Source organism: Anastrepha obliqua, chromosome 2 (genome assembly GCF_027943255.1).
Source record: "Anastrepha obliqua isolate idAnaObli1 chromosome 2, idAnaObli1_1.0, whole genome shotgun sequence".
In the NCBI taxonomy this organism is placed as follows: domain Eukaryota; kingdom Metazoa; phylum Arthropoda; class Insecta; order Diptera; family Tephritidae; genus Anastrepha; species Anastrepha obliqua.
Window position 1 is genome coordinate 67,597,287 of NC_072893.1, and position 72,089 is coordinate 67,669,375.

At 36.8% G+C, this 72,089-nt stretch overlaps 2 protein-coding genes across 2 annotated transcripts; one reads left to right on the plus strand and one right to left on the minus strand.

The window, feature by feature from the left end:
* Positions 1 to 542: 542 nt before the first annotated feature.
* On the minus strand, positions 543 to 59,246 carry LOC129238184 (tRNA dimethylallyltransferase-like). Its single transcript, XM_054873221.1, has 6 exons — positions 59,230 to 59,246; positions 42,468 to 42,606; positions 9,168 to 9,271; positions 8,611 to 8,762; positions 5,204 to 5,661; positions 543 to 743 (listed from the first exon to the last, which is right to left on the minus strand). The coding sequence occupies exons 1-6, from the start codon at positions 59,244 to 59,246 to the stop codon at positions 573 to 575; spliced, it is 1,041 nt and encodes a 346-aa protein (XP_054729196.1). The 3' UTR covers positions 543 to 572.
* A 3,986-nt stretch (positions 59,247 to 63,232) lies between these two features.
* Positions 63,233 to 63,803, plus strand: LOC129237994 (uncharacterized). The gene is made up of 2 exons (XM_054873019.1): positions 63,233 to 63,508; positions 63,586 to 63,803. The coding sequence occupies exons 1-2, from the start codon at positions 63,280 to 63,282 to the stop codon at positions 63,684 to 63,686; spliced, it is 330 nt and encodes a 109-aa protein (XP_054728994.1). The 5' UTR covers positions 63,233 to 63,279; the 3' UTR covers positions 63,687 to 63,803.
* The last annotated feature ends 8,286 nt before the right edge of the window (positions 63,804 to 72,089 follow it).

Sequence of the window (72,089 nt, forward strand, 5' to 3'; positions counted from 1 at the left end):
TTGCCTATTAAACAATGACCAGTTAATACCCCTATCATTTTTCTTATAACTTCTCTGTTAAATCTTAACAAGCTTTTTGGTCGGCCGCTGCTCCAATTTGCCCATGTCTGTCTGCTTAGTTCGCATGTTGTGCGGTTTTGCCAGCTTGTATTTACCTTTTTGATGGTTTCCCTGTCTATAAATATTTTACAAGTGGCTATAGGCATGGGTATCATCGTCTTATCCGGTTGGAGGTGGAGCGTTGTACCGGTTCGAGCAAGTTCATCCGCCTTGAAGTGTCCTGCTATATTCCTGTGGCCTGATACGTCATAGCACCTAGATACGTCATTTAGAAGTTTAAAACTTCTAAGACTGTTTTTGTCCATTACATACATACATACATTTTAATACCACTCATGGGTGGTGGAAATCTACGAATCGGTATTCAAATCAAATACGATTTATTCCTGGCAAAAATATTTTAGTTATAAACGATAAATATTCTCAACTAAAAATTTAATTATTTTATTGTAATTTTTTTTCATTTCTCAAAGTTTTCCATTTTTCTTATAAAATTAACAGTAACAACAGCTTCAGTTCTTAATATCTTCCGCGTCCAGTGCCAAAGTCATTTCTTTTGCCTTCTCTTTCTCCTTCTTTTTGTTTGCCTCCCTCCTTTTTTTGTGTTTGTTAGACTTCAAATGTAATTGCCATTGATATTCACCTATGAAGAGTCGTTCACAAGTTTCACAAAAGTTGCTGGTCTAAAAGCAAATACAAATAAAATAAAAATATAAGCAGAAAAAATTAGAAATTTTAAGATTTTCGCAGAAGATATTGCAAGTTCTTTTGAAATACCAAATCAATTATTTTATATTTATTGAAAAACGTAAAGAAGTCTAATACAGGGACTGCAACTGTTATGATTTTCTTCAAAAGTGTTAATAAATAATTCTTATGATTTCATCGATATATTTTTAGTGAAAAACCAGAAAGTTAAAATTTTACTTTTATTTTTTCGGTTAGAAGCAGGGCAAATCCATTATAGGTGGTGGATTTTTTCATTCGAACGTCAACCCCAAAAATGAACAGTCGACATGCAGTTGGAACTAGGGGCTTAAGACGATGGTGCGATTGGAACCGCTTTTCGTAATTTAATTTTTTGCTGACTTTCCAATGTACACAGTGAAAAAAAAAAACAAATTAACTGTTCCACTTATATAATATCACCTTTAGTAAATTCGCCTTAGTCAAAACTAAATGAAATACATTTAAGAACTGGACTTTTGTTTTTTCAGTCAAAAACAACAGTTAAAACAGGCAAATTCTTCCCATTTGGCATTTTGAAAGCAACTATTTTTTGAGGTCACTGGTGGCATGCCGGCCTTTTAAATATCGGTCGGTTTGTTTTAAAAAATGTTATAAAACCACCGTTCAATATTTTTCAATTATTTTCGAGAAGAGCAAAACGTCCGAATTATTGTGAAAAGAAACTTCATTCAAATGGCTCACTTAACTGCAAGTCTACTCTATCAAAGGTGGTATCGATAGACCTCATTTGTTTTTTTTTTTTCGCCGTTCACATTCGGATGTCAGCATAAAATGAAATGACAAAAAGTCGTTGCTTTCGCTCCTTCGTCGTATTTTTCGAAATGAAACTTCATGTCGGCTGTGCAACATAGTTCGTCCTTTTCTTTTTCTCTTCTTTTCTTTTGTCGTGACATTTCTAATGCACAATACGTTGCTGTTGTTGGTCTAGTGCTACCACTTTTGATGAATGCGCCTTACTTTTCCTAGACGACGCCGACAGTTTTTGCCTCTCTCTCACGAATTGCTCGGTTGATATGCATCTTAAGGGTCTAAGGCAAATTAATATCGCTTAGACGGTTGATAACATCGTGCGACCGTACAAATTACACTGTGTGACAAAAAAAAAATTAAATATACTTTTATGGAGACCTAGCACAACTTGTGGCTATAGAAAAACTAAACAAAATGGTATAAGAGAAATTTCCAATACACCCCCAAAATCTCGTTTTATGGCCATAAAACCGTTTTTCAGTAGGTGAAGAATCACTCCTAACTTCGCCAATTTCCATTTCGAAAGATCAAAAACAAGCCTTTTTGACAGTGTGTTGACATTTTTTCTGAAATGACAACTGACGAGACTGTAGATGGAAGTATTTGGAATTTTTTTATTTTTTCCCTATTTTTTCAACTTTGACATAATTTTTACGATATTATCCGATATTGAGGATTTTTTTTTATACCCTACTGTTATAGTAAATTTAATTTTGCGTCAAATGAGCTATATTTGACTGTAATTGAATTAAAATTAATAGAGGTGTGTGGGTTTTAAGTTTTTCTCTTTTTTTTTACTACGAGATTTGGTATGCGTTTCGAAGCATGAAAATAATAACAAGTGTCATTATAAACGCATAATATTTATTGGAGAATTGTACAGTGCAGCACTGTACGGTATGGTGCGGTGCAGTACACAACGGCACTGGTTCCAAACTTAAAAATGCATTGGAAACGGCCCTTTGGAGTTTAGTATGGTACGGTACATTTGTCATTCTCTTCATCAGTTTTGAATACTTCTCTGTAAGAAATTCGATCATCATCATTCATCTGAAGTCGTCATCAACTAAATTCCATTGTTTAAATCGAAAAGGGAGCGTTTCAGATTGTCTTCCCGATAGAAGTAAATCACGAGAAAGATCCTGAAAATCTGAATTTGATACAATGTGTCGTTCTGAAGACTTAAAACCAGACGGAAAGTACTCTTCATCATCAGGTTTATTGTTATCAGTTTGATCATCATCAGCAATGAGTTGAACTTCCTTCAGTTCATGACCTGCAATTGAGTCAATCATATCGTCCAAAACTACGGGGTTCTTAACAGTTGCAACATCAGCATACTTTATGTGCTTTCGAGTTTTATAATGATGACCGTTTACGTTCGTTTTACAAAAATAACAATCATCTGGTTTATGATAAGGCTGATGATGCCACATCATCGGAGAATATTGAGAAATTCGACTTTTCTGGCAACGTTTTGATTTATATCTCTTGAATTTCAATGAAACAAACAATAAAACTTTGACGTTTTAATAAGGTTAAATTATAATAACAAACTTATTTTGTTAATCAATGTACAGTGTGAACTTTGGTACACTTGGGAGCTTTTTCATATTTCTATTGAAAAAAAAGTGCTATAATATGTCAGATAATTTCGTAAGTTCTAACCAGTTCTGTTGTATGCAGTATATATATATATTACGTATAAATATTACGTTTCTATAATAACGCATCAAAACACGTCCTTATTCCCATTTAGAGTAAGTTATGCCTACATACCAAATTAGTAAAAAAAAATAAAATCTTAAAACTCACACAACTCTATTAATTTTAATTCAATTACAGTCAAATATAGCTCATTTGACGCAAAATTAAATTTACTATAACACTAGGGTACTAAAAAAAATCCTCAATATCGGATAATATCGTAAAAATTATGTCAAAGTTGAAAAAATAGAGAAAAAATAAAAAAATTCCAAATACTTCCGTCTACAGTCTCGTCAGTTGTCATTTCAGAAAAAATGTCAACACACTGTCAAAAAGGCTTGTTTTTGTTCTTTCGAACTAAAAAAGCAAATTCGAAATCGGATGGAAATTGGCGAAGTTAGGAGTTATTCTTCACATCAACCTATGGCCATAAAATGAGATTTTGGGGGTGTATTGGAAATTTCTCCTATACCATTTTTCTTAGTTTTACTATACCTACAAGTTGAACTAGGTCTCCATAAAAGTATAATTTCAAAAATTTGTTTTAAAACTTATACTCACTTTATGATATTAATATGGGTATCAAATGAAAGCGGATACACTCAGGTATTAAAAAAAATTTCTATGTACTTTTAAACTTCGGGTTTCTTGTTGTTTTCTAAAAACGTAAAAAAGGTTGAACTTTCGTCTTATGAAGAAGTCGAAGAAGTTTGTTTTTTGAATTTAAATTTTTTTAAAGCAAATAGCTGTCGGTTTTTTTCTCGAAAATCTGAAAAATATTTCCTGAGGCCGACATATTGTTAATTAAAAAAAAAAATAATAAAACTAATTTCTCTTGTCCGATTGATTTTAGATGAATCTCGAAGGACTTGTGATGATCACCGCAAGGGACTTCTGAAGAAACGGGCTCCGCACAAACAGCGAAAACTTTTAGAATTATAATTTTTTTTTTTGCAATTTTGCTAAAGTCAGGTCGAAATATGATGTATTAATGTTATGTTTTTATTTTCGTAAAATAAAGCAATTGACTAGCAAAAAAAAAAATATTGAAAATCATCATTTTTCGGGTCTCTGACTACCCCTAACTCCTTTTGAAATAAAATATACGCAATGGTTAATAGGAAAAATCTAAATTTTCTCTGGCGTAAAGTAAACGAAAATGTTTTCATTAGTTGAATATGTCGTTCGTTTGATATACATTTTAATATCATAGACTGAGTATACGTAAGTATTTAAAACAATTTTTTGAAAAAAAAAAAAAAATCCTCGATAGCAAAAAAAATATTATAATTTTTGTCGCACGGTTTATTACAATTAACGAACCTAGCGCCATGCTGCTGAAACCAAAGACCATCAAAGCTCGCGGGGATTTAAACCCAAAACAATTTGTTAATTATAGTTGCGTAACAGGAATGGCTCACAGACCAAACGACCAATGATGGCACCACACCAAAATCAATTTCAAACTGACAGTCCAAAGATGCATTGGCGATGTGATAACCTCGTCCATGGTTTCTGATTACCAGATGTGACAATTAAATTTTTTATTATTACTGCCAAAATGAATAAGTGCCTACTTCTTAATACAAAAAACCCACTTTGGGAGTTTTCCAAAATGTAACGTTGCTCAAGCAGCTATAATAATAATAATGAGTTTCTGCCGCTTGAAGTCACCTGAGCGTGAACTAACTGTCGCCATCGAAATAGCATGAATTCAAAAAGAGAAACAGACTTTGGACTCTCTCTTTGCTACAATATGGTTATGAACGGTCGATAGCCAAGTTCGGAAAAAAAATTTTATACAAGGTGGCGCGAAATTATTAATCCAAATTTGTATAAATCTTTCGATAAGGTGATTAATTTTGCCCCACCTTGTACCTTATAAAACTCCATAACAATTTATAATTAAATTAATTTTCTTCTAATTTTTATTTACCTCCTCATTGAGTCCTGCACCCGGATGCTGACGTCGTGACATTGGCTGTATCTCACAAACCTCCCCACTACGATAGCTCTCGATGACCGCTACAGCACGCTCATACACTTCTGCTTGCCACAATTTGACGTCACTCGTATCGAGCTCATACAAATCCGGTACTTGACGATCCTTACTGGCCAAAAAACGATTATTAATCCACTTGATTTGCTTCTTGGAGTAGCGTTGTGTGACACGTTTCAGCTCGTTCAAACACATGTTTAGCACCTCGAGGCCAGCAGGCAAAGGTGGATTTGTGGTTGTAGGGGAATTTGTCGCTGATCCCAATTCCAATTCAACTTCGCTATTGAGTTCGTGCTGTGATTGGCATTGTGCCGCTGCTGCGTATTCTTTTTGTTTTTGCGGCTTCTGAACCAGTGTTACTTTTATTGAACTCGGCTTTTGTGCTTTGAAGTGCTCTGCATGCACATAACGTGTGTACATACATATGTGGTATACATATATATGTATGTATGTTTGTATATAAGTATAAATTATTGCGAAGTCAAAAGCCAGTTATCCAAGTGTGAGTATAGAGGAAATTAAGAAATGATGAAAGAAAAAGTGATGGTTTCTCATTAGCATTAATATTCGGATGTGTGGGAAAATTAGATCGCCTCTACATACTTAGATTGCTGTTTGACAAAGAAATCTTACAAAAAAAGTAGGTGAATGCGAACTTTTGTGCGTTAATGTGTACGAGTGTCTACATGGAAAAAAATTGGGAACTACACACTGAGTAGGTGCGACATATTGCAAAGTTTTGACAATTTTTTTTTTTTTTTATATCTTGTTTTTCTTATTTACTTATGAAAATATAGTTCAATCTACAGCAAAAACCAAATGGCTTAAAGTTTCAGACTTAGTACAAAGTTCAAAGAAAAAAAATTAACAAATCTTCATCAAACTTTAAAACCTTTTAGTAAGAGTCTTTAGAAAAATTCTGAATACTAAGTTTTGCAGTCCATTAAATTTTGTTGCAATATTGTGTCTGATTAAAATAGCTCAAGATTCGCGTTGATTTTTGACACAATTTTTGTTGACGATGTTATGTATAGTATTTTCTTCATATGCCATAAAGACTGCTCGAATTTTTTTTTGTATGGGGTAAATACACAAAACCGAGAGCAAAAAAAAAAAAATAAATAAATAAAAAAATTGACAAAACTCTGTGCGATTATTTGTTTTTCCGAATCCTTGTTTCCCTCTACAAGGCGTTTCCATCTTACCCAGTTCTTAGTTTTTGCATTGTCCCACGTTGTAGTGGATGTTGCAAATTCACGGCGTGGTATTTCGCTAGGCCCTGGCACCCACATCAAATGGATGCGGAAATACTCCGCCATCTCGTTAAGAGACGTCCAGCATTTGTGAGCCTTGATGGAATTAGTGACAACATCACCAAGAGATTTAATCGCCGCTTGTCTATAGGAGTAAATATAGACCTTTCCAAAGGTAGTCATATTTTTGCCTAATCTCATTATGGCTAGAATTTCAGCCTAAAATACGCTACAGTTGAAACGCTTCTGGCTTTTTACAGTAGACACCAAAGCCAACTTTATGGTCAAGCTTTGAGCCATCAGTAAAGGACTGTAGTCATCTAAATAAAAAATAAGAGAACTTTGAGTGATGGAAATTTTTTTCAAGACCTTTACAAGCAGTGTGAATACTGCAGCTGTGAAGTTAGAAGCGTCAAATAGCGCCAATTTCAAAAATTACACGTCTTCCGATAGGGTGATTTATTTTGCGCCACTTCATACTGCAACCAAAACCATATAACGCAAAGTTTCAAACTTTGTTTTCCATTTTGCAAAATTTCTCAAATATTTATCCAAACTTTCAACTATTTAACCACAATTTATAGATTTTTTCTGGATATGCAGTTTATAACTGACTGAATTTTCGTATAATAAAGTGCAAGATAATTTTTCTTTTCGCAAGGTTGCGCATCTTTTCTTCTATACAAAGTACAGGCTCGATTTGTAAAGGATGGACCCAGCAGCCTCGTGGGATAGGTCATGTCGCCCGAATGGATACAAACGTTCCGGCTCTGAAAGAATTCGATGCAGTACCAGCTGGTGATATCCGAGGAAGAGGAAGACCTCCTCTGAGTTCGGAAGACCAGGTGGAGAAGGACTTGGCTTCACTTGGTGTTTCCAACTGGCGTCGGTTAGCATGAGAAAGAAACGGTAAGCGGTTATCGCCAATCAAGAAGAAGAGAAAAGATGTACCAAGTATGTGAAGAAATCTGACGAATTAATAGTGTTTAGGGTGAGTATGACGCCCAATGAAAAGCCCTTTATTATGGTTTCTTATTTCATTTTTCGCCGTAGCCGAATGGGTTGGTGCGTGACTACTCCCAATTCACAGAGAGAACGTAGGTTCGAATCTCGGTGAAACACCAAATTAAGAAAAACATTTTTCTAATAGCGTCGCCCCTCGGCAGGCAATGGCAAACCTCCGAGTGTATTTCTGTCATGAAAAAGCTCCTCATAAAAATATTTGCCGTTCGGAGTCGGCTTAAAACTGTAGGTCCCTCCATTTGTGGAACAATATCAAAACGCACACTATAAATAGGAGGAGGAGCTCGGCCAAACACCCAAAAAGGGTGTACGTACCAATTATATATACATATATATATATTTCATTTTCATAAATACTAGGTTGTTCAATAAGTTTTGCGGTTCGATAAGAGAGAGCGTTGCTACTAGCACGTGAAAAAAGATCCAGTTTGCAAAATAAAAAACTCCTTTTCATCAGGACAATGCACCGTGTCACAAGAGCGTTTTGATTTTCGCTAAAATCCATGAATTAAAGTTCGAATTGCTGGAGTATCCACGGTATTCACCAGATTTGGGCCCTAGCGACTTTCATCTACTTCCAGACCTAAAAAAACTGTATGCGTGGAAAACGTTTTTCTTCAAATGATGAGGTCAGCTTCGGAAGCGCACTTCGCAGACAGATTCTAAGTTCAAGGATGGAATTCAGAAATTGGAATCTCGTTGGAATAAGTGTATTGATGTTCAGGAAGTTTATACTGAATAAAATAACGCATTTCAAACCTTAAAATTGTGTTTTTTTTATCCAGCCGCAAAACTTATTCAGCAACTTAGTACATTTCAGGTAGCATAAACCATATTCTGTGAGTCCAAAAAAATGTTTTGTGCAATATTTTTACTATTCCAAAAAAATAAAATAATAAAATAATTGTAAATTGATTACGGAAACGCTATTTGCAGACATAAATTTTTTTGAAATAAAAGACACCCAAAAAAACGATAAACTATTTTCTTTCAGTGTCCAGTTTGAGAATGCCAAAAACTAAGTGGCATTGAGTGGAGAAAAAAATCGAAATGATTGTATTCAATTACCTTCTGTTGGCATTTTATATGAATTCAAGCGTAAGTACTCTTCAATTTTCTGATCATTTGCCGCATTAAACTGCTCCAAGTAGGGTATAAATTCTTTGAAGCCTATTGTTTGAAGTACGCCACGGGTGTACGTTGTTGAGTTGTCGGTATTGCTAGAAAGATTAGCGCAGCATTAGAGTATTGGTTTATTTGCATACACACATACATACACACACGCATATACACGCATGTGTACGGCGGCAACATGCGAATAATGAAATTTTTGAAATATAAATAAAAGGAAGCCCCTTATTTATGAAAAAAAGATACGCCACAAAAGTTCTTCGACACTTTGCAAGCAAGTTATACAGAGATTATCGAAAGATTAAAATGATTAATCGTTTTTGGTGCTGTTCTTTGCTTTCCTCATGTCTGTACACACATACATATGTGACATACAAGCATGACTTTTTCTTAATCATTCATACAAATGGCCAAATACTTGTACATATGTGTGTATGTGATTGTATGCATGTGTGTATGTGTTCAGCTGCAAGTATATTAAAGCGCTTGTTTACCTTTTATCAATGTTGTGCTCGTTGTGAAAGGCGCGTATCTCACGCAGCAAGCCCTGCTCGAGCATAGCGTCAACACGCTTGTCCAAACGCTCGTTAAGTACATCCTGAAAGAGAAATATGTGCCCACATTTACTTTATGCAAATTACACGTTCATGTGAACATACACGCATACATACATATTCATAAGTATCCCTTGAAATGAGCAAACAAGTCAATTATAAAATCGTGTTGGTGATCAGTGTTAGCTGATGGAAGTCTTGTGATTGTGAATTACATACATATGTAAGAATGTGCAAATATGAATTTGTATGTATGTACAAGTAAATACTTACATAGCTAAGTCTAAGCAATTATATGGCTGTGAGCGTGCTGTTACAAAAAACGCTTTTTTAACACCACATCCAGTAATTATCATCGCTGGATCATTAGCGCTCACAATTAAATCGTACATAAGTATGTAATATATATTGAACCATTGAGCTTGTGCCCTGTTGAAAGCTACCTATCAAACATGAGGGTGCTTCTTATTTGGCCTAAAATATTTTTTTTTTGGAGTTTTTGTTACGTGTCCATAATTTTAATAATTCTACTGCTTTAATAATATGTCAACTGTTTTCCAAACGGAAATTCTTGACATTCTGAAAGTAGCGGAATGGATAATTCAGAGGAGATGGAGCGGGAAGCAGATTGAAGTCTTCAGTGACAGTCAGGCTGTGCTGAAGGCCCTGGAGACGGTGTAGCAAACATTAAAGATTGTTGAAGAATGTAAGAAGAAGAATAAGCTTGTACTTACGAGGGGGTCAACAAGTCCCCTGTGCGAAATGAAAACACCATTTTTTTAATTTTTTAATTTTTATTTTTCAACATAGTTCCCTTTTAGAAAGATACACTTTTCCCAGCGCTCCGGCCAGTTTTTAACATTTTAACCCCTCCAAAAATAGAATTTGGCGAACTCTCCAAAATACGCCTCTGTCTCGGCGATAACTTCCTTGTTTAAACTAAATTGTTTTCATTGTGAGACATTTCTTCATGTTAGGGAACAAGCAGAGATAGCAATTTATGCAGTTTGGCGGCGACAACTCCGGATGAATGTGCTGTGATCGTTCTTACTTTTTCTAAAAAATCCATGAGGATGTCGCCGTTCGCATTCCAAAAATCGTCGCCAAGACCTTTCCGGCTGATGGCAATGTCTTCGCCTTCTTTAGAGCAAATTCACCGGGAGAAATCCATTGTATTGATTGTTGCTTAGTTTCTGGTGCGTAATGATGAACCCACATTTCATCAACGGTGACAACACGATGCGAAAATTCCTACGGATCTCGCTTAAATTGCTCCCACAATTGCTCGAAGTTAACAGCCGTATCCGCTTGTTGTCCACCGTGAGAAATCGCCGCACCCATCGCCAACTTATCATATAAAATATTAATTAACGTTTCGGTCTACACACCTATGGCCTCTGTTACTTCGCGCACTTTCGCTTGTCGATCATCGAGAATTATGTCGCTCCTCATCAAAAACGGATGTTCGCCCACTTTTAAATTCGTTGAACCAATACCTGACTGTGGTCATAACTGGCGAAGTATCTCTCCGTTGACAGCATCCAACTTTGCTTTTATCCCTTCGCATTTTTCCCATCCGAAAACAAAAAGGAAATTACCGAACGATACTGCCTTTTTCCAACTTAGCGAAAATCACGAAATACGTCTTCCTCGAAATGAAATTTCCGATGAGGATCAGTGGTGGTCCAATCTAACCTGCTGCACAACTGCAAAGTGTTTTGTGATAAGCCCGAACAGAAAACTATCTTAAACTTGGAAGGAAAGTCGTTCGGTTAATGATCGGAATTGGAATCATTGAGGACCAGATTTTCCTGCCTTGCTTAGAGGAGGCAGATAGCACTGAGCATTTTTTCTGTGGTTGTTCGACCTTTGCTAGAGTGGGTTCCGATGTCATGAGAATGAGCAATATTCGTTCTATCAGATTTTCCAAAGAATCTGGAAAATTTTCACAAGGCTAGCTATCTCTGTTTCTGTCGCTATTCTTTCCTATATATTTCTCTCTGTTACTCTTCTCCTTTCCTCCTTGTCTATCTACCCTTTTACTTTCAAGAGCTTTGAATACAAGCCTGAGTGTTTTAGCACTTACCAATCTCTCAGTGCTCCTTGGCTCGCCTTTTTTAAATTTAAATTTTCAATAATGATTGGCGCTTACACTCATTTTTGGTTTTTGACCGAGCTCCTGCTACTATTTTTGGTGCGCGTCTTGATGTGGAGGGATCTACAGTTTCATGCCGCCTCTGAATGGTGGATGGGATTTTTTTGACAAGCTTTTTTATGACGGAAATACACTCTGAGGTTTGCCATTGCCTGCCGAAGGTAGTCTGCTATTAGAAAAAAGAAACTATGTAGAAAGAAAACGATTTTCAAAATAAAAATTTGCCGTTGTTGCTGTAATAACTTAAACATTCCCCATAAATGTTTCAGGAATGTTGCTGGACTGACAGTCCTTGGCCGGATAAAAATCCGTGCTCCTACGTTAACGTAGATTTGACTGTCGTGAGAGTTTCCCGTCATTGTTTATGCCTAATGATTTAGCATGAAAATGTTCTGCAGAAAACCCCACTCCACATAAAATTTGTCCCTGAAAGATGAAGCTTTTGTAATTTCAATAGTCAGTGCTACCAATTATAAAAGGCTGTGCTGCCAACTAAAGTCGAAGTACAGAACGGATCAAACATTTAATCATTTCTCTATTAGAATCACATCGTTATAGTTGCTTTTGCAAGCAAAATTTTCATTCGGTTCCGATCATTGACCATTGGAACACATAAAGCGTTTTTCAATAGGTGCGCTTCAACTTTTTTCCGATAGGGAGGGCGAACGACGCAATATTTTTTATTTTTCGCTTGTCATTTGTAAACTTCATTAGTATACATTTCATCATGGAACGCTACACACTTGAGCAACGATTGCAAATCGTATAATTTTTTTTTTTAAATAATCGTTCTGTTGCTGCTACTTTAAGAGCACTACTTTCCAAAAAATCATCTTCAGTGATGAAGCTAACTTTTGGCTCAATGGCTTTGTCAACAAGCAAAATATGCATTACTGGGCAGAAAGCAATCCACACGTGATTCATGAGACACCGTTGCATCCCGAAAAAATCACTGTTTGGTGCGGTTTACATGCCGGCGGCGTAATTGGCCCATATTTTTTCGTTGACGAGAATGAATTACTGTGAATGAAAATCGATACCGCGACATGATTATTTTGGCCACGATTATTTTTGGCCGCAATTGAATGGTATGGACTTACACGACATGTGGTTTCAACAGGACGGGGCCACAAACCACACAGCACACGCTACAATTGATTTGTTGAAGAGTAAGTTCGATGAGCGCATTATTTCCAGAAATGGACTGGTCGAATGGCCGCCGCAATGGCAAACCTCCGAGTGTATTTCTGCCATGAAAAAGCTCCTCATAAAAATATCTGCCGTTCGGAGTCGGCTTGAAACTGTAGGTCCCCCCATTTGTGTAACAACATCAAGACGCACACCACAAATAGGAGGAGGAGCTCGGCCAAACACCATAAAAGGAAAACATACAAATAATAAATTTTCTTAAGCTTTTATACGTGGTAGCGATCCCCAAAACTCAATCTGAAAAATTCCAAAAACTACGGCGGTGCTAGAAGCGCATGGCGAGTTGATGCGATTACTTTTCGAAAGTTTGGAATTTGGAAGCACCCTAGTATACATACATACATATATTGGCTATTGATTTAAGTAGGCGCGACTGTAAATAATCTTTTAAATACTATTTATGAATTCTTTAATTGAATGATATATTTTCCAAATTTTTCTAAAGCCTCTGTCAGTCACTATAACCAATTGAAGATTACTCGTAAAGCAAGAATTTTAGCATGTGGAGCTACATTCCTGCGCGTGTATGTATGTGTGCTTACGTGACAGCCTGCAGGGAAAAACGAATTATATTTCTATTTTAGGATTGGTAATATTTCGCTAATTGTGAGTTATTTAACGAGTCATGTCGTGACTGTCTGGCCTTTCGTCGTGACTTTCGGGATTTCACACATAACGCTCGTAGCCTCGATATTGTATTGGGATCGCGAAGAAAGAAATGATTGTGGGTGAAATGGAATTTATAATTCAAACAAATTGTAGACTTTAGATTTATAATAAGTAATCTTATATACAAGGTGTTAGAAAAAAATGTAAAATATTTAAGACGGAATCGTCCAAAAGAAGCAACAACATCTTAGTAAACACGAGTCGGCACACTAACGATTTTGAAGATATGGCTAGTCGATCATTATCATCTTCTTTGTTTGTCTGCATTTTTTGTATTAAAATATACTAAGATTAATCTTATAGTAGTGGGCTAATGTTTTGTAAATTATTTATGTTAAATACGAAGGCAAGTTTGTGCAGAGAGATTCGCACGAACCATGTTGTTGTTATAGCAGCTTACTAAACCCTATCAGTGCGGTGTAGACACCTGCCTTCTTCGACTAACTCATCTAAGGGTAGACACAGGAAAGTTGCAATTTTCAAAAGTGCGATTTGTGCATCGATTCATCACTATGGACGAGACTTGGGCCTTTCACCATAATCCCAATTAAAAACAAGAGGCTAAAGAGTGGTTTGAACCTGGTTCTTCGACTCCGAAATGAGTTCTTATCCTGCAATCAGCCAATAAGGAGTTAGCATCAGTTTTTTGGAATGCGAAAGGAATTTTATTGGTGATGGTACTTACAAACTGGTAAAGCAATAAATTCTGAATATTATTGTAATCTTTTAGGCCAGCTGAAGGAAAAAAATTGTGAAAAGCGCCAATTTGCAAAATAAAAAAACAAATTCTTTTTCAACAGGACAATGCACCGTGTCACAAGAGCATTTCGACTAATGACTAAATCCATGAATTAAAGTACCCGAATTGTTGGAGCATCCACCGTATTAATTAGATTTTGCCTCTAGTGACTTCCATCGGTTTCCGGACCTAAAAAATGCATGCGTTGAAAGCGTGGCTGTGGAAGCGTATTTGCAGGCCCTCCAAATTCTCACTTCAGGGATGGAATTCATTAATTAGAATCTCTTTGGAATAAGTTTATTGATCTTCAACGATACTTTACTGAATAATAAAGTGTGTAAACTTGTGTTTTTTATCGAACCACAAAACTTATCTTTGTGACAGTGTGCGTTGGATTTTGTAAACAAGTCCCTCGTGTCATACTCTGTCGAATGCTTCAGCTACATCAAGAAATATGGCTGAGCAATATTCCCGTCGCGTTTCTCACGAAAACCGAACTGATGATCTGAAACAATATTGTTTTGCTGCAGATGTGGTATCAGTTTTCGTTTTAGCAACTTTTTAAATAGTTTGTAGAGAGATGGCAGCAGACTTATAGGTCTGTATGAAGGAGCCTAGGCTTTATTTTTTTCTGGCTTCGGGATCATTATGATGGTCGATTTTTTCCATTAAGAAGGAAAGTGGCCAACTTGAAGAATTGCGTTAAAAAGCATACTGAGAAATCTAACAGCGCAGTTTGGTGTATCTACTATCATTTTAGGAGATATTTGATCATACCCAGGTGTTTCTTTAGGATTCATCTCGTTCTCAATTATTGGCTTTAGCTCACGCGGAGAAATTTTTTTTGCATTGTTACTATATTCAAGTGGTGATGGAGACTGGATACCAAATTTCGTAACATCTTATATAGGGCGGGCCATGTAAAATTTGCTTTTTGAATCGGCTATAAAACAAAACTAATCAATATTTTTTCAAACTTTTTTTTTTTATTTTGAAGATTGAACATTGTCATTTATGAATGAAAAATAATATCGTTCAAATGACTGCCACGACTGGCTTTACAGTAGGCCATTCGATCAACCCAATTTTTAAGTACATTTTCGATTGTTTGGGCTCCAATTTCATGAATGGCAACTTCGATTTCGTGTTTTAAAGCATCAATCATCTCTGGATGATTCGCATGGCATTTGTCCTTAACGGCTCCCCACAAAAAATAGTCCAACAGGCTTAAATCACAGCTCCGAGGCGGCCAATTGAAATAGGAATTTCGGCTGATTATTCGGTTTTCAAAAACGGTAGCCAAAAGTTCGAGTGTAACTTTGACAGTGTGACAAGTTGCACCGTCCTGTTGAAACCAAAACCATGTCATCCTCTTCAATTTTTGGAAACAAAAACTCGTTGAGCATGTCACGGTAACGCTCGCCATTTACTGTAACCGCGGAAGAAGAAGAAAACTTACCACTTTGGAAATAGGTTTTCAATATTTCCTAATTTTGTCAAGCGTATAGCGTCCCATTTCGAAAATGTCGAACCTTTAAGTAAATTATGAACACATATGACATGTCATTTGTGTTACCATTCTCAAAAAAATAGGTGGTTCAAAAAGCAAACGCCACCCATTATATTATATTTAACTTAGTTTTGTCAAAGGTGAATTTTTATCTGTTTTAATTCCATTTCTATAAGGATAAGGAGTGATTTTCTTTTGGAGCAATAATGGCAATATAGTATAGAAAGAAGTCGGCATCTAAAAGAAAGCGAGGTGGAACATTTTTGATTTGATTTCGATGATGCAATAATTGATTTTGATGACGATGATACTGTCCGAAACTTGTCAATATATGGTGTACACTTTCTTTTGACGTTGACTGTAGATGCAAAAAAAGTACGCCAACTATGCACTGGGGTAAATTTCACCCAGTCACTTTTTTAGATCTGCATAAATTCGGTGCGCATCAAATACTGAGAACTTACAGCATGAATTCGAAGAGTAAAATCTTCTTTGCTAAAATACTACTAACGGTATATTTCCATATGTTAGAAATAAACAAACTACAACCCATTAAATATTTTGTGGGGTGACTCACAGCCCACTGCGTCTTCCGAAGGTTAAGATGCGAACGATAGAAGGTGTAGATGTAAGATAGCAGCAGCTCTCAACAGGCACTGGCAAACCTCCGAATCACCCATCAAGAGATGTATGCGCAAATTATAGTTATGCAAATACGTATATACAAATATAGTTCAAGTTTTCGCGCATATTAATCTGCTCGTGCGAACAAAAATGATAAGAATGTACCCATAGCTGCGAATAAAAAACTTGACTGGACACACGTAGACATCTTGCGAATATAAATACATGAAAAACTAGAACTAAAAGTTCTCTTCAGACAAACGTGCGTGTGTACATACGTAGATATGTCCCAACTATAAACATAAACAATTAAATGATAAATCCCAAGAAACATTCAACAGGTAACAGCAGTAGGCTTGCAATTTCGATTTTTTACTATTTATTTGGTTTCTATACTGTCAAATTTTGTTTAAGTTACTCTAAACTGTAAACCTTCCTTAAAGATTGCGAAATTTTAGGGACCAAAGGCAAAAACACAAAAGGCCAATGCCTCTTGTTGTTCTTGCTCTACCGCTGCTAACTGTGTAATGTACCTTAAATAAATACAAAAAAGCGATTAGTGTTAGTAAACAATTTTAACGAAGTTTTTTTTATCAAACCATATATTCGCCTGCTTTTTGTTTATTATTAACACTCAAACGCAATAAAGATACTATAGTTTTGTAATCTACGTATATTGTCAGGTGTTGGGGTGATTCTGCATTCCTTTCCATTGTTTTATTTAATTTATTACAATTAATTACAAAATTTAATATTACGAAAAAAACTGATTATTATCCACCAGAGCTTTCGGCTCGATCTCCTTTGTATTGATTCACTCCATTAATGCCTTTACGAGACATGCATGCAAACGATTCCTCACTATTCTATTGTTGATTTCCTCTTCAATCTGGAGAATCAGGGAGATGGGATTGGTGGTTTTTCGATAGTTTCGATTGAAATCTTTGTAGCATTTCGATGTTTTAGTTAGCTGCGGTGCCCCAAAGTTGTATGCCATACCAGGTGTGTTCAAAAAGTATCGCGAATTTTGGGTTTTTTCAAAAATTATTTATTTATTCATTAATATCTATTTTGTCCCCTTCAAAGTAGTCCCCATGAGATATTATGCACTTGTGCCAACGTTTTTCCCAATCTTCGAAGCACTTCAAAAAATCATTTTTTTTTTCTTGTTCAGCTCCTCCTTCGAGGCCATCTTTATATCGTCAATCGTAGCGTAGAGCCATCCTTTCATGGGCTTCTTCGGTTTTGGGAACAAGAAAAAGTCACAGGGGATCAGATCTGAGGAATACGGTGGCTGTGGCATCATTAATGTGTTGTTTTTGGCCAAAAAGTCGCGCACAAGCAACGATGTGTGAACAGGGGCCTTATGGTGATGCAAGGGCCAATTTTTCACACAAATCCGGGCGTTTCTGGCGGATTGCGGATTGCTTCGCGCAAATTGCGCATAACCTGTAGGTAATATTCCTTATTAACAATTTTATTTTGTGGCAAGAACTCATGATGGCCAACGGAAATCGAAGAAAACGGTAAGCAAAACTTTTACATTCGACCGAACTTAGCGCGCTTTTTTCGGTCTTGGTTCGTGCGGCAGCTTCTGGTAAGCTTTGGTTTCTACGTCATAACCATAAACCTACGATTCGTCACCAGTTATGACACTCTGGAGCAAATTTGGGTCGTCGCGGACAGAGTCCAACATCTCATTAGCTGCTGCTGTTCATGCAATGCTGCTTTTGGTCGAAATTGAGCAGTTTTGGTACGAATTTTGCGGCGACCCGTCTCATGACCAAATCATTGAAAAAAATCGAATGGCACAAGCCAATCGATATGTCTAGGTCCTCAGCAGCTTCTCTAACGGTGATTCGACGATTGGCCAATACCATTTTCTTCACTTCATCAATTTTTCCGCCTGTTGTTGAAGTGCTCGGGTGTCCGGAAAGCTTTTGTCGTTCACATTTTCTCGGTCTTCTGAGAAAATTTGGACCACCGATAAACGTTGCTTTGGTCCAAAGTTGCTTCTCCGTATGACACAGTCAACATTCGGAATGCATCCGCGCACTTAATTTCGTTTTTCACACAAAATATGTTACAGGTTCTTTGATCCATCTTTTTGAATAGGTAAAAAACATCGAAGCAAGGCAGCTTTCAACAATTAACTGAACATTCAAAATGGCCGAACTCATCGGCATGAGTGAGAGAAATGAGTACCAACATATCGCCACAAAAAAATTGAAATTCGAATAAGCGTAACCTGCGAAAATTCAGAATTCGCGATACTTTGTGAACACACCTCGTATGCCCATACTGGTTTTGGGATAGCCAAATACAGTGAGAGATTATTTTCGAGGGAAACATGGGAATTGCGATTTAACAGCCAATAAAGGCTTAGGAGTTTGCTTCCTAGTGCCTTGAGTTTAGTAAGTTTGCAGTCAATGTGCATTCCGAGACATTTTGTCAAATTATCATACTTTGGGGTATGATTATGGTATTGGGTGGGCAAGTATTTCGCTTGAGTGCAAAGGTAATTTGAACAAATTTAATCTCATTTGATTTTATTATTCAGTTTTTGAGTCACTGGGCCATTGAGTTGTTTCATCAAGTCCTTTTTGGAGTTTAAGCAGGAAGACACTTGGAAAGATAGCGGTGTCATGTGCCAAAGTTCCAACGATAGTTTCCTCAGTAACTGGCAGATCGTGAGAGACTTAGATGAGACTCATAACACTGCCTAATGCTAACCGATAATTTATCTTTTCTACTGAGACTTAGAGATGTTGAAAAGCAAGCGTGGAACGTTTTTGTGGACCTCACAAACAATTTCCTTGGTAACAATTTAAAATAAAATGAGATGCAACATGTCATCAAAATAGCAATTTTTCCACACACATTTGAGCTTTTACCCGAAATTTTGTACTCAGTAACAAACACGGAGAACGTTTTCATCAAGCTTACGTAAGGCATTACCAAAGAAGATGAGAATCCACTATATTTATGCAGATTCCTGTTGGAGCCACATGAGGGGTGGGACCTGAATTCCAGAACAAGACGAAAGCCAACCGCACCAAAGAGACATTGCAGTTAAAATATTTAAAAAGTCGAAGGTAGTTTTTAGTTAGTAAGGAAATTATGATTCAGGCTTGGCTTTTTATCGGTGAACTGAGATGTGATAGAAAACTTTTATGTATGCATTTTTATGCGTTTTTATTATATCAATATCAAAAATAAAATAAGAAGTTGGAAATTTGTGGAGTGGTGTTATCAATGTAAATTCTGCAGCCTTCCTTGATACCAAAAAATTCAAATTGTACCATTTCCCTTCATGTGGCTTTGACAAAGTGAAATTAAATTCTAGTCGGCAGGCGTGTATTCTGCTCGTTCTTTTGCCTGTACAGAAATTAGAAATTGGTGCATATGGCTGGCTGACTTGAAGATCGTCCTGTTTGACTTTAATAAGAACATTCCCTTCTTGACGATTGCCATCATTGCTAATGAGAGAGATAAACAACCTCTATGATTTTTGACTCACTAAGCTGGGTAATTTGTGCTTGATAAAATGGAATGGGAAACCCTCTTTCCTCAATCGTTTCGCAACAATTTTTATCAGTCGCAAGTTTTCTTCTTTTCAAATTATTTGCTTCATAAACAGACCCATTGATCTGTGTCACCATAACCATGTCCTGCGCTAAAAATAGCGGAGAAAAATATTTGAAAAAATTTCAGGCTTATTGCCACTGGCCTCGTACACAAAATCGACATAAATTTTAAACGCTTCGTATTAGTTGGACATGCGTAGCCAAATATGAGCCCACCCAAAGGGTTAACCACCAGTTAAATTAGATTAAGTTTCAAAAAATTTATAATACTATTAAGCTTAACTTTACTTCTAAGCGAACCAGTAAATAAAATCATATAAATGAAGAAAATAGTTTTGTTGCTCAGTGAATTCCAATGGGTTTTTCTTGAGCCTTTAATATACCGCCAGCTTAAATCGCCTATTAATTTATGGAGTTATAAAGAGTTGTAGTTATTCTCACTGATGGACAATTACAAACTCTTGTATGCCGGTTATTCTTATCGAAATAATTTATTATTATTAGCCTAACGCAAGTATAAAAATTTTTTCGTCGCCCTTCTGCGCTATTCCTGTTAAACACTTGCAGTTCTCCAGTTATGTTGGTGTGTCACGAGTAGAAAGGCTTGACCTACTTTTTGTGTTGGCGGCTCGTGCAGTTGATATATTTGCCTTTGCATTTATTAATCAAAGTTGAATATACTGAGCATTGCATTACCCCAAAAAAATTAGTAAAAAAAAAGAGTTTCTTTGGTTGTTTTGGTCATGCCAAAGCCATACGTTTTTTTGTGATAATTAAAGTGATAAACCACGAAGTGTTAAGAAAGCCTTTTGTTTACCACTTGACAACAGAATAACGCCAGCACCTTTGCATTTGTAGAATTCCTTGTTTCTTTGCTGTTGCTGTTAATGCTAATGAATGCTTGCCGCCAACAAATATCTTATCAGTTTGTTCTAATTTTCGTATCTAAACTTAAAATCGAGCATGTGCCGTTGTTCATATACACACATACGTACAAAAGTATGCGCGCTCGCCAGTCATCAGCAGCAATTAGATTTGATTGAAATTTAAGGTACGCACATACATACATAACGTAACGCACATACACACATACTTCGCTTCAGACTTGAATGGTAATTATGATTGTTTATTTTTTTATATAATATTTAAACATAGTAACTGGAGAGAAAGTAAGGTGTAAATTTTTATCACAATGACATTTGATATTTTTTTAAATTTTATTACGTGTTTTATAAATATTTATGACACTTCAACAGTGGGCGCGATTAATAGAGCATAATTCAAATAATTCACTTATGCTGTTTAGATACAAGGTGGCACTAAATTAATTACCCTATCGGAATATTTACCATAGATGGGCACACTACATTATAAATTTACTGCATTACAAATAGCAGTAATCAGTAAAATTTTACTGATAATGAAGTTTAATTTGCATTACCAGTAAACTTTTACTGATTACTGAAAAAAATTGCAGTAAAAATATTTTTTTACTGATTACTGAAAAAAATTGCAGTAAAAATATTTTTTTACTGATTACTGAAAAAAATTGCAGTAAAAATATTTTTTTACTGATTACTGAAAAAAATTGCAGTAAAAATATTTTTTTACTGATTACTGAAAAAAAATTGCAGTAAAAATATTTTTTTACTGATTACTGAAAAAATTGCAGTAAAAATATTTCTTTACTGATTACTGAAAAAAATTGCAGAGGAAGTTAAAAAAATGTTCAACACTTATGTGGTCAAGTATGGAAAAGTAGCCTGTGCCAAAACTCGTATTCTACCTCAACCACCTCAAAAAACATTGTTTGACTTCGGGGATGAAAGGAATGGTAAACTTTTTACACTTGGTTTTCAATTAAATATTTGTTTTATGCATATATTTACTTAAATAGATATTAGCATACAATGTGGTTCCACTGACTCGGAAAATTATCTTCAAGAAACGCTCTTATACCTGGCCGAACGAGAAGAAACAACAAGTTGCCTAAATAAATATCAGGCTATTAGAAACGTATTTTTAAAATATAATACCCCATTACCGTCATCTGCATCTGTAGAACGGTTGTTTTCAATCGCTGGAATTGTAAATCGGTCCAGAAGGCAAAAACTCAGCGATGCAAATTTTGAAATGCTTGTGTTAAGAAAGGCTAATAGCTAATATCAAATCAAATTATATTAACAGTATTTTTACAGGAATTTTTTCAGTAATCAGCAGAAAAATATTTTTACTGCAATTTTTTTCAGTAATCAGTAGAAAAATATTTTTACTGCAATTTTTTTCAGTAATCAGTAAAAAAATATTTTTACTGCAATTTTTTTCAGTAATCAGTAAAAAAATATGTTTACTGTAATTTTTTTCAGTAATCAGTAGAAAAATATTTTTACTGCAATTTTTTTTCAGTAATCAGTAAAAAAATATTTTACTGCAAATTTTTTTCAGTAATCAGTAAAATTTTACTGGTAATGAAAATTAAATTGCAATATCAGTAAAATATTATATTTACTGCATTTTTACTGTTACTGCAAAGTGCCCACCTATGATATTTACCATATAATTTTTGCAAATGGCGTCGTAGAAAGTACACAAGCAGAAAACATGGTGGCCAAAATAAAGATTTTCATCACTCAAAGTAATTTTTTTATTGAGTAAAAAAGTTGCTCAGAAACCAAAATGGATTTATGTAATTGATTTTGCGCCATAATTAACTTGGTTTTATAATTACTGGTGTGACATAAAATTTGGGTGAGTATTTGGAAGCACTAGTCGAAAAACCATGATGGAAAGAATAATGAGATGGCGCCTATCGTGGTACCGTTACTTTGTTCTCAGCAAATTGACCGATGAGGTACGTCGTTTTAGCTCCAGTATGGCCAGATTACCATTTTCGTAATTTGATTTAGGATTTTTTTTTTTGTTATTTAGTCTCCGAGTCTTAGTTCTTTCTTCATGACTTTTTTCTAGCCTGTTCTAATTAAAAGTTATGTTTATTATAATTTTGTAAAATATACATTTTTTTTAAATTAGTTCAATATTTCACTCTGTTTTATTTAGCTTTGCTTTTTTTAACATCTGGTCGCATTGCCTGCGATTGCAGTTATTGTTGGTGTTCTTCTGCTTTCAGCAGTCAAATCTCTCTCTCGCTACTGCAGTATTGTATAGCTTTGGATGTAGAAAACGCACCAAAATGCCCATTTAAAAAAAATAAAATACCAAATGTTTATTGCATTAAGAACTTAAAGAACTTTGTATGTGTAAAAAATTGTCTTTAAAATCCGCGTTTTTTTAAATAAATGTGTTATGATTATGTGCAATTTAATTTATGACTTTTTTGTTATGAGAAACTCTTGTGTTAAGGACCGACTTTTTTGCTATATTTGAGGTTATGTAACTAGATAAGGTACTCTTTTTGTAAAGATATCGGTTTCTTCAGTATTTTCTGGTATTTTGTTGCTTATTTTTACTATGAATACAGCTCTTGATGCCCTATGTCCCACTAAGAATTGAGGACCGGAAAAAACGATTACAACTCTCTGGTTTTAATTCGCATTCAGTACATTTAATATTTTTGAATAACCTTAAATTAACCAAAAAATTAAATTTACGCTTTCAAAATATCAAATTTTATAAGAACCAACAAATTTGCATTAGCACTAAAATCTTCTCAGAGCGACATTTTTTAACATTCTTTTGTTTAATAATACATTTTTTTTAACTTACAGATCCAGAGAAAAGTTTACCATTTGAATTTGGATTTAACCAAAAATCTTCTTCATGTCTTTCACTGCCCTACTACCCTTTCTAACAACAATTCGGTTAGGTTAACGGGGCAGAGTGCAGGTCCCTCGTTTTCCTCTAGGACCTGGAGGTAGACTTCGGCAATAGTTTCCGCAACCCACCTCCATTTCTCCTTGGGAATAGTCCCTTTCTCCTCTGCTCTGTCAACGATGACCAGTACCTCACCTCCACCTTTTACCACTTTGCTAAACATCGGGTACTTATGGCCACCTGTTTTTAGTTTTTGGGCCACCGTTTCCCCCCTCTGTGCTCAGCCGATCTTTGTCTTTTTGGAGCAGTATCTGCCGGTTTTTCGAAGCTGGATACCAGCTCCTTTGCCTATTCCATAGACCTGACCTGTTTCTCTGTTAACTGATCCGCTGGCAGATCGCTTAACCTAGAATAGACACTGATGGCCGCCTCCTTTTCATAATAATTAGGCCTGCTTCAAGGGACGCACATGCTTAGGCAGCCCCTCTTTAACTATATTTGCAACCTATTTTCAGTTGCCTGGTCTCTCAACAGACACCTGCTGGTTAAACCTTAAAACAGGTGATCTGACTGATGTTAGGGTGGAAAGTGGTATATTTGCTCTAGGCGGAGTTGACCCCACAACTCCCTCCGATTGGATACTGGTTTTCTCAGTCCTCCTTTCCCCTCACTGCCTCCTGCAACACTTGTACTGTAACCAGTCCTATTGCTGAAGCCCCTTCATCTCCATGTCACTGGCGTGCTCGAGGCTGAAGCAGTGGTCAAAGCCACTTCCGTTGGGTTTTTTAGAGGACTGACCTCTATTTTTTCCTCTAAAAAATTTCGCTCAAAAGTCCACCTGCACATTGGTTTGTGCACACGGTAAGGCTACATAGAACCGGAGGTCGCCAGTTATCCGGAGCACTCCGTTTGCGCCTGAGCTATTTTCTTATATCTGGGTCCCCATCCAGGCTGAACCTCGAAACGGGTCATATTACACCTTGTTCCAACTCAGAACTTTTTCAAGAGGTTTGCTTAAATGCATTATTAGAGTACTGAGCGAATCTATGTCAAATGATTCAAGGATTATTAATCGTTTTTCGTAGAGTATCGATCAAACAATTTAAAGTTTATGCTCGTTGTCAAGGTGACGTTTTACTATAAAAAAATTTGTTTGTTGTTTTTTGTTTGTTTCATTCAGTTGTGAGTTATAGGGTGTTAACAATGGAAGTCAACAAAAATAAAATTTGGTACATTTTACAGTTTTACTTTGGTAAAGGCGAAAATCAAGTCAGACTGCTGAAGTTGTAAGCGGTGTTTTTTTGGTGCCGATACTGTAAGAGTTAGTCAGGCATTTTTGAAGTTAGAGAAAATGTCGATAGTATTGATAAAATCACAGTCATATTTGACGGACAGACGATGTGTGGTAAAATTGATGGAGTTTTATCTTATTAAAATGAGATGTTGGATATCATCTGGATCATCGGGACTCGCAAAAATCACTTCTCGTCCAAGAGCAAAGATTATGAAACAAATGAACAAGCGCTAATGGTGTGGGTGGAAGATATGACGAAAAAGCGATTGCCCTTAGATGGAAATGTAATTAAGCACAAAGCATTAAAAATATTCAATTATTTCAAGGAAACAGGACAACCTTCAACCGATGAAGACAGCCATCAATTTGTGGCTAGCAAAGGATGGTTTGAAAAGTTCAAAAACCAACATTCACAATTTGAGAATACCGGATGAAAGAGCATCCGTAGATGCTGATGCAGCGGATAAATATCCAGAAGAGTTCGCCAAAATTGTTAAAGAACATGATCATTTACCAGATCAAATATTTAACGCTGATGAGACGGGTTTATGGTGGAAAAAATGCCGTCAAGAACTTTTATTTCGAAAAACGAAACAGCACCTGGCTTTAAGGTTTCTTAGGACCGAATAACATTTTTACTATGCAGTAATGCATCTATTATTTATTAACCTATCATGAAATCCACGATCTATGAAAGAATGCAACAAAAATAATCTTCCAGTGTATTTGAGGGCGAACAATAAACCTGGATGACTGCCAGTTTATTTAATGAATGGTTTCATCATTGCTTTGTTCCTGACGTAGAAAATTATTTAAAAAAAGAGAGAAAAGCATTTAAAGTTTTATTATTTTTAGACAATGCTCCATCTCATGCAACTGAATTATGGCATCCTAATATTCAAGTTGATTTTTTAACACCCAACACTACATCGTTATTACAACCTTTAGATCAAGGAATAATTTTACAATTAACACTGCGAGCTTACTGGAAAGCACTATTGCCGCAGGTAGCTGTTCAGGAAACTGTTGCTAATCCAAAAGAGGACGAATATAGAAACGTAGCAAGATGACGTAATAAGAGGCGATGAGTTTAACGAAATTACTATGAATGATATTCGAGAATCAGTTGCGGAAGACGAAATAAATGTAGTAGATTTAGAGGCAATGACAAATTAAGCATTATCGTTTGAAGATAGTTTTGACGATATTTCCGATGTACAAAATAAAAACTGTTCACTAAAAAGTGTGGAGAAAATTTTAAATCTGGGGAAGGAGTTGAAAGAATATGTTTTAGGAAACGATCCTCTAAGGGATAGAGCAAAATATTCAAAAGAAATCTAGAAAACAATTTTTCTGCCTACCAGGAAATCTATAAAAATTTACGAAATAAGGGAAAACAGACTTCAATAAAGCAGTAGTCCGGGATGAATAGAAGCTGCCCCCAAGGTGGTGTGCTGTCTCCATTGCTCTGGTGCATGGTGATTGAATCTCTACTCACGAGTACCGATGGTGCTGGAGTCTACATACAAGCATATGCGGATGACGTTGCCTGCTTGATAACGGGCCCTTCGCTTATGAACATCTGTAGAAAACTCTGGATATGATTGACACTTGGTGCTGTGCTAATGGGCTATCGGCAAACCCCATCCTCTTTACCAGAAGGAGGAAACTTGATGGACTCATTCCGCCTAAGCTAAAAGGAGTCACAATCTAGCTATCCAAAGAAATCAAATATCTTGGAGTAACCCTCGATAGTAAACTTCGAGTAATTGGTTTGCCACCACTTGAAGCTTTCATCCAAAGAGAGGCCTTGAAGGCCCTCTGCAGGCTGAAACACAATGAGAACTGGTACGGCCCCTGTCCGGCATTGGTAAACAGAGAAGGCATGGACTTCGATACAACGATTCTCTCCATGCTCCTTTAGTCCATACAATCAAGAATCGTACTTGAAAGGAGATACAGTGTAGTGCTGCCAGAGGCTCAGTTGTGCTCAAATTCTGAAAATGAGCCCGGCAAACACTGTTATCCCATTTTACTGCGCAAACGTGCAAGGTCGCGAGATCCTTCTGGCCACGGGTAGATCGGGGACGCTCAAGGGAACTCCTAAGGCTAACAAAACCCCAGCTCTCAAATTTGGTGGGCATCCTTACCGGACACTGTCCGTTAGGTGTTCACGCCGTAAGACTTGGGATTGCCTCAAGTCCGTTCTGCAGAAACTGTCTGGAGCACGAGGTGGAATCATCTCAACACCTTCTTCTCAGCTGCCCTGCTCTCGTCTGGCAAAGACTTAGATATCTGGGCTCTCACTTTTTCGCTACGCCTGCGGATATAGCCGGTGTAGATATCATAAATTTGGTGAAGTTCATTAGTAGCTTGTTACGGCTAACTACGAACGCAAATCAGCCCCCGTCGGCGCCGTCGTAAAAAAAAAAAAAATGTATGGTCATCATCGTTTCTAATCCCAAGGCTCCTTATTCCTTCCCACTCCCTCCTCCTCTCCCATGTATGGCATCACAACGGACGAGTTTACTAACATTTGTCCAAGTGAGCCCTTTAGCTAGGGTAGCCATTTACCCTAACCTAACCTAACGGATGACTCCAGGACCGAGCACGGCTCCGACTCTGGGGTCTACGTGGAATCCAGCACGACAAAACTGCACTTTGCTCTTGGAATGCATGCATCTGCGGAGGTGTTTGCAGTTCAAGAAGCAATGAACTTTGTTGTGGAAAACCGATAGAGAGGCAGATCTAGTATATGTATCTTGGCTCCTTGGCACCACAAGATCTACTTAGAGTTCTTCGTAGATCGGGTAGATTTAAAGAAAATTAAATGGGAATCCAAGTTTAGTGCAATGGACTTAATTAATATCTCAGTGCTGCACTTGCTAGTTGTCCCGACAAAAAAAAAAACAAAAAAGACTTCAATAGGACGACCACGAGCAAAACGTTTCAAACACACTCAAATTATAATAAGTGATCCCGAGGAGGAAGATTTGCAGAAGGTTGTGATTTGAATTTTGGTTTAATTCATTGTTAAGTAGATTAGAAATTCCGTTTTTATTTGTTTGTTTGTTCAGATTTTATTTTATTTTGTTTTGTGTTAATTAAGTAATTGAAGTGGTGTTAATTTATGTTGTTATAATGAATTGAATAAATGGAAAAATATCTTAAATAAAACATATAAAAACAATTTTTTTTCGAATATTAGCCTAACCCTGATTTTTGTATGGAGTAAAAGTCTCCTACAACGCGATTTCCTACAACGCGGATTTTTTCAGGAACCTATTGACCAAGTTGTAGGAGGGTTACCTGTAAGTTAAATCGAGCTACTTAATATTGAATTTATATTGATTGCTGGCATTTTAGTTGCCAAATCTGGCTTGTTTTTTCTTTATATTTTTATCTAGTCTGCAGGCCAATTTGTACTGTAGTTTATTGAAATAAATAAATAATCGAAGTTGACCGATATGCTAGTAGTCGTAGCATCGCCCAGAAGCTAAAGATCGACCATAAAACAGTTTAAAGGCATTTGCGCAAAAATAATGGATTTATTTTTCCCCAAACTAATATTAAAAAAATCAGAACTTTAATCTATGGGATGTTTATATGTATGCGCATATGTATCTGAGTCAGCACTTAAGGCGTACAGCACTCACGCCCATAGGTATGTATGTATGTATGTGCAATACCTATGTAGCTTAAGTTAGCGGTTTCCTTATGACTTCCATTGAATTCGCCTCAATTATTTATCGATACCAAAATTAAAATTCAGCAACATTCTGCACTGCAGTGACCTATAGTAGTTTGTTTTTTACACATAATTCAACTCTACAGCCAGTTTAATTGCCGAGACAGAGTCATGCAACCGCTGCCCTGCAGAGAAAAATTGAAATAAGTTGATATTCTGGTGCGAAACTAGTACCATGTGCATACAGAAGAAGCCCAAAGAATTGATATACGGCTTTTCAGTAAGTTGCAGTTTCGAAACGGACTAGGGGATAATGTGTTTTTATTTTTAATTAAAAAGTGTAAAATGTATACAGTGAAACCTCCCCTGAGCGGACACTCACCGTCAGTCAACTTTAGTCCACCCAAGAGAGGTGTCCGCTCAAGGAAAGGGTGGCTTATTTTAGAACTTTTGAATTTTTTAATTATTTGAATTCATTCAAAGCCGCTTCGTTTGAGAAAATTTCATTAATACTCTCAGAGTCAGTACTACGATCGTCATTAGTTTCTATGGTTTCATCAGTAACAAAATCCAGCACGAAATCTATTGTTAAAAGATCATCAGAATTTGAATTAGATTACCGAAGGGTCTTTGATAATTCAAATAACGAAGCTATCGTTGCTAGCGGCAAGTGATCTTCGAACTTGAACTTAGCTGACACATTTCTATTTTTGGCTGCTTTTTAGAAACAAGTTTTTATGGATACCGTTTGAAGCTTTGCCAGGCTTGTTTTACTAAATTTATTGCCTTTAAAACGTTTAAATTTTTTTTAGTTTAGCCAGTGCCTAAAATTGCCACCATATGCTTAACTTGAAGGTTTCGATAATAAATTTTAAAATTTCAAATAAATGGCAAACTGAAGCCGTAGGTAGAACAATTATTTTGATATTCTTTAAACGTAGTGAAATGCGAGTGAAATGCTGCATTTTCCGGAAATAATAGTATTTTTCTGTTCTGCAACTCCATTTTTTGGTCGAATTCCATCAGCCATGCTTTCATGGCTTCACGTGTCATCATTCATGCCTTGTTATTTGATTGTCTATAAGTTTTTAATATCAATTGACGCGAACGCTCTTGGAGGAGCAGCTTTCCCCATAGCAAGTGGTTTGCTTATTTGCAGAAAATAGGACAGTAAGTCTTTCCTTTGATAACTTGCCTCCACGGTATACCTAATTTTTTAAAGCTAAAGTTTAGTTTGGCAATGTACTGAAGAAAATATCAATCTTCTATCTAGAAAAAAGAATATCCACCTCTTATCTGGAAAAATCATTGATAAGTAATCTCAGGCTAATTCCTGGACGGACAAATAGTTTTCTTCTTAAGCGTTATTCATTTCAATTTTCTCCTTCACACTAAGGTCTGCGCAAACCAAACTAAATGTGTGTATAAAAAAAATCACACTTTATCCGGGAAGCCCCCCTTTTCCCCTTTTTTATATTTTGCCCGCCTATAAGGAGTTCGCGTACGCTCAATAAATATTTTTGTGCCAATTTTATGAAAAATAACTTCCACGCCCAGTCAAGAGAGATTAATTTGTTCCAAAATTTATACTTAAAACTGGGTATAGAAAAAAATGTCCGCCTAAAGGGGATGTGCTTTTAAAAGAGGTGCCCGTTAGGAGAGGTTTCACTGTAATTAAATACTCGAAAATTTTCTAAAGATTCTGTTTAAAAAGTTTCAATGAAAATTTGTAGAATTTTTTCAAATTTTGTACAAAGTTTGAAACTTTGAATTTTAATTGTCTTATAACAATTTGCACTTGCACTTTTATAAAGAAAATTTTATATAAAATAAATAAATAGTCCAAGCACAAAAAGGCATGTAATGGGGAAAACTGACACTTTCTAGGTTATTTTACCATATAAAATCCCCCATTTCCACTAGCAGAGTAGAAAGAAATGCAAACTAGTTCTGGTTCTAAATTCACTAGAATCTCATCAGTTGCGTACTTAGTGGACTTTCCTGCAGGGTGAGGACAGTTACGCTCGGCATTTCTGCAAGCATGTATGTATGTATGTGTGAATGTATTTCAACCAGTTATGCCTGTGTGCATTCCTTAACATTCACTCAACCTAATGATGGCGACGCATTACAATGGAATACGCGATTGCGTCAAATATGAAATTAGCATGCAGATGCGGTAACCAGCCGGTATTTCTTCAGCGGCCTCAACAAATAATAAGAAGTTGAAGACGTTCTTTGAATTCTACTTCTTCTTCAACTGCGTTTGCTTTTACAGTGGTTTACGACTTATTTGGCTTTTGGCCAAGACATCTTTGACTAGGCGTAACGAATTCTATAAACGACGAAGTATGTAATGCGCCCAACAGCTGGCAAGTGAAAGAATGGCAAACGAGCGAGCGATCAACGGAAAGAGTGGTGGTATATGTAGAATGTAAGTCGTAATTGAAGAAGAATGTCGAATGTATAGGAATGCAAAGTGAAAGGAGTTTTACAGGTTTTTTTTCGGTTTTACAGCTTAAAGTTCGGACGAATGCGTGGAACCATGATTTAGAATGATGGAATATCACGTTGGGTTAGTGGTACGAGTATTGTGGAGGCCGGGGACTGCAATGAAGAATGATGATTGCATGAGAAGGTAGGCGATAATCCGCTATAGGAGTTTGGAGGTTACCAGCAAGAATCTGAGTAAAGAATTGAAAAAGAATTCGCAAAGAAAGTTGGTGGCATCTTAAATATGTGAGACCAATAAAAGTGCCGACGTGGGAAGTGATATTTCTATGATTTTTATTGATTCCACTATAAACCTTGCATTTTATATGAGTGTACGGATATTGGAATTCGTGTGTATGCTTGTATGTATGTATGTATGTATGTATGTATGTATGTGCATACGATATGCAGGCAGAAACTGATTAAGAAGTTCGAAGAACGTCCGCTGGTTTGGGTATTTCTTTCTTTGATATATTTGGTATGGACAAGACTAACAGCATTTTGTGAATGCTTGGTGATGGAATGGCTATAATATCAACCTGAATAGAATTCCTGCAAATGTTATATGCCATGCATCAAAAAATTGCTAATACTAGGTTGTTCAATAGGTTTTGCAATTCAATAAGAAAAACACAATTTACGGTTTGAAATATACTTTATTATTCAGTTAAGTTCCCCTGAACATCAATACACTTGTTCCAACGAGATTCCAATTTATGAATGCCATCCCTGAAGTGAGAACCTGGGCGGACTGCAAAATACGCTTTCACAGCTCTTATGATGTTTTTTAGGTCTGGGAACATATATAAGTCACTAGGGGTCAAATCAGATGAAAACAGTGGATGCTCCAACAATTCTAACTTTAAATATTAATAAAAATATTTTTTTCTTTTGAAAACTGGGACTTTTTTAACGATTTCTTTACTTCACCTGGTCTAAAAGGTTACAATATTATTCAGAATTTATTGTTTAAAAAAATTTAGTTTATTCATGACAAAAATAACACAAAGATAATTATTTTCAATGATGTAAATTGTGGCAATGGCAAACAGCCGATTGTATTTCTGCCATGAAAAAGCTCCTCATAAAAAATATCTGTCGTTCGGAGTCGGCCCCTCCATTTGTAGAACAACATCAAGACCCACGTCGCAAATAGGAGAAGGAGCCGGCCAAACTCTCAAAAATGGGTGGCCTCGGTAGTCTAGCGTAAGTGCACAAGCCTGTCATCCCAGAGGTTGTGGATTCGAATCCTACGTAAAGCACGGTCCTCGCACTTTTTCAAATTCCTTCTTTCCCTGTTCCTAAAAAAACAAAAATCTCACTCCTCGAACCCAAAAACGTATCCCATCCCTCCATATTCCCGCATAATAGTTAGCGCATTATATGCATTGTGGCTACTAAAACAAGCAAAAACAGTTACACATTGCATCAGTGGCGCCAGCAGGGGGAAGCGGGCAACAGCGGTAATAGCGCTGACACACCAAATTTAGCGAAGTCCTCAACCACCTGTGCGAGCCTTCTGCCAGAGAAAGGTGAAACACAGATGGCGCTCTATGCGGTAAGAAGGCGTTGTTGCTAAGCAACGACAGGTGGGCATTTCCACTACATTTCACTTACCCTGCCAGAAATCGAATAGATTAACGAAACCAACGCAAAAAAGGAAAAACAAAAAATATATACGCCGACTTTTCAAAGAAAACACCAACTTTTCTGTTTCTTTTGGAGAACTAGTTTGCCCGTATTCTACTATAATCTGCTGAAATTGCCAGCCCTTTGTAATTGAGCGTTTCCTGGTTGTTTTTTTTTTCCAAAATATCCCGCAACTGCTCGATAGGATTAATATCAGGAGACAGGGGAAGATGTAGGAGCACAACTTTCCAATTTTAAAGCAAATAAAATCGAATAAGCTCAGAATTATGTTTGGGCCATTGTCTTGCGGCACCTTAAAATCCGAACTGATACCCAGTTTTCGGCATTTGGCTTTAAAGTAGCTTTAAAATGGATAAATATTGTAATATATCCAAAGTACTTTCCACAAATGCAAGATTTTCCACACCGTTGGCTGCCATTGTGCCTCAAGCCATTACACTGCCCCCACTATGTTTGATCGTGTTTGATCCTCAACGCAATATTCGCTTTTCTTATTCACCGAAACAAGCTTTTTGCTTCATTTTAGCTTAGAAAGCGTTGAGCTTTCTTACCACTATTTGAGCTTCATTAAAAAGAAAAATGTTAGAAAACGTCAAAGATTTTTTTTGTCATTTCATCCTTAAAGAATGACTACTAATTGTGCACAAGTATTTTCGTTTGTATTCATTAATGCCACTGGTATCGCCGATCAGCCGAATTTGCCTTGATAACTGTTTGACCGTCCATATTTGTTTTCCTTTGAGTTTTTGCCTAACTATCGCCCAAATATTTTCAATAAGGTTGGGATCAGGCGACTCTCAAGGCCAATCCAACACGTCATTCCCATTTTCCTGTTCCCACTCTTCACAACTTCGACATCGATGCTTGGGATCGTTGCTTTCCGTTGTAAAATCCAAGGTTGGCTAGTTCTTCCAAACATCTTCGGAGCTGACGACAAAAACGCTTTTGGTTAATTTTATTCATTAAAACTGCATTCAAATTGGCAGTAAACACAAATAAACGGCCAAATCGTTTTTCAAAGAAGTAACCCCGAACATGAATCCGAAATCCATTCCTAAGTTCGTTGAAGTTGTTGATGATCATCAATAGATTCATCCGTGAATGTTACGTATGCTCATTGCCGTTCTGAATTCTTAGCCCTATCAAGTCTTTTTTCAATGTACTCTGGAATTTGAAGTCTTCTGCACGTCCGCGAGTCTTGTCTTTGGATACGTTAACAGCGCTTCGGCTTCATACAACGATAAGCTAGGCGGTGTCCCAGACAAGTCAATGATCTTCTGATCATGCGTTGGAGAGGTACTTTTTTTTGGCTTGGGTCTGGGTGTTGCGTGCCCGGGGTCTCGAATCTGTGCTCTTCCGAATTGTAGTCACGCACCAACACATTCGTCTACGGCGGACGCCTACCGATGTGCCGAGCATTTTATCGTTTTATTTCGACGATGAATTTAGGATTGTTGAATAGTTAGGATTGTCTCTTTTAGATCAAATCAACGACGTTTTGCTCGATAAATTCTGGGTATTTTGAAAACAATTTCAAAACTCCGTGACTGAAGAAATCCTCTCTCCTATTGTTGAAAAACTTGACCAACTTATTTCCTAAGTCTTTTCTGAGGTCAGTTCTGTATCATTAAGAATATTTTGCAAATCCTTGCTATCAATGCTTCTAATCACTTGGTACGAGGTCTGGTAGCCTCTGGTGCGTCGTTAAAGAAATGTGTAGCCTGGTGTTGCCTAACTGAAAAAATACCAAAAGATTCGTTTGCTTCAATTTGTGTGGCACTCTTATAAAGGACTTCATCTTGAGACAAGTTTTTTGCAAATGATTCCAAAAGATTTTCTGCCTAATCTGCGGTTCCTGGGCAATGGAATAAGTGTTCAAATGCTGGTCGAACTTAATATATTAATTTTCATGATTTTATCAATATTCGCGACGTTTGGCCTACCAGAGCGTGTCTCACAAAAATTCGAAGATTCGCCTTTTTACCATGGAATCGTTGGAACTACCACTTTTCCGTTGCATTCGATGCTGCTTTGATTCGTAGTCGTACTGAAAAATGTCTCCAATTTTCCCGCTTTTACCTCCATTTTGAAACGCTGTAACACGAAACTGGCTTTCCCAAACACAAGACTGTTAAAGAAATTCTTTTTGAACTGTAATGTCCCCTTTACACTGATGCAATGCATGCAAAGTGAGATTCGACAAATTATATCATCAATACTTTTACTGCATTTGTTTTCCAGTAATCAGTAAAAAAATATTTTTATTGCAATTATTTCCAGTAAAAAGCAAAAACCAAATATTTTTACTGAAATTTTTTGCAGTAATCATTAAAAAAATATTTTTACTACAATTTTTTGCAGTAATCAAAAAAAATTATATTTACTGCTACTGCAAAGTCCTCATCTATGAATGGCTCACTAAAGGCATCTAGCGGATAATGCATTTGTTCGGAAGTCTTTTATATGGAACCAAATGCTCAACAGGTTGCATACCCTATAATAAACCCTACATAAAACTGGCAAAAATCAGCGTAGTTTTTGAGGGACTTGAAATTAACATTTTGCTATGCTAAAACTGGGTGGACTAAGACACTGCATATTTAGAAGTTTACAAAAAATTATGATTAAAAAGTTCAAAATATTGATGACAAGTTTCTGAAATTTTTCAAATTTTCGTGAATTTTTTACATAGTTTGGAAATTTGATTTATAAGGTTTTTGTTAAACAAAGAACTATATTTTTGTAAAGGAATAGCGAAAAAACAATTTAGCATAAAAAATATTGCCAATGTTGTAAAAAGTTCAAGTAATTTAATGACGAGAGCACACGTGTATGTATTTGCCTATATTCGTAGAGGCCAATCGGCGCTAACGAACTCCTAAGGGGCTTACATTTTTGGTTCAAATGTTTAAGGTGGGTGGAATACACCACTGATTTATTGGGCGTGTGCTTACTACAGTGGACACCGTGAAAAATAAACACCTACTTAATTTTCTGTTTATACTTTTTGGTGCAATATCCGTTTGTATGCATACAAATACATATATCAGGTCAGTCCATAAGTTCGTGCGTTTTTTAAAGGTGGTTTTAAAATGAATAAAAAAGATATTTAAAGTATTTATTAATCAATAATATATTTTCCTCCATTATTTACAATGTCTTCCCAACGTTTAGGCAAATTTTTAATTCCCTGCTCAAACAATTTTTTGTCCTTGGAGCCAAAATACTCTTCGATATCCCTCTTTATAGCTTCTTTTGAGGAGTAGTTCTTGTTACTCATATGGGATTGAAGTCCACGAAAAAGGTGATAATCACAAGGTGCAATATGAGGAGAGTATTGTGGGTGCGGAATTAGCTCCTATTCGAGCTCGTTCAGCTTGCCTAATGTTTGCCTTGCGGTATGAGACCTTGCGTTATCGTAGTGAAACAAAACTTTGCGTATATTCACTTTTTTTAAGTGCCTCTTTCAGGTTTGATAGCTGATGGGAATAATAATTAGCAGTTATCGTCTGATTTGGTTCCAGAAGTTCATAATAAACTATACCGACCATATCCCACAAAATAGACAGGAGAATCTTCTTGGGGTGAAGGTCATCTTTAGGGGTCGGTTCTGGTGTTTCATCTTTATCTAACCATGGGCGTTTGTGAACAGGATTATTGTAAAGTACCCATTTTTCATCACCAGTAACGATACGGTTCAAAAAACGTTCATTTTCAAGCCGTTGCAGCAACTGAGAACACACATTCACCATCTGATGAAGGTTGGCGACGGAAAGTCTATGTGGAACCCATTTTCCCAGCTTTGAAACCTTTCCCAAATGAACCAGGTGCCTGTGAACTGTTCCATGCGATGAATTTAACCTATGAACTATCATATCGACTGTCAAATTTGGCTCAGCTTCCACGAGTTCGAGCAAGACGTCGGAGTTACAGACTTCTGGACGACCAGCGCGCGAGACATCCTCCCCGTCGCAGTTACCACTTCGGAATTTTGAAAACCATTTTTGCACAGTCCTTACACTCGCGGTATCCTCTCCGTGAACAGTGTTTATTTATGCAGCAGCAGTTGTTGCATTTTTACCACTTTTATAAAAAAAAATACAAAATATGCCTCTTATACGCGTTCGAAGATTCCATTTTATTTTTTAACAACACGTGCTTCTATCCGTGATTAAAATCACTTGTTGAATGCACAATATATCAAAGAAAATATAAATAGTTCCGTTATATTCCGCGAATAATTTTTTGTATGCGAAAAATCGCACAAAAGTGAAATTGTGGGTAAAATGCGCACGAACTTATGGACTGACGTGATACATATTTATCCAAAATAAATGAATATAATATATTATAAATTTTTCCGACGAAAAAGCAAAGCAAAAACAAAAAAATTTAGGCAAACTAAATTGTAGTATCTGCGTCGCCAAGATTACATAGCAAAACATACGCGGATTATTTATGAAAAATACATAGAATTTTTCTGTATTTCCCCGTGTGCGTGATTACAATCGAATTCAGAGACAAATCAGGGAAAGTTTGTATATACAATTTCTATTTATATGCCTATGTAAAAATGTACGACAGATATTGGGATGTAGGTGAGAGAAATATAAATACAAATGAAAGTTTTGGGAATGAAATTGTAGGTATGTATATGCATTTAGCACCTCTGTCGTGGTGGGCGATAGTTGCGGAGGTTGTTCACACATTGGCTGGCTTTGTGTGCCGCGGCTGATGTGACTTCAGCATCAGCTGTCAGCTGTCGTCTGCCTATCTACCCACATATGTCGCGCATAATGGGATTTTTAAGATGTCATTCCAAATAATTGCTGCTCCAAATGATTTTTGTTCTAAACTTCCGATTTACTCTTCGGCTTTGTATTTTGTATGTTTTGGAACAAGCATCATTAGCTTGCGTTAAATACCGAGAAAATTAAAATTAATTGTTTTTTCGAAGCAGCGAAAATTGTCGAAGAATTCAAAGTATAAAAATACAACAAAACTTAGGAAATAAGGTGTTCGATATGTGTCATGAAAATTAAGTGTAAGTGGGAAGCTTTAACTCACAAATGTAGTGAACATAAATAAAATGCAGTGAAGATGATAAACTTCGCCGTGACTCCTACACAATGTTGGTATGTATGCACATACTTTTTTCGAAAGAAGATTTAAGAAAAATTTGTTCGTGCGCGTGTAAGTATTGAAATGATGCATGCACACTCTTTGTACTTAAGTCTGTCTCTCTCTGTTGCCACAACGGGATTTGAAATAATAAACAAGCTACAGAGATTTGAGCGCACTACGGTATGTTAAAGCTTGGCTGCAGAGAATTTAGAGCGATAATACGCCATTTAGATGATTATCAATAGCAAACAGCCAACAGTAATGTTACATACAAGAAACTAAATTGGGACATGAATGTAGAGGGCAGAGAAAGGAAAGCTACTCTAGCTCTATTTTCAATGCGCCATAGGGCGCAGGTAGAGTCTTTCTCCAAAGAACACTCACTGATTGTATATGACCGTTATCATACCTCTCCTCGTCTAGACAAGAGTACGTTTAGAAACAGGTTTCAGAAGGTTCAACGTATGGCGTTTATATGAATCAGCGGCGCTCTTACAACCACAACCTATAACGCTCTGAATACTCTTTTCTTCATACCTCCCCTAGATTTAGTTGGTAAACAGAATACAGGTATCACTTCTGCCGGGTTTGCCCCAACTAATCAATGGCGCGATTTAGGTGTTGGTTGGACACTCGGTCATAACACCCGGACTGGTTGAACCAAGACTATTGTTTGAATGAACCATACTTTAATAGGTAATTTAGTACTAGAATTCCAGCTAGTTGGGGATGGGTTGACAATATACCTGGTCGGAAAAACTGCTTACAGTTCTTTACTGATGGCTCACAGCTTGACGATAAAGTTGTCTTTGGTCTTTACGGTAAGAAGCCAAAAGTAAGCGATCGGCTCGTCTTGCTAATCACTGTAGCATATTTCAGGCTGAAATTTTGGCCATTTTGTAATAAAGTAACTGCCTGGTGAGGTAAAAAAAAAAAAAAACCTTTAGAGAAGTCTGTATGTACTCTAATAGCCAGAGATAGGAGACTAAATCTGTTGGTGCGGTTGGCACCAATTTCATCAAGGCTCACAAATGCCGCACGTTTCTTACCGAGATGGCATCCGTTTGATATGGGTGTCAGGGCATAGAGACATACCGGGGAATTGTAAGGTAATCAAATTAGCGAGAGAGGGCACTATCACTCACCTCCCTCTTGATATGGAGATTGTATGTATACCCCTCTCAACCTACAAAGTACAAGTAGGACTGCCAGTTCAGCCAATACGAGATGGACTCATAGTCTGGGATGTCAGGCGCTGAAAGGCGCCACTTAATCAAGGAAAAACGTCTCTTTGTTAGTTCTTCGATCACAGGCTACTGCCTCCTTAATCGACATGCTCAAAGATTAAACGCACCCCATTTCGACTATTGCAGAAGCTGAGTCTGTCAGACATCTTCTCTGTTACTCTCCCGCTGCGTATAGCATATTTATGTATTTATTTTCAAGAAAACATAATTTCAGACTGATTACTAGAACTAAACCATCACACAGAGGCTACAATCCTTCAACGACAAATGCCTCCGCATCATCTGTAGCATATTCTGGCCAAACACAATCAGTAACGACGCACTATGGAGATTAACGAACGAGGAACCCATTCCTAGGCAAATCAAACGTAGAAAGTCGCGATGGATAGGTCACACACTGAGAAAACCACCAGATAACATCACGAGGATGGCTGCGGGTTCCAGTCCGCAAGGGAGCAGAGGTCGCGGTCGACCAAAAACACCTGGAGAAGGTCGATGCCGCGCGAATTAGCAGATGCCGACATCTCATGGGACGCTGCAAAAATAACAGCACAGAACCGTGTAAGATGGAAGAGTCTTATCGAGGCCCTATGCTCCCGAGAGGAGTGAACAAGGGAAAAAAACCAGAACTAAAGAATAATAAAAATTTATAAATGAATAAATTACAAACTTAATTACTTACTAAAAGATAGAGTTCAATAGTACAGAAAATTCTTTTTTCGAAAAAGAAAATTCATCCTCTCACCTTAAAGTTCTTACTTCGTAGATTTCTTTTCTATGAAGTAAGAACTGTTATGAAGTAAGAACTGTTAAGACGAGAAGATGGGTGTGAATACACATGACTTCGGCATAAGTTATCTAGATGAGGAAGAGAAAGAAACAATCCAGCACCTTTTGTGTCTTTTGTACTGCTCTAACCAGACTCACTATTTTAGGTAGACAATCCTTCAACGAGTTGGAAGATCTTAGTTCCGTCGAAATCAAGGATGTTCTAAAATTTTTGAAAAGTCTACACTGGTTTTAAGAGAGATAAGGACAAGTTTCCCACACCGCATCACAATGGGCGTGTCCCACAGGGGTCAACCGCTTCAACCTAACCTAACCTAAGAACTGGAGATCTCATTAAAGTCACGAAGCATGAAAGTAGGTTAAATTAAGTTAACTTCCACACAATATTTACATAAATATAGATACATAATATATTGGGGTACCACAAAAGTAGAAAAATAGCTAAAAAACGTATCCGAAAGAAGAAAACCCTTTTCGTCGCTTAAAAACAAATACAGCTGATAGGGATAAGTGGTCCATATAACGCGAAAATATTTTACTCGAAAATAAAACACCAAAGGTCTGAGTACATACCAAGACTAAGCACACATAGGAATGGGCAGGGCAACCTTACTTATATAGCTGAAAAAGTTCTCACTAGATGGAAACGTTACTTTCAAGACCTCCCAAATGATAAGAACGATGACATTGAAAGCAACAGCATTCCGTCTAACGCAATTCAATCTGCAGAAATTTTGGTAGAACCACCCTCAATTATTGATGAAATTAGCCTTGCGATCAAAAAGTTAAAAAATGTAAAAGCAAGTGGCCGAGCTCATCAAAAAATTGATCAACGGAACTACGAAACACTTTTTTTTAGTCACACGTATATGGGAATCTGATTGTAATATAATTTTACTAATCTATAAGAACGGTGTCAGACGCGACTGCAACAGTTATCGCGGAATTTCGTGATTAAGTACAGCGTATAAAATCTTCACGAACTTTCTGCACCAGGGATTAAATGGGTACGCTGAAGAAATATTGGGCGAGTACCAATGTGGTTTTGGGAGTAGCAGGACGACGACCGATTAAAACTTTGTAGTTTGCCAAATTTTTGAAAAGTTACGTGAGTATAAAATCAACCTGCATGCGCATTTTATAGATTTTCGGAAAGCGTTCGATAATATTGAAAGAAGCAAAATTGAATAAGTGCTACGCATGCAAGGAATACCGAAAAAATTGGCTTCGCTAGTAAGTCTAACCCTCACCGAGACTTATTCCAAAGTGCTCTTAAAAGGCAAAGCATCTGGTTGATGCAGAGTTGAAACTGGAGTAAAGCAGGGACACGCGTTGCCTGAGCTTGTGTTCAATCTGATCCTAGAGTATGTAATTAAAGCTGTTGATCCATCAGGAACCGCAGTCACCAAAGGATTAAAGATTAATGAAGGCAAAACAACATAGCTCACAAGACTTAACACGCTGAGAAAAACGCCAAACCTTGCAATAGGTGATCATAAATTTGAAAGCGTCGATCAAATTAAATATCTAGGACTGTTTCTCAGTAGTATGGATGGTACAACGATTGCTATCCAAAACCGTGTGCTGGCTGCAAACAGAGCATATTTTAGCCACGTTAAACTGTTAACAATCCAGCTCTGGAGCAGAAGAATGAAAATCAAAATACATAAAACATTGATTGGGCCCACTACGAGGAGAAAATAGGGTCTATAATAGCGATTTAGAGGAATTTCTACAAGATGAACACGTTGTGCGGTTTGTTAAATCGCAGCGCATCCGTTAGCTAGGACACTTTTGCAGAATGCCACATAAAATAATGCCTCGCTATTCTCACCTCGTCATCATGGGGTAGTGCTAATTTGGACTAAGTAGGCAATTGAGTAGAAAAGCCCTCTCTCGACGAACAAAACTAACACTCTGCACAGCTCTCATCAGCCCGTCCTAATGTGTAGCGCAGAAGCTTGGAGTATTTGAGAGAAAGATTCTGCGGAAGATTTTGCACGGTGGCGACGGCGAATATCGCAAGCGATGGAACAATGAGCTGTATCATTACATAGAGATTCAGCAGCTCCGTAGTCTGGGTCATGTCGTCCGAATGCATACAAACGCTCCGGCTCTGAAAGTATTCGATGCGGTACCAGCTGGTGGTAACAGAGGAAATGGCAGACCTCCTCTGCGTTGGAAAGATTAGGTAAATAAGGGCTTGATTTTACTTGGTGTTCCAACAGGCACCGGTCAGCAGGAGAAAGAAAAAAGCGTAAGCGGTTATCGCGTCAATCAAGAGGACGAAGAAGAATACCTCGCAAAGTTTTGGATGCACGCATGTATAGTAAAAAACGGAAAAGATGGTTAGATGAGGTTGAGGACAATCTCAGAAGCATAGGAGCGACCAACTACCGAGATGGGTCACCTGTGGACCGAGTTGCATGGAGAAAAATTGTGAAGGCTCACACCGAGCTGTAGTGCTATGCATGATGATGATGATGACATATATAGGTGAGTATGTATGTATATAAGAAAAGTATTTTCCTGCTTATGGTTACATGGGAGCGCAACTTAAAAACTGGTGCAAAAATAACGTCAACGTGTCCATAGTTCGATATCTGTACAATTATTGGTACAATTACGAAATTTTAAAGAAAATTCACACATTTCTTTTTTCTTCCAGTTGTAGTTAAACGCTCTACATACCTGGTTACAACGCAGCCAAAATAATATCGTATGCGGATAGCGTAGTGGGCCACCGAGTCGATTGCCTCCTGGTTGCTCTCGCTGTGCCTGCAATTTGGCAGTCAAAGTATATCCCGTTTGCTGATACACCTCAATAGCACTAAAACGAAAGAAAATGAAAAAAAGAAGAGATAAAAAATTGGGCATTTAATCAAAGTCTTATTAGACTTTTAAAAATAAATATATAGGGGCTTGGTTAAGAGCGCTCGAGCTTTGAGAACATCCACATTGAGGCGATCTTGTTAAAGTTATAGCTGTAAAATTTGACAGGAATACTTATTAAGTCTTTACACTTAATTAAAGAGTGATACACCATTCAAAAACGCGTTGATTAGTATTTATTATATATTATTTGAATATAAATTCATCATTATCTATCATTTAGAAATATATTAATCTATAATTTGCATTTTTAGAACAGATTCCACTGCATTAAGGCTTTAAAATTTTATGATAGATTGATGGGTTGAAAGGGTGGGTCATATAGTTATTTATTCTTAAAAAAATTAATATGTTAACAATTAATAATTTTTTCGATTAAACGGTGATCAGATTGGAGTTACTTTATCCAGTAGAGCGTTTTTGTCAGATCACGCGAGACTTCTGTCAAGCTAAATACATCATTTTTTTTTCATTTTTTACGAAAATCGACGCTCTGTGAAAAGAGTTCATCGCGCGCTCAGGTCAACTTATGGTGTTCAGGGATGAGACCCATTTTTACTTAATAGCTACACAATGGCTAAGGGCAACCCGAAACCTTACGAGAACAGCCATTACAGCCATTGAAAACAATCGTTTTGTGCGGCCTATGGGCTGGAGGAATCATCGGCCCATATTTCTTCGAAGACAAAACTGGCGCTAATGTAACAATAAATGGCGAACGCTATCGCGCCATGTTAAATGACTTTTTGATGCCAGAAATTGAATCCCCTGATCTCCACAACATTTGGTTCCAACAAGACGCGAGTAAGGCGCTACTTGCCATACAGCCCGAGAAACAATGGACTTACGGCGACGTTGTTTCGGTGAGCAATTTACCTATCTCTCGACTCGGACCAGTAGATTAGCCTCGAAGATCATGTGATATCACACCTTTGGACTTTTATTTGTGGGGGTATGCAAAATCTAAATGCTTTCTGGATAAACCAGCTTCGATTCAGGTATTGGAAGCCACCATGACTAAAGTTATTCATGAGATACCGACCGAAGTCTTCCAGTGAGTCATGCAAAATCGGTGTTTACGGCTGGACGAATTACCACGCATTTGCGGCCAACATTTGAAAGGGATTCTCTTTAAGAAATAAATGTGATAAATTTACAAAATTCAAATTGATACGCAAAAAGGTCGTTGCCATCCTGCTAAAACAAAAGACGGTTCAAATGTGTATCTTCAATTTTCATCCACGAAAATAATTTATCATCATAGAAAAATGGGCCAATGATGCCAAAAAATGATGATCCAAAACTTGCATTGAATGACTCAAAAATTTACGCAGAACTCCAAACTCCATAAACTATCAGAATAAGAGCTGCAATATTTGCGAGCTGCATTAAATTGAATTGCAATTGGCTTTCTCTCATTTCCTTAGTACGAGCATTTGCTACTTTTATTTTATCACTGCCGGCATCCATTTTCCGGAAGTCACGTTTCTGCTGCCGTTTTTTCTCACAGGCTTCCTTCTCTCTTTTATTTTTGCAATAATCTCGCATGCATTTGAAATCCTTCGCAAAAGCTTTGTATGCGCAAGTTCACTGTTTCGCAGTTATACACAAGACTTTGGGCTAAGTAGATGTGAGTATTATTTAGTGGTGTTACATTCCAATCACAAAGCGACTCTGTCTACAATTCTATTAATAAATACGCATCACAATAGAAAGGTAAAAATGTCTTTATGTGTAAGTAGCGCAAATCTTGCAATAGCAGCACCGAGTACAGATATACAGATGTACAGATATACAGTTATAGACGAGGTACGTATGCATGTGTGTGGGTATACTTGCTCGGTCAATAGGTTCTGATGTTTTGTTGACACAGTGAGTCAAAAAGCGAATGGCGGCAAGGCGCGTACAATGTGGGTTACTCGGCCAGTTGGCCATCTAGCTTATGAGGAGGTATGCACATACTTATGTGCATGTATGTGTGTAGTATTTCTCATGTATGTATAAGTGCATACATATATAGCTAATTGGCTATTATTTTATCTGCACAATCTCCGCTGGAACTGCTGCATAGCAAAGCAATATGTAACGGCAATAATCGCTTGCTTCGATATTTACTTTTGCCTCTTCATTTTGCTGTAAATTGCATTGATTGGCCTAAAATCGAGTGCAGTTGTTGCCACTCTGTAACTGCATTTTCAATTCTATACTGGCAATCAATTTTTTTCTTGTTTTTTTTTTTCAATTCTCATTTGTTTTTCTTTTTGTTTGTTTCTTTTTTTTTTTTGTTTTGCTGATACTCTTTTTGTTCACGCGTCTGTCGATCGCGATATGAATGGCTAGTTTTTCTTGGCAAAGAGCATGCGCGCGCCCACTTTCGCTTTCGATTCGATATACGTACATATGTATGTATGCATGTGTGTAGGCACGTTGCAGTTGAACTGTTCGCTATTTTTTAATGAAGCTGCATGATTTAATGGAGAAACAGTGAATGCGTAGGAGAATGCGGAACTATGAAGCGGGAGTCATTAAAATGTGCAAAGATTCCCCCCTTCCGAAATTTATTAATAATAAATGAGTTTATACACGAATAGAAACAAAAGATTATTCCAAATGATAGAATAATTTTTCTAATACCAGGTGGCCAAAATAAATCATCCTATCGAAAGATATATAATTTCTGTAAACGGCGTCGTACGTCAATCATATTTGACACTTGTAACTAGACAGTTGCAGTGTACAAACAGGCAAAGAGTGGAGCGCGTGAAGATCAAATAGTCGGGCCACTCAAAATAATTTTTATTTCTTTAGTAAAAGTATTATTAAAAAAAAAAAAAAATTAATGATTAATTTTGCGTTAATTTATATAATAAATGAAATGTTTTATTTAAACTTTTCAACATGTCAGACGTAAGGATTTGGCATATATTTTGGAAAATTTTCCTCGAAAAATGTCTAAACCTCAGGCTTGTGGACCTCATTTCCCGTGTTCTGATATGTAATTTCTGATATGAACATTCTTCAAGCTAACGTTAGGAAAAGCACCGAACGGTTGGATATACTATATTGCCCAATTGTTATCTACCAACAATCGGACGTACACCTCCAGGGTTGTGGATAATCTATAACTGCCCCAAACTACTCCAAACACCAGCTTAATCACCTGATCTCAAGATAATCGAACAAGTTTGGAAGGAATTCTTCAGAATTCTAAGAAATAAAGCTTTCCGGAAGACACACAAACTGAAAGAAATGTAAAAATTTCTTAAAATTTAAGCCAAGATGTTTAAATGCTGAAATAAAGCCGAAAGGCTATTTACTATATATTTATATATAATATATATTTACATAATATTTTAAAAACATCCAATTTCGTATGATTATTAATTTGGACACAAATTCTATGGCTTTGTTTGCTTTTATTTCCCAGTATAAAAACGTTCAATATAAATATAATTTATTTATGTGAATAAATGGAAAAGGCTTTAAATAAATGACAAACCTGGGTTTTTCGAAATTTAATTACTTAAAGTATTGAAATTCTGTTATAATGTTGAGCAGTGGGTAGGTTAGCCTGGTTAGTAACAAGCCGAGCATAGATCTTTTGGTCCCTAGCGATACCAGAGTGAGACCGACCTCTATGAATACTGAAAGTAGACATCATGTAGGATATCAGCGCTTTTGGCGAATCTAAGCAGCGCTGGGAGATTCGCTTTTGAGACGTCCTCCAGACCCTCAAAAAATGGGGCTCTGAGGCATTTTTAACGCGTTTTTAATAGAGTTTTCTTAACCTTCTCTCTGCATTTCATGCATTTGTCCGTGTTAGCAATCCCTGTAATGGACGCATATGCAGCCAAGCGTACAGAAGTACGAGAGCGTAAGTACGAATTGAGTCGGTTTTTTGCCGTTAGTTCTACACATGACTTTTGCTGTTTTGCATGTGGTCAAGTTAGTCCACCTAGCTTCCACTAGTTTTTTCATGTAGTCGTCCATTTCATTGTATATTGTATCATATTTAGCGGTTTTGGTGTGTCGTTGTCTTGTTCAAATGGTAGTCTAACTGCACTTTTTGCTATCTCATCTACTATTTCTTCCCCATAATGTCTTTGTGACCAGTAGTTTTGCAGCCTACTGTTTGCGGCTAGCCTTTCTACGGCCTCCCTGCTCCGTCGAACATTTTTTGATTTAATACAATATGAGCTTATTGCTTTTATTACTGCTTGACTGTCAACATATGTATATATTAATTGTTGAGTTCTTTCCTGTTCTAGTGTAGGCTAGCTCCGCGGCTTTCCCCACAGCAAAAACTTCCGTTTGGAAAATACTGCTGTGGTCTATCAGCTTCATAGGCTGCCTTATCCCTAGTTTTGAGCAGTAAATACCCGCTCCCACTACGTCTAAAGGTTTAGAGCCGTCTGTATAGATGTGAAAAGTTCTATGGCCATTCCAAATTAAATCCAAACCACACTATAAAGGCATTTAATTGCATGAAAAAAAACTATTTGATTTCGACTCGTCGCTTGTTTTCAGCAATTTTTTCTAAAATTCTTTCCACTGTGGGAGTTTGGGTATCCAAAGATATAAAAGTGACCTACTCCACTGTCATTTGAAAATAACGGAAAAATTAAATCAAACTTTGTTTTTAATTTTAAATTTATATAAATAAATATTTTTTTGACTCACAGCAAATAGAAATACCATATCTTGATTTGATGCAGGCTCCGCATAGAGTTATTTCAGCCAATATCACCTTTCATGGGGCATGGCTGAATATATAGGGTTACCGGGAAAGCCGTCCTAGATACTTAAGGTCATATCTGTTACTTAGGCAATTTCTGATTAATTTGGTCATGTGCAATGAAATCACAAACTTAACAATTTCGAGATATTCGATTTTAAAGATTTCTTGGTCCCTGTCTGAAAAATAGCCATTCGTTTCTGCAATCACCTCCTCGTTTGAATAAAATATTTTTTCCGCCAGCCATTTCTACAAATTAGGGAACTAATAGTAGTCCGAAAAAACCGATGGAGCCAAGTCTGAAGAATAAGGGGGATGTGAAATGAGTTGGAACATCATTTCCATTAGTTTTGCAATCAAAACTGCTGAGGTGTGGGCTGGTGCCGTTGTCGTGATGGAAGAGGAAAATCACTCGACTTCCTCAATTCAAACGAATACCAAACACAAAGAATATACCGATTTGGCTGAAACTTGGTGTGCCTTCTTCCAAGTGATGCTACTAACTAAAAATAACCACGATATGCGCCAGTAGTGCCATCTTTTTGACTTTGCACGGACTTTTCAAACGAAAAAGCAATTTTTTTCTGGCCGTCCGCTTGTTTTTTAACTTTAGTTCAAAGGTCCAATATTTTTTAGTTAATGGTTTTTAGTTAATGGACATGTATGCCAGTTAATAATGATCATTAATAAGATCTAAGCCAAGCTCTGACAGTGAAAAATGGCTGCTTGATAAAGCTTCGAATTTATGATTTTTCACTAAGTATTTCCTACTTCACATCATTGAAAAAAATTATGAAACAATTATTAATTATAAAACTTATAGTTTCGCCTGAGCTCTTCAAATCTATTTCTTCACGAAATTCTAGTTCAAAAGAATAAATAATTTTATTTACAAGTTAATGGCTTAAGTCTAACTATTTAAAGCAGCGGCAACAAGGGCCTTACAGAAACGACATACGGTTCACTAGACAGGGCTAGTTTATTGGGGCGGCCGAGTAACGTAGAACCGCTGCCATGGGAATGTAAAAGCCAGAAGCCAGAAGCCAGAGCCGCCTTCCAGGCATGTTAGGAGACACCTCCTCAATTACGCCGACGAGATCCAGGACAGACAGACAATAAACGCCATTCATCGGGAGACCCTTTCCACCTACTTAAGCTCCCGACCACCGAATAACGTAATCGAAGTCCAACCACCACTTAAAGCAGATGAAGAGCTCTAGCTTCTCCGTGAGACCCGCGTAGCATTGGCACAATTACGTTGTGTTGAACCCCTACTTATCCAGAATCGGCCCCGACTTACCAAACATATGTTCTGCCTGTGAAGGCAAATCGCACGAAATCAACCACCTTTTCACATGCTCCACGAAACCCACTCATCTTACAATCCTCTCCCTCTGGGCCCAACCCGTCCAAGCAGCAAGTTTCCTGGGCCTAGATTTAGATGAGGCGAAACCGACCGTTGATTTACACTACACTGACAGGGTTTAGTATTGCTGCTACAACAACAACAACAACAACAACAACAACAACAACAACAACAACAGGGCCTTACAGAATAAATAGTGTAAGAAGTATTGAAAATGGGTCTAGTCATCGTTGCCTGCCTTTTTAGTGTAACGTGGTATATAATATTATATTCTATTATATTATAACAAAATTTTCAAAAACATGTGCAATTTTGTTAAATGAATTCCGATGAAATTCCGATCCACAAGTCAATTATAAGATTGCACTTGCAACAAAATTGCATTTAATAGCAGCGAAATAACTCAAATGCCAATTGTTATTGCGGCAACAACAAATTGCAACTGTAATTGCCAATTGCTATTGTATTATACCGCAAATGTATTCTACATACATGGCCAATAAAATAGGTGTGCGACGCTTTGACCAGTTTTGGCTACTTTGCTTTCGTTTATTTAACGTCTATTAATTTTGCATAAACGTTTAACGCATTATATAAAAAAACGCATTGTATAAAACATTTTTTTTTTCAAACGTTTCAAAAATTTTATAAATCAATTTTTTTTAATTTTTGTGCAAACTTTATAAAAATTTTTGTGCAAAAATTATTAAAATTCTAATAATTTTCGTCGCAATTACGAACTTTTTAAACAGAATTTCTAGAATAATTTTTGATATGTAGTGTAAGGGGCTTTCCATTTTAGTATTTGTAGTATTTATGAAATGCGAGTCGCAAATGGCGATAAAATACTGTAAGGTCTCTTTTTATGCAGATTATTTTTATGCGATTTCGGAGTTGTGCGTTTTGTATTTCATCCAAAAATTTCTTGGTGAAACATACACAGAGACTTGTTTAGGAAGCCGGCGCATTGAAAGTCTCCAATAATCGTGGAATGCTCAAAAGCTTACACCATTTGTTCCACTGACAGTTAGTTCTACCTGAACTCTTCACAACCAGATGACAAGGATTTGTTTTTTGTATAATTGGCGCGTACACCCTTTTTGCGTGTTTCACCGAGCCCCTCCTCCTGATTACCTTGTCCGAAAAGAAAGAGCTACACAGAACGAGAATAATGTTTATAAAAACCCATCGCCTTTACCGCAAATTTCTATTGCAGAGACTGTCTCTTCAGATAATAAAGGTCTCTTCAGATATGAACCACTTCGAAAACGGTGCAAACCAGTATCAGATAGGCATAATGATTAAAAAATGTTAAACTATATCACTTTTAAATAAAATAAAATGAATTAAGTTTGAATACAACTTTATTTTAAGTTTTAAGGGGTTATATAACTTGTTGGACTAAAAAATCGAAAATTTTTTATGGCATTTTCTAAAAGTACATCATCTTAAAAATGTTAATTCAAAAAATCATAAAGATCGAAGCACTAGAACGAAAGTTACACACCGTGGAAGCGCGCGACCTTTCTTGGAACGAGAAGTGCACGCAAAACTCTAGACGCGATTATCTCGAAGCCATGTTTTTTGAAAATTACCGTCGCGGTGATCATTATTTATCAAAAACTATTTAACCGATTTGCATAAACTTTTTTTTAATTATTCGAAGTTACAACCTCGTGAATCTGAACGGTTCACTTTTTATAAATATTAGCATAGTTTACTGGAATTATTTTTTTTTTTAATTTTTCAACCCCTCAAAAATCGTTCTTTTGGCGCAAAGCGGTTTTCATATCGAGAAAAATTTTTGTTGAGTAAATAAACCATTCAGATTCACTAAAAAACATTTTTCTACAATAATCATTTAAATTTTTTGATTTCAGTTGAGCTGCTCATACGCTACTGTGATCACCGCAAGCCTCTTCTAAAAAACGGCGTTTCGGGGGAGGGGCGATATCAATAATAAATAATAACATTTTTTTCAATAAAAACACCAAAATTTATTCTTCGAGAGTTACCCTTCAGTATGATATATGCCTCAATTGAATAAAAGTTCTTAAAAAATTATGAAAATCGTCCGTTTTCTTCGAGCTCACAAGGTATATAACCCCTTAATATGATTTTTCATTCGAAGTAATTTATTAAGCAGTACTATTAATTGTTCACAATTTTTTTTCCTGACGGCGCTCGCCATTTTCTTCTACATAAAAAATTGTCGAGCAAGTATATGCAAGAAAATGCGTGACATCGTCAGCAACAAAATTTGCCAAAAATCAACGACATTTTGTAGCCAATTGCAAATTGCACTTTATTGTACTAAAATTAAATGGGCTATAAAACTGCATACCTATATTTATTTCAAAAAATTCTGTTTAAAAAGTTTGAAATTTTGTTGCATAATTTTCGTAATTTTTACACAAGGCTTGAGAAAAATCCATACGGTTTTTGTTGCATAATAAGTTGGACTTTTTTAAAAAATTAAGATACGTTAACTAAACGAAAATAAATAAAATGAACATACACATTTTTTTTCTAATAGCGGTCGCCCCTCGGCAGGCAAAGGCAAATATCCAAGTGTATTTCTGCTGTGAAAAAGCTCCTCATAAGAAACCATTTGCCATTCGGAGTCGGCTTAAAACTGTAGGTCACTCCATTTGTGGAACAACATAAATAGGAGGAGAAGCTCAGCCAAACACCTAACAGAAGTGCACGCGCCAATTATTTATTTTCATTAAACGATAGCGAAATAGCCAAAACGGGGTGAAAACTGACGTGACACACCTATTTTATTGTGCATGAGTGTAGGCAGGTAAACGGAGTCGAAATCGCTGTGATCAACAAATATAGCCTTTGCATGTAACTCATTGATAAAAATCAAAGAAAACCCATAATAAATACACAGATTCCGTGCGATTTGCACACACTTATATGTACGTATGTATGGCTGTATATTGTAAATACATTCTATACACGCACGCACCCATACACATGAGGCTACATATGCATTAGAAAAAACGTCTCAAATGAAACCAAAAAGCCACCAAAGTGACACAAAAACATTAAAAATTGCTGTTAGCGGCAAACTGCAGTGCATTTCTGTTATTGTTTAAGCTTCAAAAAGCCTTCAAAGTAAATAAGTTGTATGCTGCAATCTGTTGCTAGTAACAGCCACTATCAATCAGCAAGCAACCGACAACGAGTAAATGCATTAGTGCAGCAACGCAACGAATGCAGTCAATGCCGGCATTAACGTAAGTAAATCGTATTCCATTCATAAAATCAGTTTTTTCTAGTTGTTGTGTACAGCAACTCGTTTGAAAATAAAAAAATAATAAATTAACCGGACGAATGGCTAGACGAATGTTGTGTATCGGGTAATATGCGAATGTGCATAAGAGTATCTCTACAAGATGCAATTGCTTCTCCCATGTTTGTATGTACATATGTATGTATGTGTGGATATGCACATTTTCATAATGACGTACAATATAAATATTAGTGTACTATTACGATACGAGGCTGGAGAGCGATACGCAGAGTACTCGAATGGGCGTAATAAGTTTGCACGACTCCGCATCAGACTCAAAAGAAAACTTTGCAATAGTAATATGCAGCATACAAACAGACAAACGCGTAAAGGTAAAAATTATCAGGTGACTCAAAAAAAATTTGTTTATTATTAAAAAAGTTATTCAAGTAAAAAAATGCATGATTAATTTTGCATGGAAACAACTGTCTTTTAGTAAATAGAATTTATCATAAATCGCCACCACTGCATTACATGTAGACAGCAAAATACGTGCTAGGGGTATATCACTCTCTGTGCATTACATTTCGTCCGTGCTGTGACAGTCTAGTTCTTTCCTTTGAAGGAGGGGAGATGAATGGAAGACGCAAGGAAGCAGTGCTCTGTAACTACAAAGTCCTTTTTTTATTAAAGCTGAATAAAAAGTAAAATTTTTTTTCAAAATATTTCTTAAAGAAAAAAATAAATTATAAGCAGAAAAGCAAATGAAATATAAATGTATATAAATTAACCACGTTTATTTTTCATTCCTGATTGTTCCCTCATACAGGGTGGGCCAAATGAGACCTAATAATATTAAGCACAAATAACTTTTTTTATTTTTTGACATATTTATTTTTCTCTTTTTGCAGGTTATAATTGAATTGTTGGAAATTTATTATGGAACCCTACCGCAAGACCACCAACAACGACTACAATACGCTATTCGTTTTACACAATTAGCCACACAAATTGATTTTTTAAATAATGTTTTGATGTCGGATGAAGCGCATTTCCATTTAAATGCTTACGGCAACAAACTAAACTGTAGATTGTGGGGCTCTGAAAATCCAAGGGCAACACACCAACATTAGTTGTACCCATCTAAATGTACTCTTTGGTGCGGTGTTATGGCCACTAGAGTTATCGGTCCATATTTCTTCGAAAATGAAGATGTAACGCCGGAATGGATTTCAGGAGCTTCTTACAGAACATTGATTGAAAGCTTTTTGCGGCCAATGGCGGAGCAGTATCCTAACTTGTGGTTTCAACAAGATGGAGCAACTGTGCATACTGCTAGGCAAACTATGGACCTGCTTTGTAGTAGTAGTAGGTCTTATTTGGCCCACCCTGTAGTTATTTTCTACTGGGGTTTTTCTTCGAAAATAGTACATTGGTTGTGTTCAGCAGTCGTAAGACCGGTTGTAATGTACAATATTAGCAACCGGCCACCATTTGATAAAAATATTAGTGTGAACAAATTGGCTCGTATTCAAAGAACTGTAAGTTGCTGTATAAGTGGAGCTCTTAGAACACAGAAGCACTGAAAGTAGTTTTATATTTATTGTCAATTGACTTAGGAGTAAATGGCTGCCAAGTTAGCATTGAGGCTCAGGGAACTTACCCTCCTAAAAACATTCAATAAAGGTCTTTTGGCTATATTAGAAAAATGTTCACTATTCCAGCTACTACAGATTTCTGTAGCAGTGTAAAGTTTCATTTTAATAAACTCTGTACCACAATATTTCCTTCTAAAGAGCACTGGGGCAGTGGTACTGTAGCTGATGAAAATAGAGTCAGTATATTTACTGACGGATCTAAAATTGATCAACAGGTAGGCGGAGGAGTTTACGCTAAAATGTTCGGCATCACTACATTGATTATAATGTCTTGCAGGAAGAATAGACCCCTAATTACGAGGGAAGTCAGGCATCTCTGAAATCGTTAGTCAGTAAAACACTCGTCCAAAACGCTAGTTGAATGCCACAAATTATTACGCGAAGTATGGCAGTATTATAAAATAAACCTGATATAAAAGCCGTGTAACAAATCCTGTGTATACGCATTGCTCTATACAGAAAAAGCTTTGCAACCTCGGATTCGCCTTTCCTGACAGGATTGAAGAGGGGTTGCTGAAATTAACAAAATTTTGAAAACTCAAGAGTGTAAAGTATAAGCTCCACTGGTATCACAACGAAACTATTCAAGCCTAAGTGTGTCGAATGACATCCACTCAACCTAACCCAACCTAACCTACTGTCCTACTGCATCTATGTACTATATTTAGCTATCTCCAAAGGTTCTGATGAAAGTCTCACGAAGTGTAATGCAGAGGTGGCGATTGCCCCGGTATATATATTTTGCTATCCTCATTGTAATGCTCATCGTTCCATCGTCTGCGAGGTCCGTTGCCATCGCGCAAAGGTCCAAAAATCTTACGCAGAATCTTTCTCTCAAACACTCCAAGCGTCGCTTCATCGGATGTTGTCATCGTCCAAGCTCTTGCGCCATACGTTAGGACGGGCATGATTAGAGCCTTGTAGAGTGTTAGTTTTGTTCGTCGAGAGAGGGCTTTACTACTCAGTTGCCTACTTAGTCCAAAGTAGCACTTGTTGGCAAGAGAGATTCTGCGTTGGATTTCAAGTCTGACATTTCTGGTTCTAGCGGGTACTTACACATATTTCATATAGTTCATATGTTGGCGCTGAGTGACACAAAAAGGATCCTTAGACTTTATTTTGCTGCAATTCCACAGCTTATTTAAAACCCTTCTTTCTTAAAAGCATTTTTTATTTTATACAATAAAAAGTCTTAATTTTCGTGTATCGAAAATGATATGTAATACACGCGAAAAAACTATCGAGCCACAAAATTTTGAGGAGTTTTGATTATGTTTTTTGTTTTGTTTTTTTTAATTTGCATAAATTTTTAACAAAAGCATAGTTCATTCTACTCATATTGTATGTCCCCTAAATCAAAGTTTCAAACTTTCTCCAAGATTTATAAAAACTAGACCGAGTTTCACCAAAATTTCAAACTATTTAATCAGAATTAAAAAAATAGGTACGCAGTTTTTTTATGGGCTGTCAAATTTTAATATCAAAAAGTGTAAATTTAGAGTGGCTCATAAATTTTCGTTGATTCATTTTTTCCCGGACAATGTTGCGCATTTTCGCCATACAAAAAAATGTCGCGCACTCGTCAATCGGCGACTGAATAAATTTACTTATTTCACCATTTGGGTCTTAAATTTGATGGCCACTATAGACATGAACCATCAAATGATGGCAAAAGTTTCTTCAAAGAGCTCCTCAGTAGGCAACGGCGAACTCCTATTATACAATGAGTGGAGTCCCAAATAAGGCCAACCAAAGTTAAACAGGAATAATTTTTTTATTTTATAATACATATAATGGGTTATTTCTTTTTACAGGGTAAAATTGAGTGCTTAGAAAATTAAAATGGATATATAGAGTACACAACAATGAGTTAAAATGATCAACTTTTTCTATTATTACTAGGTCACATTTAACTGTTATGCGGACGGTTCTAAAATGACTACTGGAGTAGGCATTGAGTTATACTGTCCAAATGGGTTCTGTTTTTTTTTTGTTTTTTTTTTTATTTTTATAATTTTTCTTTTTTGGTGAGTGAGGCAGGGTTCAAAATGCCTTCGAACTTACAGCGTCGAATCGTTAGGCCAAAACAATCCCAGCTCCTCTTCTGGGGATACTCCTGTCCATTAAATGGACCAATACTATTCACCCACTTCTGGGTCCACCATATTTGTAGTCAGCTTCATGCTATAGGGTCATCTTCTAATGTCTCTTTGCCGTGATACCAGTGGTAGGTGGGACATGCTTCCAGATTCCTCTCACATGGGCGAATGGAAGTTATACCCTATCGAGGTTTCTTTTGCATCTGCAGCAAAACAAAAACATCGGAAGATATTGCGATAATATTATAACGTCTTGTACCGCCGTGAGCACTTGACTCGAGCGTCTATGATTTGTCGTCAGTTCGTAGACAGTCAACCTCCTCCCGATGGCTGATTTTTTCTCTGCGTTTTTTGCTGCCACTCCGCGCGTTGCAGGTGCAGCATTATCCTCTTTGCGAAACTTTTAACTGCCTGTGTGGGCTCAGCTGTTTACCCAAAAATAGCTCAAGCGTTCGACTTTCTTCTTTAAAACGACCGCAGAAGAAGAACACGTGCTCCGCACTTTCTATTGCGTCCAGAGTTAGACCATAAGCTTCCAGATCCGTGCAATGTATTCCAGGCTGCGGTTTTCACACTTGAAAAGGCAGCAAACTTAGCTTGTGATACTACTGCGACCAACTCCAATGTTAACTTTTACGCAGATAGTCAGGCAGCAATTTAAACATCGTTTTAAATCATTTAGTATAACATCCATGATCGCTCTTCAGAGCAGGGTCTCTCTAACCTCGGATTTTGTTAACGAAATACCAAAGTCAATACAAATATTATACAACGAACTCGACGAAAACATGATCAAAAATCCAGGACAAAATGGGAGGGTCTGTCCACTTGTACGACTTTAAAGATCAAGTGTAAACAAGTGGGTCACAGTATATTATCCCTAACACGAAAATATTGTAGAACTTTGATAGGCGTGCTAAAGGAACATTGTCCAGTAGCAACGTACGCTTATAAGATGGGAAATGAGAAATGCAGAAAATGTATGGAGCAGGGCTCAAGAGAAACCGTAGAGCATCTCATTTGTCGATGTTCTGCGTTATTCAGAACACGTATACAATTTTTGGGGGTTGGACGAATAAGAAGACATCTCAGCGGTGAGTTGGATATGTCTGCTAAAAATCGTAATCGAAATAGACACCATGCGGGTGGATTATTTCCAAACGCATAACTAATGAACTCCATTTAGGATCACTATGCACCGAACCAGTTCATGCGTCACTGCAAGGCAACCTTTTATTAGGTTAGTCTGCTATGGGATACACTTGGGCTCGTGATCCACAGTGACATCGCAAAAGGTCTTTGATTTCTTAAGACGAATTCCCTAGAAAAAGCAACATATGTATAAAAGGAAATTTGTATTAAAATTATCTATATTTTTGAGTCCATTGAACCTGTGAAAGCGAAAGTGGCACGCGTGCTGAACTCTATTTGACAGAAGTAGACTTCTAGCTTCGAACAATGGAATGCTCGCATGGAGCATTGTAGAGATAGAATAAAAGTGACAATAAGTAAATATGTAAGAAAGCAAAATAAAATGTTGTACAGCGTCAGTCTCGTTACTTAATAGCCACTCCTCGTGTATGCGCGTTAGTATGAGTGGCTGACGGAGGCATAAACGTGTTGTTTGATTTAATTGATAATTGTGGCACATACATTGCCAATAGTTGCTCGCACGAGCTGCAGGTAATGTTGCTATGTATAATTACACGCAACTAACCTATAATTAGACAGATTCATACGTAAGCGATTAATAAGACCACAGAGAGACAAACAAAGTGCACAAACATGGTTTCAGTGTTCTGCGAAAAAAGCTCAATGAATTTTTGACGTCGTCACTCGACATGCATGCCAGCGTGCAGCTTCCATTGATGAAAGCAGCAGAGCACAAGGAAAGCCAAAGAAATGAACCAACGAATATTGAAGTAAAAGTAAAACCATAAAAATAAAAATGTCAATGTATTGTGGTAATTACGCTGAATGCGAAAGGAAATAGGAATATTCCCAATAAAGCTTTTTTGTTTTTGATCAACTTGCGATTCATTTGATGTGAAATAGCTTTCGTAAATCTACATGGAGGTGTTGGCTGAGTGACTCAACGCAGACTCAATCAGCACAAACGATGCCATTTTTAGAGGCCACGAGTAGAACCATTGCTTTTTATTAGTGCAACCATCTTGATTTGACTACGAGTCTGCCTATGTCGTTTTTTTTTCTGCAATTGCTTTCAATTTAACCATCGAGAATTCCCGCAGAATTCTATGTATGTCGTAGAGCACCCAGACTTGAGCACTCACATAGATAGTGAAATACTCTTTCCTTAGACTCTTCTTGATTGCAGCTTCTGCATCTATTGATGTGCGGTCATCCCATCTTCCTGGCATGGTATTCCAAAGACCAGTGGCCGGCTATTGTTGACGTGATTCTGAGTAAGCTTGCTCGTGGTTTTCTTGACAACTCGTCAGTTCTGGATTTGTTAAAATAGGGTCACATTCGTTTAGTTATTTTGCAGGCTTCCATGTCATCTGGATCTGTCAACAGCTTGCTTCTGGAATAGCGAGAAGATCTCCCTTTTGCGCACGCTTTGGGGAAAGTCTATTTCTACCGCTTCGGATTCGTTATAAAATGCCCCTGCCAGTTGCCCCTGCCCCTATTGTTTGTTTCGTTCTATGTTCCTATGGCCGATTATAGTGATCTCAACTTTAGGGATGTTGCGGTAGCAAAAAAAATAAGGAAACCAGTATCAAAGATGTATCAGAGGCTTAGAAAGCACAGGATGATTGTCAAGAAAGGTTCACATAATGATGACTTATTCCACAAATTTCAGAAAATATGCTAACTAAATGGAATAATAGTGCAGTGTTTTTTCACTCTTAACGGAAAAAAACCAAATCCTCGAAAGGTGGGCAACATATTTTGATAAACTTCTTAACAGAAACATTACAGGTATTGAACCCGAATACCCACAGTTAAAATCTTCAGAAATGGTGGAAGAACTTACTTTGCAGGAGTTCATGGCGGCTATTAAATCCCCAAACAAAAAACGAATCCTGTGGTTTTGACGAGATCCCAGCAGATCTCTTTAAACACATGAGTAATAAAAACCTCCTTACTATATATCAGCTGGTTTGCAAAATCTGGAATGAAGAACGCATGCCAAGGAGGTAGGAAATTTGAATAATTTGACCTCTATATAAAAAATAGACATGTTGATCTGTGAAAATTACTGGCCCATAACTCTTCTGAACAGCATCTACAAAATATTTTCAAATATACTAAACGCTAGACGTAGACCGATAAATTAATACGTTTAGTACGCTCGACCATGCAGAATGTAAGGAACGTAGTAAAAGTTCAGAACAATCCGTCTCGAGAGTTCGCCTCCTTGAACGGATTTCGGCAAGGGGATGGGCTCTCTCATAAAGAACTTCTTTGTTTAAATCGGTTCAATTGCTGACTTACGCGGACGATATAGACATAATCGCATCCTCGCTGCCGAGTTTGAAAGAAGCCTTCGCCAGTATTGAGAGAGTAGCAAAATATATGGGTTTAGAAATAAACGAAGCCAAAACTAAAGTGCCAGTTTCAACTACATCATACTCTGTCACACACACTGTGGGTCAAATACTAAAAATCGGTGACTATGGTTTCGAAGTGGTGAAGGAATTTAAATACCTTGGGGTAATCATTAATCATGTCAACAAAATTTCTGCAGAAATCGGCCACAGTATCCTTATGGCCAACCGCTGCTATTTTTCGCTATGTCAACACCTCAAGAGTCCCCTCCTAGACAGAAAAACAAAGATTTCACTGTATCGCTCAATTATAATTTCCATCTTTCTATACGGTAGTTAAACGTGGACACTCAAAGTTGCAGATAAACAGAAGCTACTGATTCTTGAGAGGAAAGTTCTGTGAAAAATCTTTGGCGCGATATGCGATAAAGGCGAGTGGCGGAAACGCTATAATCATGAACTCAAAAAACTATATGCGCACCAATCTGTGATAACCACAATCATGATCAGCAGATTGATATGAGTAGGGCTAACACGGATTACCCACCTCAACAAATACTCTTCGGTAAATGCCACAGACAGAGAAGAAGCGGCGGCTCGCCGCTTAGATGGGATATCGTCCATGGAGAACACAGGCACGAAACGGAGCCAATTGGCTAAATAAAAATTATAAATTCAGTTATGTTGTAAGCTACTCTCTAGCCTAAACAATCACTGAAAGAAGTTAATATTGCAAAACAAAAAACAAATTTGAAGTACTGGTCACATATCTTAGCTCCACAATGACAACAGATACGAGCCTCACAATATAGGCCATAACCGTGACTTATAAAACTCTTGAAGTCAAAACTTCTTAACACACCTTGCAAGCTGGCACTGAAAACAACGAACCGAGTTGCATAGAGGCTCCGTTTCTGTTTATTGCTCATCAGGCTAAAGCTGACAAGAAGTTGTAGCGCCAATTATGATGATGATGGTGCCCACAGGTTTCATCCGCAGAGATGACACGCCATTCTTTTAATATTTCCAGCTAGGATTCAGTAACGTTGCATTGATAAAAAATGTATTTATGTATGTCTTCTTGTCACAGAAATATGTAATATGGAAATTTCAGCTTGTGTGGGAAGTGCCATGCCTCATTTTCTAATAGCTACAATTTTTCTCCATGAGCATGGGATTTGTAAGACTTCATACCGAATTTCGGAATTCTACCACAAATACTTTCAGATATATGCAGTATGCAAACCTAAGTTGGTAGAGAGGGCATCACGCCCTTTTTTAAATAACCACGCTATTTTCCATTGATATGTGATTGATATCATGTGAATGCGTGCCAAATTTCAGTTCCTGCCTCAAATACTTCCAGAAATATGCAACATGAAAATTTCAGGTTCATGCCACCTTTTCCGATAACCACAAATATTCTCCTTTGATATGAGATTAATAACATATGAATTGACACCAAATTTCGATACTCTATCACAAATATTTTCAGAGATTTGCAGTACGAAAATTTTAGTTGGTATGGACAATGAGAAAACTGTACAGAATTCATATACAAAATTTGATGAATTTGGTAGAGCCATTCTCGAGTTTTGTGAACAGAAAAAAACATATTTCATGCATGTATTAGTAAAGTTTACATAGTTTTTTTTTAAATAGAAGTTTTGTGTACAGAATAAAATTGAAAAGAAAAAAATATAAGTGCTATCAGAAAGTTCTTAATTATTTCTCAAACATTCCTCAACTTCAGCACAAGCCGATGGATATGGTTCGAGAAAATGGTTAATATCCAATTACAAGGAATAATAATAAGTTGCTATAGCACCGTCTTGTGGGCGCATAGTGCCTTCACAAATGTTTTAAAATCGTTTCGCTTTTCAGCCTTTGCCCTGATAGAGTGAGAGCCCGCGACGCCCAGACCTTCGTTAAATTATAAAAGTTGGAAATTTTTATATATACGTCTCCTATACAGGTATAAGCAAACCCAGATTATTAAACCTGGATCGCGGTGGCTTTGGCAGGTAACAGGTAGTAAAGGTGAGTAAAATTGAGTCTCAAATTTGTAATAGTATAAAGCTTAGTTTTTATACATTTCAACTTACAATCATATCAGAAACTGCCTCGTCCATTGGCGGACACTTAGGGCGGTAACAACCCCTCCCCAGACACCCTAACATTCTAATTATTTATAAATCTACTTTCGTCATAGTATAAAATCTAATTTTTATATATGTTATTCAGAGATCTATAAAAATAATGTTTTCACAATCCCCAGACAGTTTCGATGGTTCCCCTCTCTTCCCAGACATAATGAAGTCCACTCCAGGCGTGAGCGCGATGAATATATATGTACGTTGGTGCGAGTGAAATAGCGCGATTGGTCTACGGCGATCTTTTTCTGCGCATCAGCTGTCTTATACTCTGTATAATACTCCGTATTGTATATTATGTAGTGTGAACTGTTATACGTACAGCAAGCGTTTAATAATTTATTTGCAAAATTTATTATAAAATAAGTGGTCTAGTTGTGATAAAGTGTTGTCATGGAAACGGAGGAACCGGAAAAAAACAAATTAAGTTGTTTTATTTGTAAGAAAAGTGAGGGGAAATTAATATTGCTTTCTGAAGAGACGTTAAAGAAGTGCCGAACTGTTTTGAAAGTCAGAAAAAAACACAACCTTAAATATGCGAATGTTATTTTGCCTGATGAATATACAGATGGAGGTTATCACCAGGAATGCCATAAAACATTCACAGGCGTTAATAAACAGTACTACAATTCGGATTTAAAAAAGAAAAAAAGAGTAAACAAAGAGTCGATTAGTGTAGACAATTTATCTCCAGATACACCGATAGTACCTGAGTTCACTACCGAACTCGCAACAAAATCTCCAACATCATCAGAACAAAATTTATATTCTGAATTGATAAAGCTCCAGCCTTCAACCTCCACAGAACAATCTCATTTGCCGCCTCAACATACAGAACCTTCAACAATTTCACAATCGACTTTAGCTAGTGAATCAGAGGTCTTACAATCGACAGGTTATCAAAAAAATGGTGACATTAGTACACCAGATGTTACTGAAGTAAACAATGTAATTGAGGACGTAAATACTCAACCCGAAAATGTTGTCAGTAGTAATGACTCTCCGATTGTTTGTATATTTTGTAATAAACAGAAGAAGAAAGTGCGCTCAAAAATGCTTCCACTTCATGCAGCTGAAACAAACCAATTTAAAGGTAGTATTTTGTTACAAAGGAGTTAAAAAATTCCAACTTTAAAGAAGCTCTTGTAAACTCTTTTATTTTACATTGGGCTACTGATGAAATGGCCCCATTTATTGGTAACACTTTAATTCACATAAACTTAGAAAATGTCATTCTTTCATTGTTAATGATTCCCGGAAAGTTTTATCAGGTATTAATGAAGAATTGTCATGCCCGGAACATGAGGAAGCTGATACCAAAATTATATTTCATATCTGTAATTACAACTTTGAAGCAAATATAGTAATTCGAACTGTTGACACTGATATTGCCGCTATAATGCTTGCTCATTTACATCGCTTAAAAACTGATTCGACCATTTGGATGCTGACGGGTACTGGAAACAATGTGAGGTACGTGAATCTAACAAAGATACACGCCCAGTTAGGAGAATCCATTTGCCGAAGCTTGCCTGGTTTCCACGCAATAACAGGGTGCGATTACAATCCGGCATTATTTAGAAAGGGAAAACTAAGACCTTACAATATATTAAAAAAAAACGATGAATTCCAAAAAGCTTTTATAAAGTTCGGCGAAAATAAGTTAATAGAGGACAGCAGTGAACAGAAGAACATTTTCAATAGTATTCAGAAATATATATGCAGTGTATATAATGTTCGGAATGCAATTGATGTCAATTCTGCTCGAGTTCAGTTGTTTATAGACTCATACAAAGTTTCCGACATTAATGAGGCTTTCAATCGAAAAAAATTGAGAAACTTTGATGCTAGCAGTTTACCACCTTGTGAAAATGAGCTACTACAGCATTTTTTACGAGCTAATTATATTATATATTATTTGTACGATTTGGAACAATGCTCACTTAAGAAAACCTACTTCACATAAACCTGAAAATAATGGCTGGGTACTGGAAAATGATCAATACCATTTTAAATGGTTTGAAGGAGATCAGCTACCTACTTATGTCAGTGATTCTCTACAAACTTTGTCAGGTATGTTATAATGTTCACTGTTTATGAAGAAATTATCAACCATTCATAATTATTCTAACTTGCTTTAATTATTACAGAAGCTGATGAAGACGATGACATTCATGAGGACAAATCCGCAGAATGGAGTAGCGGTGATGAAGATAATCGAGATACCGACGAGGACGATGAAGTTGATTAAATATTTTTTTTGATTTAATAATAATGTTTGACACATTATATTTTTACTTTGTATTGTAATGGCTATAATTATAAATATAATTGAAATCTTTTTCGATTGGTTCAATTACGATCTAAATTATTCTCTCTCCTTACAGTAAAACTAACATGCATACAAATTTATCTTCTTAACTTTAAACTTCTAGAATTTTACCATCAGCTGTCGATTTTTCGTATTTTTTCTGCACAATACTAGAAAAAATTTTCGATTGATATTTACAACTTTCGTAGATCTCCACTTGACTCAATAAAAATCGCATTATTGTATTGTCGATTTAATAATTTGTTAATATGAAAATTTTTCTGCGTTCTCCTTTAAAAATTTACTTTTTTTATCTGTTATAAATGTATATAATGAATTTTCTTGATAAATTTAGAGAACAGATCGCACTATTTCACTCGCGCCAACGTACATATATATTCATCGCGCTCACGCCTGGAGTGGACTTCATTATGTCTGGGAAGACAGGGGAACCATCGAAACTGTCTGGGGATTGTGAAAACATTATTTTTATAGATCTCTGAATAACATATATAAAAATTAGATTTTATACTATGACGAAAGTAGATTTATAAATAATTAGAATGTTAGGGTGTCTGGGGAGGGGTTGTTACCGCCCTAAGTGTCCGCCAATGGACGAGGCAGTTTCTGATATGATTGTAAGTTGAAATGTATAAAAACTAAGCTTTATACTATTACAAATTTGAGACTCAATTTTACTCACCTTTACTACCTGTTACCTGCCAAAGCCACCGCGACCCAGGTTTAATAATCTGGGTTTGCTTATACCTGTATAGGAGACGTATATATAAAAATTTCCAACTTTTATAATTTAACGAAGGTCTGGGCGTCGCGGGCTCTTAGTCTATGACATGAGTTCAGGTCGTATTAAGTCCGGTAGCGCTGATTTCATCATACAGTTAGAACTTTCAAAAAATCGATTTTTTTATTTTGTTTTCTTAATGTACATATACAGATATTTAAGAACACACAGAAAATTTAATATCGTTTCGGTGAATATTTTCGAAGTTACTCGCAAATTTGAAAAGGCATTTCAGACTAAGATTCAGTGCTTTTCGAACTTTAAACGCGTTTTTCTCAAACATTACTTGAAAACGGCTAAACCGGATAGTCTCAAATTTTAACTCGATCGTCTAAATATATTTTTTAGTAATTAATCGAAGATTTTTTCTCATCGATAAATATTTTTTTATAAATAATTTAAGGCCGAAATTTTGGTCAAAACTCGATGTTTTTTTTTTTGAGAAAGCACCATTTTTGCAAAAAAATTTATTTTGCTTATTTCTTCGATTATTTACTAGATTTAACATTACTTTAAGGAAATCTGTTTGATTTTTTAATTTCAGAGGATCCAGTTCAGAGATATAGTGGTCACCGCAAGACGTCTTTTTTCAAAGGAGCTCCCGAGATTTGTTGTAGCTCCTTTCCAAATAAATATTTTTACTAATACGAAGTCTTAAAATATAGTTAAAAGATAACACACAACATGTATACAAATTTTTAGATCAATAAATTCAAAAGTTATCTAAGAAAAAATTCTGGAAAATTCACTTTTTTCGGCCTTCTAACTGTATATACCAACTTAAGGCGTCTCCATGAGTCTCGCGGTCGTCCACTTCTGTGAGATCCGCTTGATTTCCAATCGACGTAAAGCAGATTTCCGTAGTGTAAGGCCTATCCAACTCCAATTGCGTTCTCGGATTTACAAATGAATCAGTTGTTGTTAACTACGCCTGAGCAACTCTTGGTTTCACACCCAAGTATCTGGCCTCCATATACGAAGAAGGACTCTGAGACTTCGACTGCCGAATTTTTGAAGTTTTTCGCTGCTTTCCGCTGGAATGTGCCATGTTTCGTTTTCAAAAAGCAAAACCGATTTCAAATTTTAATTGAAAATTCGAAGTTTGGTCTGCTTCGAAATATGCTTAGTGTACCATTATTTTTTTAGGGAGGCAAAAGTGTTCTTTCCTTTTATTATTCTGCTTTCAACATTTTGATTTGCACCGCCGTCCTGCGTAATCCGGCTTCCTAGAAGTAAGAACTCGTTTGCTTTTTCAACTGGTTGCTCAGATATGATGAAGCCTCTGTATTGCTGAGTATTGCCGTTCATAGATTTTGTTTTAGAAACATTTATTTTTAATCCACTACTCCTTCCGCAGAAATTGTTCTGTATACCTGCAAATGTAGCATATGCTTGGAAGAAGATGGGGTCTTCAACCTAAGTATACTTTATGTTTATCATACGGATCGGTAGTTGGGTGAAAAGCTGTTGGAAGAGATTGCAGCATTAAATCACTTGGCAGCATACAAAGATCAGCGCGTGCAATAACGGTAGGTACAATTAGGCCGTGTGCTAGGGAGGCTCTTAATGCACTGACTCATATTATTCCCATTGATGTCCATATCAAGAAGATGGCAATAACGAGTGTTTTTAGGTTAAATCAAGCAGGTCGATGGATTAGGAAAAAATATGGGCATGCCAGTGTCATAGACGATAAATTCAGTTCAGGAGGACTGATTACATCGACCCAACGGTGGCATTCAATAGGAATTTTGTTTCTCTTTCCGTCTTGGGAGGAATGGAATAATGGACTTTTAGTAAACAACTTCGACACTACTGTCTATACAGATTGCTCAGAAATATTTAGATTCTGATTTTGAAGCAGGTATATATTCTCATAGACTTTGAATTGAAAAATCTGTGCGCCTTCCCAATACTACCCAGCCGGAAGTACTGGCAATAGGGGAAGCAGGTAAGTTAGTAATCTCTTTTAAGGGCAATAATCGCTACTCTTTCAGATAACCAAGCTGCAATCCAGGCTTCGCCTGCAACAACCTCTTAACTGGTGCAACAAAGTAGCTTTACCATCTTGAGCGAAAGCCATAACGTTATCTTAATCTAGGTCCCTGGGCATCGCAACATAAAAGGAAACGAAAAAGCAGACGAACTGGCAAGTGGAGGATCTGCCATGAGTAACATTCATGCAGAATCAGTAGTCATCCCGCTGTGTACAATCAATAATGCAATCTCCTCAAACTACTTACTAATCACGCATTGCAGATGGTGGGATCAGACAGCCTGCAAAGTCAGTAGAACGTTATGAGCCACCTACAACCATAGGCAAACATCAACATTGACAAATATGAAACGAAAGGATGCCTGCAGACGCACAGCAGTGATAACTGGCCTCTGACCCATGGGTGAGCAAGCAGTCAAAATGGCTATCCCTTACAATTTATACTGTCACAGTTGTAATTAATCGGAGAATAAGGAAAATATTCCATTACCTCTGTGATTGCGCTGCCCTATGGAAGGCAAGGATGTTAACCCTTGGCAAAACGCTTTTAGAAAAGCTAGAAGAGCTGAGTGGCATAGACGTAAACAACCCTATATAGTTTCTCAATCGCACAAATTGAATGGAGTCCTGAAGAAAGAATCGTATAATCTGTGGCAACAAAATGGTGCGGAAGCGCTAATTCGATTCTTAGTGGATCACCATCTCAACCAACCAACCGTCGCCTTGAACAGCGGGTTAGTTCATGGAGCTGCTTCCGCAAGCTGCGTTGGTTCTTAGACAGCAGAGCTCTGTTATCAGCATAGTCTAGATCATTCATATAGATCCATGCCCATGCGGTGCCAAAGTATACTTCTTTTTGCTTCTTTATCTAGAGCAACATTTAAGATGTCGTCGTTAAGACAATGTGCACCGCTGCTTTTCTGACTGCTTGCAAGGAATGCTGAAACAAAACTGGAAAGAGTTTATCAAACTTTGGCGAATATTTTTTCGTATTTGCTGGGTTTGACGTGCTTTAAACAATTATAAATGTGATTGTGACAAAAAAAAACAAAAAACCCTATAAAACACGCCACCGCCGATTGCCGGTAGTTGCGGAGGATGGGCGCAATATGCAGGATTGCACAATTCCATTTGTCGATGTTGCTGTTTTTGTGTATGTGTGCTTTTTTACTACATATTGCAGTTGTCGCACATCAATAAATTGTAATCGGGGCACTGCACTACAAGAGCGACGAAATAGTGACGCCCGTTTGCCGGCCCTTCGCGTCGCGTAAAATGTTAATGGAGCAGCTGTTCATTGGACTACTTTTGGGGGGCGTACTACATGCATATGTTGGTATGTGTGAGTGCTGAGTATGTTGTATTTTGTTGTTGTTTTTCTTTTTGCTATTGTTGTTTTTTTATCGTAGTGTGTGTGTGTGTGTGTGTACTATGTCGGCATATTTGTATTATTTTTGCATTTTATAGAAGTAGGTTGGCGCTTTGGGTAGGTTGTAAGGCGCGCATGTAAATTTCCGTAAACAAAATTGAAAAGTAAATATTTAGAAGCATATGTAAATAAATGAAAGACTAATAAAAAGGAAGGCAAGTTCGCCGAAGTGCAAATAGGTAGAGTAGAGTAGAGTAGAGTAAAAGACGCAATATTTATAAGTAGTCCTACATGAATACACACACACACACACACACACATACGTGCAAGCTTACATTGGTGCAGGCCCCTCGTATACGCGGCACCAAATATGACGAAGGTGAGGCACAAAACAAAGACCGCAAAGGGAAGCTTTTGTTACGTATGCATATATTTATGTACAAATGTATGTATGTATATATGTATGTATGCATAGATACTATATCCCACCTTTGTTGATCGTTTTTTGCTATTGGCGCCAAATTTCCTATGGCACTACATTACATTCTAGTTTCATTGGAATTAAATTTATTCATCTATAATCGACATTTCCACTTTTTTAATAAGTGCATGTTAACGCCATATTTACATGCATATATGCATATATTTGAATTATTCAACCACCCACCCACCCACGCACACACTCACACACATCTGAATGCGAAAGATAATTACGGCTTAACCTAATTCATATTTTTTTCTCGCATGCCTGAACGAAATTTCGCGGATATCGACAAAAGTATCGAATTTTGATTGTATCTTAAAAAAGCGTTAATTTGTTGCATTGCATGTTGAAATGGCGCTTCGGGGAAATGCTGAAACCTGTGATTTAGCCGACAGCCGACAAAGGCTTGTCCAGCGGTAGTCACGTGCTTTGGCGCTAGGTAGTCAGACGCCGCCAATGAAGCCACTTTACGACTTGAGTATTTACAGACAAAGGTACGTACATAAGTGCGTATTTCATTTGAATTGTGCGCAAAGTGCTTTTTTGATGTACTAAATGTGATTTAAATGTCTCGCACAAATGCAAAAAAAAAAAACCTATGTGACTATTTACTGGAATTGATGGGGCAAATATACGTTTGTGTAGAGAAGAAATTAACGCGCGTATGCGCATATATATGTACATTAGGATGGCACAGTAACCTGGCGAATGGCATACAACTACAGTCTTGGCCAAAAGTATTAGGCTCCCTATTAATTCCTGAAGTGAAGTAATGAATTTTTATTAATAAAACAGTACAGGTTAGGTTAGGTTAGGTAGTGCTGGTTGCCCAGAGAGTGGGCCCACTTGGACGAAAGAAGTTTGGTTCATCCTTTGTGACACCACTGCAAAAAGGGATGGGGAAGAAGGTTGAGTGTTTGTGGACTATGAACGCTGACTAGTCTGCGGTTGTGTTAACCTCTTTGTGCTGCTGATGAAGTTCATCCGATTTTTTTTATCAAGACCTGCTATATCAGCAGGCGCAGAAAATAAGTGAGAACCAGGATGCTTGAATCTTAGTCCCGCGAGAGCTGAGCAGCTGAAGAGCAGGTGCTAAGATGATTCCACCTCATTCTCCATACAGCTGAAACAAAAAGGACTCGAAGTAATTCCGAGTCTCACGGCATGTATACCCCGCGAACAGTGCCCCGTGAGGATGCCCACGAAATTTGAGAGATGAGATTTTGTCATCCTCAGAATATCTCTCGAACGGCTCCTATCCAAACGTGGCCAGGAGGACTTCGCCACCTCACACGTTCGTGTACTTGCCCAGCGCTCGCTGAGTTGGTGCGAAGCCCATCATTCCAGCAGTAGAGCGCAGGTTGTCAAGGGGATCCCGATCCTCTCCTTTCGCATGCACACTACCTCACAAGTCCCTTGTCTGGCCAGCTCGTCGGTTTCGCAGTTTCCACAATGTCACTGTGACCAGGTACCCAGATTATCTTTATATCGAAGAATTTTGATGCAATCGAAAGAGTGACCAGGTATTCCCTGACCAGTTTCGAATGCACCATAATAGAGCCTAAGGCCCTAATGGCCGCTTGGCTATCGGAGTAAATATTTACTTTCTTAACAGTTATTACGCAAGTAAGTAGCCAGTCAGCTGGTTCTTTAATTGCGACTACCTCTGCTTGGTAGACAGTGCAGTGATCCGGTAGCCTGAATTTGAGTTTGATGGGGCGCTCTTTGCAGAATACTCCTCCTAGTCCAGCTTCGAGCCATCCGTGAACGGGTTAACTAGGCCCTGTCCCCAAATTTTGCCCCCGGTCCACTCCGCCCTTGGTGGAATATGGGTGGAGAAATTTCTGCTTGGACTAAGCGAAGGCACATACTGATCCGTTGACGAGGGGATGAACTCAAAGTTTCTGAGGATGCTTGAGCGCCCATATGTGAGATTGAGCTTATAGCCCAAGACCCTCAATCAGGTTGCGGTACGTGCAGAGGCAATTCTGCCTGCAATGTCTATAGATACCACATTTAACATTACATTAAGTGCCAGAGTAGGAGTAGTTCGAAGCGCCTCACTAATTCCAATGAGTGCAGACCTCTGAACTCTCTCTAGGTTTTTAATTGATGTCGTTCTCTTCCAGAACAGTACAAATAAAATGAATTATGTTTGATTCATTTTTTGTAATTAATCCCATTTTTGGCTTCCAAGTGCTACGAAAAATTGAAAACCCGAAAAAAAATCATTTCGCATCAACTGCAAATGAATAATGATCGAACTTTTTTTTTATATAAAAAAACACCCAGCACTTTCAGCGAAAAAATGTCAAAAATCAACGCAATTTTTCTAAAAGTTCTGATTATAATGAACATTTTTTTAATTTTTTGTAAACTTGCAGAAAGTTTGAAACTTGGATTTATTTATTTTTTATAAGGTGAATGAACAATATTTTCATAAAAATATATCAATATGAAATAAGCAGCAGATAAATTGCCCAAACTTGCCAATAATAATAATAACAATTTATTTTTTTTTTTTAATTGTAATTTTGATTTTTTTTTTATTGTAATTTTGAGAAGTCTTTAGGATCTCTTTAAAAAATAGTTGCATAGAGTACCTTTCAAGGACACTTGTGGTGAGAAATTAACAAAGGAGATGAATGGGTTGGTGTGTGATTACCATTCGGTATTCGGAGTGAACGTAGGTTCGAATTTCGATAAAATACCAGTTTTTTCTAATAGCGGTCGCCCCTCGGCAGTCAATGGTAAGCTTCCCAGTGTATTTCTGCGATGAAAAATCGATGTGCCGTTCGAAGTCGACCTGAAACTGTAGGTCCCTCCACTTGTGGAACAACATCAAGGCGCTCAACTCAAATATGGGGAGAAGCTCGACCACATATGAAATAATATCGATCTTTAAATATTTTATACCAAATTTACGGAAAAGTGCACTTTTCCATCAGAATTGAATGGTCATTTTCAAAGCGTTGGCGGTACGAATAAATATTAAATAAATGATAAATAAAAAAATAGGTGAGTGATGCTATGCCAAGTGATGCAAATATTTTGAATATTGTCGCAAATTTTTCTGAAAATTGGTTTATATAAGATAATAAGAAGTCAACTGAAAACATTAAAAAAAATTCAAAATCTTGAGATTTCTTCAATGTCGAAATTTTTGGTATAGAGATTTTTCAAGTGAAATATCTTTGGTTGTTTTGAGCATTTTTATAATTTTTTATATTTTTTTTTAATTTTTTGGACAAAAAATACTTTTGAAAAAAAATTTTTGGAGAAAAAATATTTAATTTTTTTAATAATTGAAATTAAAAATAATATTAAAAATTTAATAATTAAATTAATTAATAAAAACATTATTTATTTAATAATTTAATTTACTAAAATTTAATTTTAAAAAATTTATTTAAAATTTTTAGGAAAACGAATTTGTTTATTTTTGTAAAATTTTGTTAAATTTAGTTGACTAAAATTTAATTTAATAAAATTTTTTAAACATTTTAATTTTTAATTTAGATTTTTTTAAAGTAAATGTAATTTTAGTAAATTAAACTTAAGAAAAATTAAAAATTTTCTTCCGATTTTTTTTTCAAATATATATTTTATCCTAAAAAATTAAAAAAAATGTATAAAAATGTTCAAACCAATAGAAAATATTTCACTTTAAAAATCTTTATATTAAAAATTTG

Coding starts and splice junctions, on each gene's coding strand:
- LOC129238184 (XM_054873221.1), bottom strand. Junction 8,763..9,167: donor GAGCACAACATTGATAAAAG/GTAAACAAGCGC, acceptor TAATCTTTCTAG/CAATACCGACAACTCAACAA. Junction 5,662..8,610: donor ATATAAAATGCCAACAGAAG/GTAATTGAATAC, acceptor ATGTGCATGCAG/AGCACTTCAAAGCACAAAAG.
- LOC129237994 (XM_054873019.1), top strand. CDS start 63,280: ATGCTAGCAGTTTACCACCTTGTGAAAATGAGCTACTACAGCATTTTT. Junction 63,509..63,585: donor TTCTCTACAAACTTTGTCAG/GTATGTTATAAT, acceptor TAATTATTACAG/AAGCTGATGAAGACGATGAC.